The sequence below is a fragment of the Micromys minutus genome, assembly GCF_963924665.1.
Source record: "Micromys minutus genome assembly, chromosome: 21".
In the NCBI taxonomy this organism is placed as follows: Eukaryota; Metazoa; Chordata; class Mammalia; order Rodentia; family Muridae; genus Micromys; species Micromys minutus.
In genome coordinates this window covers 30,673,314-30,736,213 of record NC_137956.1, presented here as the reverse complement: position 1 = coordinate 30,736,213, position 62,900 = coordinate 30,673,314, and the positions used below count along the sequence as shown (strand labels likewise).

At 44.0% G+C, this 62,900-nt stretch overlaps 1 protein-coding gene and 1 pseudogene across 2 annotated transcripts; both read left to right on the top strand.

The window, feature by feature from the left end:
* Nucleotides 1-13,479: 13,479 nt before the first annotated feature.
* FAIM (Fas apoptotic inhibitory molecule) lies at nt 13,480-20,396 on the top strand (the record flags this gene model as incomplete). The annotated part of the gene is made up of 4 exons (XM_080934107.1): nt 13,480-13,605; nt 14,898-15,126; nt 17,305-17,354; nt 20,247-20,396. Exons 1-4 carry the CDS (start codon nt 13,495-13,497, stop codon nt 20,394-20,396), a joined length of 540 nt encoding a protein of 179 aa, XP_080790233.1. The 5' UTR covers nt 13,480-13,494.
* Nucleotides 20,397-28,319: 7,923 nt separating this feature from the next.
* Nucleotides 28,320-28,829, top strand: LOC308434385 (NADH dehydrogenase [ubiquinone] iron-sulfur protein 4, mitochondrial-like; annotated as a pseudogene). The gene has a single exon. The product of its transcript is annotated as an NADH dehydrogenase [ubiquinone] iron-sulfur protein 4, mitochondrial-like (transcript).
* The last annotated feature ends 34,071 nt before the right edge of the window (nt 28,830-62,900 follow it).

The window sequence follows — 62,900 nt, the reverse complement described above, 5'->3', positions numbered from 1 at the left end:
CTCTCCCTACACCTGCGTTGTGGCGTGAACACAATTTTTGATTAGTTGACAATAGTGAAAACCTTGATTAGGCTTTGCTGTATTTTTCACATTCATCACATGGGTCCACAAAAAGGCGGAATTCTCACCCTGAATTTGTAAAGAGGCTGACAAGAAAGGTACTGACCTACCCTTTACTCCAAATCGCCATCACCTGACAGCGCCGCACAGAGAGCTGGAGCTAATCAGTCCCCAGAATCTACAACTAGCCCCAAACCCAGGTTCCACGTAGGATTCTAAGCTCAGTTCCTGCCTCCTCTTACCAGGTCGCTCACCTTAAACACTGGGCTGGGAGCGGAGGCTGGGGTGCTAGGTGGGTACCGGGCAGCACAAAGCGACTGGCGGGCTTCCCGCAGGGTGGTCCACGCCCACACCTGCAGGCGCAATTTCCAGCGAGCGCGTAGAAGCCGGGGCGACTACACTCTGGGGGCCCTGGCTGGTCAGTGGGACGCTCCGGACTCCGCAGAAGCCACCTTTGGGCGTGCACCTGAAAGGAGCCCACGCCAAGTCCACAGCGACCCCAGGTGCCACTCACCTCAGTCGCTGCCAGGAGCTCGCGTCACGCTCGCCCCGCGGCTTAAGCCCCGCCTACCGGACCGTTAGCGCAGCCAGGCGGACCAATCGAACCGACGCAGTCGATGGCTTCCCAGCAGGGCGGGACTCCACCACCTGCGGCGCCGAGGAGGCGGGCCCACGCCGCGCTCTCATTGGCTCCGCCCACGGGCGGGGCTACACACACAGACACATGCTGCCGCTTGTCTGTAGCTGGCGCTGTGACATGCCTTGGCGCTTCTCCTGGTAGACGCTCAGTCACCAATCTGGAGTTTTTTTGATCCTGAGAAGCTAGAAAGACACACATTTGCAGTCGCCAAGTGAAAGTTAAGCCGGGGCTGCCTAGCCATCATTGGATGCTTGTGCTCACTACAGCTCCCTCTCACTCCATCACTGCGAGCCTTTTTCCCGAACTGCCTGCACGATCTCGACTCCCCAGACCTGGCTAAAAGCAATACAGGCTGGCATTCGGGGTGTGGGGGGGGGGGGTCTTAGTAAGCATGTCTTGATGACATTCCAATTCCTTGAGCATTTTAAAATGTCTACGAAGTACTGAAGTGCCTGCCTGACGCTCAGTCTAGATAGGAAGTTTGAACTCCTGTTAGACACTGATAAGTCTGGTTAGTGAAGGGTTTGCAGCTACACAGATAAAGGAAAAATTACATAAGGCCGGGTGAGGCACAACTCTTGCTTCAAGTTTGGATCGGCTGAGAAGCCTTGAACATTTGATCTGTAGGCCTCCAGGTTCATTAAATCAGACTCTATGAAGTGGGTGGGGCCCACGTGTCCAGAGTTTATAAGGTTCCCCCAAGTGATTCTAATGTAGATCCAGGGAGAGAAATAAGACTGATTCTAAACCTGGTGGGGAAGAGAGACTGAGGATGTAGATCAGTTGGTAGACGTATAGGCATGTGCCAAACCCTTGGGTTTGATTCCTCAACACCACCTAAGACAGGCATGTTGACGCATGTCTGTAATTCCAGAATTTAGGAGGTAGAGGCAGATCAGGAGTCCAAGGTCATCCCTGGCCTCACAGCAAAAATCAAGGCCACCGGGAGCTTCATGAGGCCTTGTCTCAAGGAAAAAGATAAAACTATCTTCACTCTTTCCAAAAACTAAAAGAGGGTAAAGAAATCCAAAATATTTAAGGGGAAAAAAAAATCACATTCACAAACCTGAAGGATGACCTCTAGTTTCAGGGATCTATCATCATTGTTTTTGCAACTTATAACCACACGGTGGCGCTATTGACAACAGGCCTTTCCTGAAGGACTTGGGGAAATCCAAGTCCCATCAGGGCCTTAGTGAGTCTAATACATCAACATCCCCACTACTTCCTGCCCCATCTCTTTCCATATCTGGATATTCACACTAAGGAGCTGGCAGATTTTCATTTTCAACCTCCTAACACGATCTTACTGTTTGCCTTTTCCAGAACAATAGAGTGACTTTCCCATTCTTCTGAGCCACCCTGCTCTAACTGCATCCATAGGCCAAACTCCCTGGGTTAGAATTACTCTTGATGCTACTAATAAGAAACAAAGAAACAAACAGACAACTAAACTAAACTAATTCGAGCTGCCTTAAACAATTAAGAAATTGATTAGGTCACATAACAGAAACCCTAGAGTAGGTAGGCTTTGAGATTGATTAATTCAAACCAATCTCAATGGTTAAATGGGTCAATACAATTCAAAGGACCCACTGTGCTGTCAAAAACATGGTAAATCCATACTTATTTTCCATCGACCTACTAGGAGCAACCAGGACCACACACTTTCTTTTCCCATAGAAACTTCAACAGTTTGGGTTTTTGTTTGTTCTATTGAGCCAGTTGAACCTGCCAGACACACCTTACTTACCTCCTTGGTCAGTAGTCGCCTGGCAGATGAAAAGGAGGCTTAAGCCTGAATCTCAGAAAGTAAAAAAGGTGCATCATAATTTTAAATGTTTTCCAAAGTGTTGACACTTCATCCATTACTTCATAGCCATTACTGGGGGGGGGGGGGGGTAACATTAAACATTTAAATCTCTGGGGATCAGATATAGTTATTTTCCTTTTATCTCAGTCTTCATTGTTGTTTAAAAACTAAATTTGTCTGGGAAGCAGTGGCACACACCTTTAATCCCAGCACTAGGGAGACAGAGATAGTGGATCTATGAGTTCTGGCCAGCCTGGTCTACAGAGTGACAGCCATGGAACTATACAGAGAAATCCTGTCTGGAAAAAACAAGATAGGTAGGTAGGTAGATAGATAGATAAAAATAGGTAGATAATACCAAATTTGGAAAATCATCCAACCCACTTCAAAAAGACACCCAAAACAAAACATATAACATGCCCCCTGTTTTGTTTTGTGATGGATGTATTTCCAGCTACTCTCTTAAAGCAATAGAGTCTGCAATCAAACTGGTGAGAGGCAGCATATGAAACTAGACATCATTCGGGTACTTCCTGAGAAACCAGGAAAACAATCTAAGACTTAGAACAAAGTCAAAAGCTCAATCAGCCAGACGAGAATGCTTCATGTTTAAGTTCAAAACCTTTCATGGTGCTTTGTCCAGACATGATTTCCTGTCATGTAGTCCTGGCAGGTAGGTAAAAATAAATGACTCTTCTTCCCACAGGTGTCCTGCCTCTGTGAATAGTTACAAAATGCAGCTCAAACTGTTTCTCAAGTCCAGCATACCAGAAACTATAGAGAGGGAATAGCTAGCCAGATAACCAAAGAATCAGAGTTCACCTGCTCCAACTCCAGTGTAGATTTCCGTGTAGCTTGGAGTATGAGCCCCAAATATTAAACCCAAATTTTTCTTCAAGCATAATATTTTTTCAAATAACACGATCTCTTAACATAAACATTTCACATCCTATATATATTTGCCTGAATCCAAATATAAAGCCTGTAACTCCTCAAGCGCTTTTGGGGTGGCTGTGTAAAACAGAAGAAATGTAATCACTGGGTGAGGACGAGAGTCACATAGCAAGAACTTCAGAGATTATGTCTTATTAGTCTTATAAAAACAGCTAGGTTCCTTGAATTTTATGAGGAAATATTATCCTTTGGTAAGCTGCGAGCTCCGACCCCACCAGGGTTTCCTAATCTTTGCCATTCTGAGTTGTTCCTCAGAATTAAGTACTTGATAAAAAAGAAATTCAGAAGGGGACAACTAAGGATTAGGAGGAAACGGCCAACCTGGTGGCATCTCTGGGGACTTCCACTCTCTGCACCACTGCCCTTCTTCATTCTTTCAGTGATCATTTGTTATGAGTCCAATCTACAAATAAAAACAAATAATGGGGGGGGCTGGAGAGATGGCTCAGGGGTTAAGAGCACTGACTGCTCTTCCAGAGGTCTGGAGTTCAATTTCCAGCAACCACATGGTGGCTCACAACCATTTGTTATACAATCTGATGCCCTCTTCTGGCATGCAGGTGTACACAGAACACTCATGCAAATAAAATAAATAAAAAATTTTATAAAAACAAATAATGAATGGAAAGCTACTGGGAAGTCTTCCTCTGGGGGAACTGTAAAGGGATTTTAATTCGGCAACATGGCGGCTCTGGCTGAAGTACAGACGCACCCTTAGTACACACCTTTAACCCCCAAACAATGAAGGTAAATTAAGCTTGTAGAAGAAAGCACGTGTGTTTGGAAGTGATGTCTAATTGAGTGGCAGACAAAATGACGAATCAGAGAAAGATTTGGCAGAATAGGATCTGCCTAACTCACAAGAAGAGAGAGGGGAAAGGGAAACCACTTGAGGGGCAGAGAGGGAGGGGGCAGTTTCACTGGGACAGTTGTACAAAGACAGGGTGCAGATAGAGAACAAGCTGGGCACCGGGGAAGACAGAATGAGACGGAGAAGGAGGCGACGGATGATTAGAACTTACTGCCAAAGTTAGTGCAAGGCCAAGCAGAGTGCTTCAGAAGAAGTCAGATTGAATCAGTCGGTAGGGAAAGGAGTTTGGAGTCAGAACAGTGAGTTGACCAGCCAGCCAGAGTTCAGAAAGAGCTAGAAAGGGTGAACTTATTCAGCAGTTAAGTATTGGAGGCTGAAAACATGCCAGGCCTAGATAGGATTGTACAGAGGCTAGAAGCTTCCAGGACAAGGTCCTGGTTAGCAGACAGGCTGTAAGCCTTGGAGATGCCAAGTCCATCAAGCAAATGAAAGTTACTTTTATAGGACGCTTTCGTTTCAGGGTCAGGTACAAAGCTCTCCCAGCAGAATTGCTGTAGCACAATTGGCTCAGGAATTCAGTCAGATCATTTCCAAGACCTATTAATCCAATCGATTGGTTTCCTCTTGTCAACTCTGTCTTCTCTCCCAGACTGCACTTGCTTAGCACCTTGAAACTCTGTCCACTAAATTAATTCCAAAGCTGGAACAACCTTTCCTTACATTTTCAGCAAGCTGCAGAAATACTCTGCAAGATGGGGCCACCCCGGCTCCTGTAACAAAAATGTTCTTTGACTACACAACTCCCAAACCAAAGAAATATGTTGCTTTCCATTCTGGCTGAGAAGTCCAAGATCAAGCTGTCAGAAGACTAAGAATCTCAAGAGGGATTGTTTGGCCTATCTAAGATAGCACCTTTTCCCTGCATGAAACCAAGGAAAACCTGAACAAATTCTTCACACTTAACCTGTCTTACCTGCCCTTAATTCCGACTCAACCCTCTAGACTTAACCTACTTCGTGGACTCCGACTTGCTTGCTTTTAGCTGGTTTTTAAAACCGCCAATCTCAGAGCTGACATTGGGTCACTGTAATTGTTAAAGTTTGGTCATGAACACTTAAACCAATTACTTCCTAATCCCTAATCACTTTTCTCCATCCTCCAGCCCATAAATCTTCCTAAATCCTGTCTTCTCTGGGTTGGCTAATCTCCACTGTCAGCTTGACTGGATTGAGTAATGCCTAGAGATTTATCAAAACAATGCACAGTGTGATGATGTCTCAAGAGCAGGTCGTCAGGACTCTGACCTAATAAATGAAATACTCTCTTGATGAGTCACAGTATATCAGGGTTTTATCAGCAGGGGTGAAAGGTCATAGGTGGAGCCTAGTCAGGGGAAGCAGGTTGCCGGGAGCGTGTTCTTGGATGCTGTTTTGCTCTGGTCTCTTCAGGTGCCCTCTTTCCTCTGCCTCTGTCACGACTGCTCTGATTTCTGGGACCGTGGTGTGAAGTGGCCCATCCAACTCGCTGACCCTACCAAGGGCAGACTGGCACCTCTGGAATTCTGAGCCCAAATCAAAAGTCCCTCCTGTAAGTTGTTTGAATCATTTTGGTCATTATACATTCCCCAAAATGTTACTACAGAAACTAGGCTATTCTAGTATGTTTTATTTTTGTTTGTTTTTAACTAACCAAAAAAGCCAACTTACAAGAGCAATGATTTGCCTCCAGAGAGTAGGCCCAACAACAGAACAGACACAGACCCAGGCGAAGGGATGGAGGGCTTCTGGGGACCAGCAGATTTGAGGACCATGATCTGAATGCTGGGGTTCTTTCAAATTTTGTATGTTGACACGTGACGTCCAACACAAGTGTCACGAGGTGGAACCTTTAGGAGGTAATTAGGTCATGGGGACTCTGCCTTCCCGAGTGGGTTCAGTGTCTTTATCAAAGAGATGCGACGGGACCCACTTGCTTCTTCCACTGGGTAGATGTTTTGGAACAAGTTCCTGTTCTGCCTGGCTCAAAATGTGCCCATCACCAAAGTGAGTTTTGTCAAGGAGATGATTCTAGAGGTGGCCGTGTGGGAAGATGGGAAAGCAAATTTTATGTCTGCCTCCCGAATGTATCAGGGTCCACCTTAAGGAGTTTGGGTCTTAAAAGAAGTAAAGGATAAGGCCTGAAGAATCGCAACTTTGAGGTCTGTCTGGGTTACAGAGAGCTTAAGGCTGATTTGGGCAATTTATGAGGCACTGAACGTCGGCCCAATCTCCAATATCACAAGGCAGAGAAAAGGAAAGGGGCGCCAGACAGTGATTTTAAAAAAACCAACGTCATGAGCAGATTTACCTTCCACCGGCTTCAGAGCAGCAAAGGTCCTGGGGTTTTGTCCACCAAGTTCACCCCAGCAACAGAGCCAGGCACCCCGAGAGGAGGAGAGGATTGCTCTTAGCAACGTTTGTTGTTGGGCTTGCTCACAGGGCGGGACTTGATGATGTCAGGCTACAGGCTGAGGAAGGCCTGTTTGGAGAACAAAGGCATCAGGTTAGACAGCTACACCGGTAGGGCCAGGAATGCAGGGCCTCAGATCCTAGCCTGTTTTGGGCCACGCGCATGCTCACAGAGCTCCCAGTCCCCAAGCTTGTTGCAGGAGCAAAACTTTGCAGTCCAAGGAATCAGACCCAACACAATGCTTTGCAAGGTGGTCGGTCCATAGGCCATAATTGCACAGGTGAGACCACAGCCCAGGTTGGGGAGCGGGAGTCAGCCTGAAGTGGCCACTCCCAGACCTCAGAATTATCTAACCAGGCAACTTGCCTCCCCGTGGTTTCATGTTATGCTACCCAAGAGACTCTAGCAGTGGACGTTAATGCTTTGAGTATCCCTCCCTACCACACCCCTGCCACATGCCCCATCCATCAGCTTCTGCTGATCCGCTTCCTTTTCCTAAAAAGTCCCTGATTTTGTACCTTGTTTGTTATGGTGGTGGTGATGGCTCTGTTTTGCTTTGTTTTTTGGTGGTGATGGTGGGTTGTCATTTTTTTTAGATTCGACATGGAAGAGACCATGTAACATCAGTATTTCTGGGCGTGCTTTGCCTCCACAAGTTGGTTTTCAGTTCTGGCCATTGTCCAGCAGACGGCATGATCGCGTTCTTCTTCGTGGATAAATAATACTCCAGTGTGTTTGTATAGCCTTCATTTCCTTTATCCTTTTGCGCGTTAGTGGGCACACGTATCCCATATCTTGACTATTGTACAAACATGGGCGTCTAGGTCTTTCTAGCGTATGCTGAGCTAGATTCATTCAGTTATATAATCATATTCGAGTGGTAATTTTATTTTTGGTTTATTTTTGTTTGTCTGTTGTTTTTAGGCACCTCTATACTGGTTTCCATGGTGGCTGCCTCACCTTACATTTCCAACAACGGTTCCTACCAGTGTTGATTGTTAGTTTCCTTTCTCCCTGTTCACCCCTACCCCCTTTTTCCTCCCTCTCTCCCTCCTTCCTTCTCTCCCTCTCCTTCTCTCGCAGGCGTCTCACGCTGTAGCCTGAACAGCCGATGCTAGATGGAGAGGTGTTCCCACCATACCTGACCCTTTTACAGTTTTAGATCTTGTCTTTTGATGGGCACCCACTCCTTCCCCTTGCTATTGATTGGGTTATCTGTTCTTTTGGAATATATTTATTGAAAACCTAACATGGCTTGAATGGTAATCCTCTGTTGGGTGAAGTTCTGATAAGCATGCCCCCTCCAATCGATAACACTGCTTCTTTCCTCTGATGCATTGAAAAACCCTGTTTGTCAATTCTTTTTCGAATTTTTGTTCAGATTTCTTCGTTTTATTTTATGTTTGCGAGTCTTTTGCATGTATGTCTGTGCACTTATGTGCCTACCTGGTGCCCACAGAAGTCAAAGGAGGGCATCCGATTACTGTGAACCACCCAGTGGGTGCTGGGAACCAAATCTGGGTCTTCTACGAGAACAGCAAATGCTCTTAACTGCCTTCTGACTGGCAGCATTTCAGGCACACTTGGCATTTGTCTTCCTTCTTGAGTTCATCAAGAAACAACTACACATTCAAGACTAGTTTTATGCAGATGTGGTAGCTCAGGGCTGTAATCCCAGCATGTGGAGACTGATTTGGGGGAAGGCAACATGATATCTTCTAGGGCAGCTTGGGCAATAGAGTAAGATGTTGTCTCTAAAAACCATGTAGATTGCTCAGTCTCCAGTATGACGTACAGTTGCTGCATTTGCCTTGCCTCTTTAGTTCTGGTTTTACTTCACTGTGAGCTGATATAATGAAATGAAAAGAAATCATGCCAGTCTCCCTGTAGATTTGTGGCCTAAAAAAAAAAAAAGGTATTTTAAAGAAATTCTATGGCTCCCAAGAAGAAAATGTGTTCCACAAATGTTCAATGAAATCATCTATAGATGTCTCTAAAAATCTATTTTATCCATGATACGTTATAACTCTGAAGCTTTGTGCTTTTTAGTCCAGATGATCTTGACACTGATGAGAGTTGTCTTAAAGTCACCCTGTGTTACTGTACTTGTGTCTGTCACCTTATCTGTCATCTTCCTAATACTAGGTTTGGAGAGATACCTGATGCCTTAAGAACACCTGCTGCATAACTACAAGGACCAGGGTTCAGATCCTAAAACCCAGGTAACAAACCAGGTATCCCGCATGTGCCTTTAACCCCAGCTCTGAGGGCAACAGAGACAGGAAGGTGACTGGGGTTTGCTGGTTCCTGGCTGTACCCAACAGCTGACTCCAACAGATGAAAAGACCCCCAGCCAGACATTGGATGGCACTTAGGGACTCTTATGGAAGAGTTGTGGGAAGGACTGAGGACCCCAAAGGAGATAAGAACTCCCCAGGAAGACCAACAGAGTCAACTAGCCTGGACCCGTGGGAGCTCTCAGAGACTGAACCACCAACCAAAGAACATGCATGGGCTGGACCGAGGCCTCCCTGTTCATATGTAGCAGGTGTGCAACTTGGTCTTCATGTGGGTCCCGAACAACTAGAGCAGGGGTGTCCCTAGAGTTGTTCATTGTCTGTAGAATCCAATCCCCTAACTAGGCTGTCTTATCTGGACTCAGTGGGAGACGTTCCTAGCCCTGCAGAGACTTGATGTGGGGGAGGTTGTTGCTACTGGGGAGGGGAGCCACTCCTTCAGGGGAAAAGGAGAGTGGTGATGGGTTGAGAAACTGTAGAAGGGGGGACCAGGATGGGGGACAGTGATCAGGATGTAAAATGAATAAGAAAGAAAGAAAAAAAGTAAGGAAAGAAAAAAAAAAAAAAAAAAAAAAAACAAGACCCAAGTTCAGAGAGAGATCCTGTCTCAAAGGAACAGACAGCAACAGAAAACACTTGACAGACTGCATGCACACCCATGCACATGAACGCACACATGTATTTACACACATAAGTAAATAAATCCTTTTAAAGCTATGAAGTGAAACAAAAAAGTAAGCAAGAGAAATAATAAGGTGGAAACACAAAAGGCAGAGGAAACAGAAGGAAAAACAAAAGCAGGAATGACGGCTGGCTGACGTCTGCAACCCCAGCACTGAGGATGCTGGGGCCAGCCTGCACAGTAGAGAGAGCCTTGCCTAAACAACTCTGGAAGTGAGGGAGCCCCATCTCAAACCAGCACCCTGAAGTGGGCGGGGAATTATGTGTCAGTAGCAGAGTGCTTGCTGGGCATGGTTAGACCCTGATGAGCTGGTTGTTTTAATTCTATTGTTTTAAAGGGAGAATCTAAAATATGTGCATTTAAAACGGGGGTGGGTGTTAGAAAGTTGACAACAGAGGCTCCTTTCTGGTCCTCTGTTATGGACATCTACTAGGTGAAAGGGTGGTGGGTTACAGCTGGAGTCTCTTTTTGTTCCTGGGGCAGCACAAATCAGCTGCAGTTCTTTCCTTCCTATAGCAGAAGCCACTGTGGTCCCAGTGAACTTTGTGACCTGTGGTCAGGTAGGTTCCCACAAGCTCCTTAGTTGTTCGGTTCAGAGCAGCGCATCTCTAAGCTCAGGGGTGTCCCCTAACATGTATCTGAATGCAGAGGAAAATACACCAAGGTCTGCATTGGGCAGGGGACACTGAGGCAGCCTAGCACTCTCAGGGTTTGTCAATCCCACCCAATGGGAGCCAAGGCACGGGGGGCTGGGCTTGGAGTCCTTATCCCTCGCACACATGAAAAGGAGGCAATACGAGGTGCCCAGCAATAGGCTTTGGGGACGTCACTCTGCACAGTAATTTTAGGTCTTTCTTGCCGTGGAGGGCAGGACCACCAGCCGCTATATCCACTATCAGAAGCATACTGCTGCTTTCTAGCCAATCCACTGGCTAGCACGGGTCTTTGTGTTGTGTTGTGGTTTGGTTTGGTTTAGACAATATCTCATGTGGAATAGCAGAAGGTGACCTTGAACTCCTAATACCCTGCTGCCTCTACCTCCCAAAGGCTGGAATCGCAGGTATGTGTCACCACAGCTGCCGAGGACAGCATCTGTTGAAAATAGATCTAAATAAACAATGACTTGAGGTGTTAAAGCTGACACTTATCAGGAAGAAACATGGCTGTGAACAAATAAAGAACACACATGTGAACATGTATGTTGGGGTTGTGTATTATGAAGCCAATGTGGAGCCCAGGGGATAATTCTGTGGATCCATTTCTCTCCTTCCACAGATTCCAGGGATCAAACTTAGACTTGTAACCTCAGACTTTCATAGTAAATTGAAGCCAGCTTGGAATACATAGCATCCAGTCTTTTAAAAAAATCTGTATATTTTGGATATTAGCCCTCTATTGGATGTAGAGATGGTAAAGATCTTTTCCTAATCTGTAGATTGCCATTTTGTCCTATTGACAGTGTCCTTTGCCTTACAGAAACTTTGCAGTTTTTTGAGGTCCCATTTGTCAATTCTTGATCTTGGAGCAACAAGCCATTGGTGTTCTGTTCAGGAAAATTTCTGCTGTGCCTATGTGTTCAAGGTTCTCTCCCACTTTCTCTTCTATTAGATTCATCGTATTTGGTTTTATGTGGAGATCCCTGATCTACTTGGACTCGAGCTTTGTACAAGGAGATAAGAATGGATTGATTTGCATTCTTCTACATGCTGACCACTAGTTGAACCAGCACCATTTGTTGAAAATGCTGTTTTTTTTCCACTGGGTGGTTTTGGCTCCTTTGTCAAAGATCAAGTGACCATAGGTGTGTGTGGGTTCATTTCTGGGTCTTTAATTCTATTCTATTGATCTACCTGCCTGTTTCTGTACCAACACCATGTGGTTTGTATCATTATTACTTTTTAGTATAGCTTGAAGTCAAGGATGGTGATTTCCTCAAGTTCTTTTATTGTTAAGAATGGTTTTTTAATATTCAAAATATACAGAGAACTCAAGAAGTTACCAAATAACCCTATTTAAAAATGTAGTACAGAGCTAAACAGAGAGTTATCAACTGAAGAATACAGAATGGCTGAGAAGCACTTAAAGAAATGTCTAACATCCTTAGTCATCGGGGAAATGCAAATCCAAACAACTCTGAGATTATACCTCACACCAACCAGTCAGAATGACTATGATCAAAAACTCAGGGAACAGCAGATGCTGTCGAGGATGTGGAGAAAGAGGAACACTCCTCCGCTGCTAGTGGGATTGCAAGGTGGTACAACCACTCTGAAAATCAGTCTGGCAGTTCCTTAGAAAATTGGGAATAGTTTTACCTGAGGACCCAGCAATACCACACCTGGGCATATATCCAAAAGATGCTCCAACATATAACATAGACATATGTTCCACTATGTTCACAGCAGCCTTATTTATAACAGCCAGGAGCTGGAAACAACCCAGATGTCCCTCAACAGAGGAATGGATACATAAAATGTGGTATATTTACACAATACCCAGCTATTAAAAACAATGACTTCATGAAATTTGTAGGCAAATGGATGGAACTTGAAAATATCATCTTGAGTGAGGTAGCCCAGTCACAAAAGAGCACTAATGGTATGTACTCACTGAGAAGTGGATATTAGCCAAAAAGAAGCTCAGAATACGATAAAATTCACAGACCATATGAAACCCAAGAAGAAGATCACAGCTAAGTTCTACTCAGTAGGGGGAAGAGAATAATCTCTGGAAAGGAGAGGGAGAGAGAGATCTGGGAGGGGGAAGAAGGGAGCAGTTCAGATATGGAAGGAGATGAGCGAGAAGTACAGAGGGTTAGGAGTTTGAAAATAGATGTGTAACAGTGGAGAGGGGAAACTGGGGTTAGCCACTAGAAAGTCCTGGATGCCAGATCCCAGGACTCAATGGGGGGGGGGCTTTAGCCAAAATACCCAACAAAGGGGAGATAGAACCCATAAAGACCATATCCAGTGGATAGGCATGACCCTCAATTGAGAGATGGGGCCACCCACCCACCTCAAAAATATTAATCCAGAATTTCTCCTGTCAAAAGGAAATGCAGGGACAAAGTGTGGAGCAGAAACTGAAGGAAAGGTCATCCAGAGACTGTCCCACCTAGGGATCCATCCCATCTGCAGACACCAAACCCAGACACCATTGCTGATGCCAAGAAGTGCTTATGGACAGGAGCCCAGTATAGCTGTCCCTTGAGGCTCTGCCAGAGCTAGATCAGTACAGACATGGATGTACACAGCCAAACACTGGACTGAGTACAGGGACCCCAGTGGGGACGTTAGAGCAAGGGCTGAAGGAACTGGAGGGGTTTGCAACCTCATAGGAAGAACAACAATATCAACCAACTAGACCCCCCAAAACTCACAGGGACTAAACCACCAACCAAAGAGTACACACAGAGGGCCCATGGCTCCAGTTGCATATGTAACAGAGGATGACTTTATATGGCATCACTGGTACTGTAGAGACTCAATGACCCAGGATAGGGGAAGCTAGGCTGCTGAGGCAGGAGTGGGTGGGCAGGTGGGGGGAGCACCCTCATAGAGACAGGGAGGAGGGAAGAGTTACAGAGGCAGAGGATAGAGGGCTTGTGGAAGGGAAACTGGGAAGGGGGATAACATTTGAAATGTAAATAAATAAAATAACCAATAAAAAAGTTTAAAAAATTGATATTTTCATCTTGGGAGGATTAATTAGCTATATTCTATTACTGTTTTGGCACATTTTAATGGCTGTGTTTCTATTCCCTTCGTCCCTCTATATAGCTTGGGGAAAATGAAAGATGTTGTAGCTATTTGGGATGTTATTTTAAGTGATGGAGTCCACAAGATTGAGTTTGAACATGGGACCACATCAGGAAAACGAGTTGTATATGTGGATGGGAAGGTAGGAGATCATAATGTGAGTCTGTAAAATGAGCTACAGAGAAGTACACACTTGCCCTGACTCCTCTCCTCAATGCCCCCCTCTCTCATTATAGGCACACTCTATGTAGTACTAGCTGTCCTGTAAGCTTGTTATAGACAGAGCTAGCCTCAAACCCACAGCCTCTGCCTCCCCCGGGGTTGGAATGAAGGTGTGCAACACCACACCCAGTGAAACTTGCTTTCTTATGCTTTATTGTTTACTCTGTATGTGCAGTGTTTTGCCTGTATGCATGCAGGTACACTGCGTGTGTGCCTGGTACCCTCTGAAGACAGAATAAGGCATCAAATCCCCTGAGTCTGCAGTGACAGCCAGTTGTGAGCTGTCATATGGGTGCTGGGAATTGAACCTGGGTCCTTTGGAAGAGCACAAGTGCTCATAACCCCTGAGCCATCCCTCCAGCCCTGAAGCTTGGTTTTGTTTTGTTTTGTTTTTATCAGGGTAGGTTCTTCATATGACAGGTCAGGGCTTTTTCTCTGTCAACGGTTATGTTATTTCATCTGTTTACTTCCCTGGATAAAGCAATCTGATGGCAGTTACAGAATACAAGGAAATGGAAGCTGGTATTTAAACTGAAAATGACTTCGTTTCAGACAGGATTTCACTGTGTAGCCTTGGCTGGTCTAGAGCTATGTAGACAGAATGGCCTTAAGCTCACAGAAATCCACTTCCATCTTTCTCCTAAGTGCTGGGTTAAAGCCACGCTCAGCAAATGATTTTTTTAACCTTTATATTATGAATCCATACGGTACAAACAACACTGGCTTTTAATCACTGTCTTATTCATCGTTCTGTTGCTATGGAGAGACGCCATGACCAAGGCAACGCTTATTAGCGTTTAACTAGGGCCTGCTTACAGTTTCCAAGGTTTAGCCTATGCTCAGTATGACGGGACACGTGGTATCAGACATGGCAGGAACAGTGCTGGAGATGAAGTGAAGAGTTAGATCCTGATCTGTAGGCAGCAGGAAGACGACCTGGTGTGGGCTTTGAAACCTTAAAGCCCACCTCCAGTGACACACTTTCTCCAATGAGGCCACACCTACTCCCAAAGGCCACACCTCTGAATCCTTACAATTATTCAAATAGTTTCATTCCCTGGTGACCAAGCATTCAAACATATGAGCCTGCGGGGGAGGGGTCATTCTTACTCAAACCACCACAATCCCCTTGAAGGCTTTATTATTTCCCAAGTGTTAAAATTAAAATTCCCTTGGTTTGTCTATTTTAACCTGTTCTATTTCATCATCTAGGAAGAGATAAGAAAAGAGTGGATGTTCCAGTTAGTGGGCAAAGAAACCTTCTGTGTTGGAGCTGCAAAGACCAAAGCCACCATACATATACTTTCTGGTAAAGGTTATGTTTTAAAATATACTCTGGAGATTGAGGGGAAAAGCTTCAGGAAATTCGTGGAGAACAGATCTAAAACCACTAATACCTGGATATTGCACTTGGATGGCAAGGACTTTAGAATTGTTTTGGGTAAGTCGGGGCTGTTTCTGTGCAATGATTAAGATTTTTTCTATTGATACGCATATACTATGTTTTGCAATATATTCAGATTGTGGCCTCCCCTCCCCCATCTTCTCCCAGATCCTTCCCATGACCCCACCCATCCAACTCCATGCTTTCTTTCTCTATCTCTTTAGAAAACAGATAAATTTAAAAAGCAAAATTATTTATTATTTATAAAATCACATTATTTATAAAATTTACAAAAATATGAATTAACAAACCGGAATTTAAAAATTGGGGAAAAAAATCACAAGAAACACACACACACACATACAGATACACATAAACACAATCTATAAAAACACAAAATTGGAAACCAAAAGACCAGTAAGATGAAAAAAAAAAAAAAAAAAAACCCAGAAAAAGCAATATGAGACAAAAAAAATTTACAAAAACACCACCAAGTGTGTTTTATGTCGGCCATCTGCTGGGTGTGGTTTACATACCCAGAGAGACTCCTTTGGAGAAAACTGATGTTTTTCTTTGCAAGCAGCTGTTGGTGGAAGATCATTTCTTGGTTAGGGATGGATACTGTGTTCCCCTTGGCCCTCTGTAACCCCATATTAGAGTTTTACAGTGACTATTTGGTTAGTCCCTCCATAGAGTTAAGAGGAAGATTTGGAAAAGACAGAGAGCACAAGCGCCGCCTGCTAATGTGCATCCTTGTGAGCAGGCCATGCTCAACCGTCAAGACTTTTGTTTAGTTTTGTCAGGAGAACAATGAACGTGAAAAATTTCTATTTCCCTCATTGTTCAACAAGGAAAGATATTAAGGACAGGTTCAAAGGGGAATTTCAAAACAAAGCATAGAGCTGAGCATGTAGGCCAGTGGACAGCACCTGCCAGGCATATGCAAGGTGCAAGGCCCTGGGTTTATCCCCAGGACCAAGATGAAAGCAAAAGGCAAACAAACCAAACAACAACAACAAAAAAAAAAACCCTCCAATCCCCAACATACACACACAGGCAATTATACTTACATACATATGTGCACAGGCAATTCTATGTGTGCATAAATGCTTGGGTGCCCAAAAATGCTGAAGTGAATTTGCAACTAGAAAACTATTTGATGTCAGCCAAGGCTTAACCTACTTGCAAATGAGATTCATTTATTGGATTTACAGACAAGAGCTAGTTTCAGTACCGTGGTTATTATAAAAGTGTGAACCATCTCAAAGCTACAGGGTGGAGGCAGCAGGCAAGGGAACCATGAGCACAGAGGGGCAGGAATGGAGGCAGATCCCAGCACCCACAGCCGGCAGCTCACAACCGCCTGTGCCTCTAGCTCCAGGGACCTGCCGGCCTCAACTGGCTTCCTTGGGCATGTGCACATACCCACAAACAGATTCATACATATAGGCATAATAAAGGTTTTAGGGTTGGAGAGATGGCTCAGAGGCTAAGAGCACCGACTGCTCTTCCCAAGGTCCTGAGTTCAATTCCCAGCAACCACATGGTGGCTCACAACCATCTTTAATGGGATCTGATGCCCTCTTCTGGTGTGTCTGAAGACAGCTACAGTGTACTCATGTAAATAAAATAAATAAATCTTTTTTTTTTAAAAAGGTTTTAAAGTAAATCTTTTTTAAAAAAAGGCATGTTGGTGGTGCATGCCTTTAATCTCAGCACTCGGGAGGCAGAGGCAGGAGAATCCCTGTCAGTTTGAGGCCAGCCTGCTCTACATAGGGAGTTCTAGGATTGCCAAGGCCTGTCTCAAGCTATTCTCTAGCCTCTGCCCCCTGAGTGCTGAAGTTACAGGTGTGTGCCACATGTCCTGGGTTTTCTTATTTGATGTAGATAGTTCCAAGGGGATCTAGCGTCCTCTTCTGGGCTCTGTGGGCACCTGGCACACATGTGTTGCACAGACATATATGCAAGCAAAACACTCCTACACCAATTAAAACACATATAAAAAGTTAGCTTTGGGGCTGGAGAGATGGCTCAATGGTTAAGAGCACTGACTGCTCATTCAGAGGTCCCGAGTTCAATTCCCAGCGCATGGTGGCTCACAACCACCTATAATGAGATCTGATGCCCTCTTCTGGTGTGTCTGAAGACAGCTACAGTGTACTCATATATTAAATAAATCTTTTCAAAAGTTAACTTTGAATATAGAATTATAATGCCTCAATGTTGCTTTTACAGAAAAGGACACTATGGATGTATGGTGTAATGGTAAAGTAATAGACACAGTGGTGAGTTATTTATTGATATTCCTGTATTCATTATTCCTAGTGCAGCATGTGTGTAAGGGATCAGATGTTACTGCATTTCCTTGTTTTAGTACTTTTTTTTTTTTTTTTTAATTTTTTGAAGCTAACCTCAAACTCAGTCCTCTCACTTCAACCTCCTCAACTCTGGGGTTGCAAGTGCTGACTGACCACAACCAAGTTCTAATTCTGGTGATTTTAAAAATTAACCAAGGGGATCAAAGCAAATGCAGATAACTTTTTCACATCAAGCTCTGAAAATCTTCGCCGGACAGTAACTGGGGCAGTGAGAGCTTGGAATCAGCCTACAGCCACACACCCCACCTTGCTTGGCTTTTATACTGAGAAGTACCCACATTCAGTCCTAGTTGGGTCCTCTAGAAGTCACGTGATGGTATGCAAATTCTAGCTTCCTACCTTCTGAGCTGCAATGCCCTGACCTCAGTTCATACTTGAGGAAGATGCTGGCCCATATTCTCAAAGCACGTGATACTTTCCTAATAATGGGGTGTTTGGGTTTTTTTTGTTGTTGGTTTGGTTTGTTTTTAAGACAGGGTATCTGTGTAGGCCTATCTGTCCTAGAACTTCACTCTGTGGACCAGACTGGCCTCAAATTCAGAGATCTGAATAGTGTGTGTGTGTGTGTGTGTGTGTGTGTGTGTGTGTGTGTGTGTGTGTGCTCCCTCCCTCCTTCCCTCCCTCCTTCCCTCCCTCACTCATTCCCTCCCTTTCTCCAGCTCTTCTCTCCTCTCTCTCTCTCTCTCTCTCTCATTAACGAAGTAGTAATGAACCCAGAGTCAGATGACTTGGACGTAGCCACAAATGACAGAAGACGAACGGAATTTGTTGAGCAGTGTTGTCAAGGTAGGAGAAAGGAGGCTCCTCACTCATGGAAGCCAAGCATCCTGCAACAGCCATTCAGGCTCCACTGTCCTTCGCTTTGCTGGCATCCATGTGGCCTGAGGTGACATGTATACAGGAGTGAATAAACCTGCTCATAGACGCTCTGCTCCTGCAGAGGCCCACAGAGCTCTCCAGGCACACGGCCGGGCCTGTGTAGCCGAGCAGTCAGTCCTGCGCATGCGGCCTAGTTGTATAGAAGCACAGTCGGTACCATTCATGTAGTCAGGTACCTGTGGGCCCAGCATCAGGCCTTCTCCTCCATTCGTTCCCTGGAAGCCTCTTGATTATGGTTTTCTTGTTTTCTGGCATAGTTGTTTCCATTCTCCAAGGCCTTCTCTATCTTCCTAATTTTGTGACCCTTTAATACAGTTCCTTATGTAATGGTGACCCCCTAACCATAAAATTAGGTTTGTTGCTACTTCACAACTGTAATTTTAATACGTTTATGAATCATAACATAAGAATCTGTGTTTTCTGATGGTCTTAGGCGACCCCTATGAGAAGGCTGTTCAACTCCCAAAGGGGTCAAGACCCCCAAGTTGAGAACTTCTGCTCAAGGGCTTTTTCTTTTCCTCTGGAATGTTCTGTTTTCTTCTTCTTTCTGTAGATTAGTGCTGTTCAGCAGAAATAGAATGTGAGCCATAAGGACTGACTCTCATTGTGATTTTGAGCCTTTTTAAAGCAAGCATTAAATTTTTTTCAAAATTTATTAAATTCAATATTTAAAGTTAATTAAAGTTTATTAATTTCATTATGCTTAATTTAAATCAGTTAAGCCAAGAATGGAGGCTCATATCTGCAATTCCAACATCTGGTTGGGAGACTACTGAGGTACTTGAGACAGGAGGATTACTGTGAGTTCTGGACTACAGAGTTAACAATGGGCCAGCCCAGGCTACAGAATAAGACCTTATTTCAAAAAAGCAAAAGGAAGGAGTTATAACATGCAATCAACAGAGGAAGTTAACAGTGAGTTATGTACATTAGCAGGTCTACACGAGGTTGCAGACCAGATATTTTAAACATAGGATGTGAATTTCATTTCTAAGGAGAAACATTTCGAGGACTCAATAGATTTAGAGGTGTCTAGTTTTACTTACTACATTTATGTTATTATAAGTCACTTTATACCCCAATGGAAGCAAAATTTGGAACTGGTTGAAAATACTTTTCTTGCAGAGTAGCATTTGCAAGTTATCCTCAGTTTTCTCATCTGTAAAGTAGGCATAATAAGAGTACTTCTGTCATGGTCATTATAAAGATTGACTTAAGAAAGCAGAGGTGGGGCTGGAGAGATGGCTCACCAGTTAAAAGAAACTGACTGTTGTTCCAGAGGTCCTGAGTTTAATTCCCAACCATGACATTGTGGCTCATAACCATCTATAATGTGATCTGATGCCCTCTTCTGGCATACAGGTGTATATGCAGATAGAGCACTCAAACATTAAATATAAGTCATTAAAAAATAATAAAAAGTAAATAAGAGAGAAAGCAGAGACTGGGGCTAGAGAGATCGCTCAGTGGTTAAGAGCACTGACTGCTCTTCCAAAGGTCCTGAGTTCAATCCCCAGCAACCACATGGTGGCTCACAACCATCTGTAATGGGATCTGATGCCCTCTTCTGGTGTGTCTGAAGACAGCTACAGTGTACTTAGATATAAAATAAATAAATCTTTAAAAAAATAGAGGCAAGAGGATCAGGAGATCAAGGTCAGCCTGTGCTACATGGCAAGGTCTGGCTTACCCTAAACTTGGCTACAGGGGAAGACCCTGTTTCAAACATCAGAATGGTTACTGAATAAGAGGAAGGAAACTTTTTGTAACGGAAGCATAAAACCATGCAAACTCTTGAGTCTGCGGTGCTTAGCATTTTATCCATGTACCACTGCATTACGCCATTTGTGCCTTTAGATGACGCTACCACTCAGACAAAGAGTTTCCTGCAACACTGACCCTTCCTCCTTCCTGTCCTAGGGCGAGTTTGTAGATGACGGGACTGAAACACACTTCAGCGTTGGGAACCACGGCTGTTACATAAAAGCCGTCAGCAGCGGGAAGAGGAGAGAAGGGATCATTCATACGCTCATTGTGGATAATAGGGAGGTCCCAGAGCTCACGCAGTGACGCCATCTTACTGAGTTCTGAGCTGAACAGGTGACCTCAGGACTCCCCGATGGCTGTGGTAATTAAATGTGCTCAATGTGTACATATATGTAGATTTAGTCTGCAATGTTTTTGTTTTTATCTTGTATTACTTGAAACTGTAATATTCCAATGGTGGAGGAGGGGAGTCATGTGAAATCTTAAAAGTTACACTTTAAAATTTTTTTGTTTATATTATATTTGTGCACAAGCTTGCATGCCACAATGCACAGAGAGAGGGTCAGAAAGCATCTTTCTGGAGTTGCTTCTCTCCTCTACCCTCGCAGGGTCTGAGGCTTGAATTCAGGTTGTCAGGCATGGCAGCAAGCTCCCACTGAACCATCTCGCTGCCCCATAATTCATTTCTTAAATGATGTAAAACTGTTTTAAATTGAAATTGACAATGATATAGATGTAAGGAAAAGATGACGGGGCACCAATGAAATGAAAAGTCACAGGGCACCAATGTTGTGAAAGGATAACGATCCGAGTCACGGCACCAATGTTAAGGGAAGGATGAAGAGAGTGGGGGGCATATGGCCCATGGAGGTGCGGCGAGGCCTGAGGGCAAGGGAGATGCCTCTGAGGGGTCCATGTTGGGAATCCCTTCCCTGAGGGACCAGCCACACAACAGTATAGTACGGAATAGAGTTTATTCAGGTCATGGGAGAGTTAAGAGGGTGGTAGAGGCAGAGAGAGAGAAGTAGAGGAGTAGAGGCCGGCCATGAGCACGTGGGAGAGAGGGGGGAAGGGAAGGGAAGAGGGAGGCTGCAAGAGCACAAGGGCAGGAGAGGCCAAGAGAGAGAGGAGGGGTCAAGCAGCTCCTTTTATAGTGTCAGGTCACTGGGGCGGAGCATACCTGGCCACTGCTGGGTAATTGAGGGGTGGGGTATACCTGGCTGTTGCTAGGTAACTGAGAGGTGGGGTTTACAGAATCCCAACAATAGAGACCTAAATCAAGGCCATCACGGGACAGTGCGTTCCATAGCAGTACCCACGGCAAAATAAAATGTCTGCGATTTCTGGGTGTTTCTCCAAATGAACACATCTTTGAATTCATTTTTCTCCCATGCAGATAGGTTGCCTCTATGTTAAAGCAGGTGGTTCATAATGATAACAAACATTTTGTTTCTGTCTGAAAGCATCAAAGAGTGTCACATAACAATAATTAAAGTGTATTTCTAAAATTGTCATTGTCTTATTCAGTTAATACCATGATGACAAAAATACAAGAAAGAGAAAATGGCAAGCCCGTTTACACTCGTTAAGTTACCTTTCCTGGGGAAAAAATAAAGGGGTAGCCGTTTACCTGAGGAGGTAGCATACCAACAGACCGATGGTGTGATTCTATCATACCAAGCTCAGCCCGATGATCCTGAGTTTGCTGATGGAATCTGCAGGATGGGGTGACTCCAAAGTCTCACCACTGGTGTCCTAGCTCTCTCCTGCCACTTCCTTTGCTCTAACACCTCAGAGCTCAGTAAAATCAGGAGACAAGCATGGCTGAGGGTCTTCTGAGGGACAGCCACCCCAATATCGCCGCCACAGACCCGGATGTCACTGCTTGTTTATTGACTTCACTGTGACTTCCAACCAAGAGATTCTGCTGGTGACCACAGCCACTTGGCTTCACCATTGCCATGTCACACATAATGAAAATAGTTTTACTGCAAAAATCCTAGAGTACAACAGACCGAATGTATCTTCAGGTGGGGTGATGAACCTTATGGGTGTCTCTGTGATAGAGTGGAGTGCCGCCCCTCCCCACATACAGGCAAACTCGTGAAGAGGTAGTGTGGTAATGCCCTGGCATGGTTTGTTACCCTACTGATCTTTGCAAGTCTTTCAGGTACTTGGGAGCTGGAACAAGGTGCTTTGTTCCTGTGTCTGCTCACAGGAGAAAAGACCTCTACAGAGAAAGCAGTTCCACGAAGCTCTTGGTCACACACCGTCAGGCCTAGCATGGCCTGTCCACAGACAAGTGAACAGTAGAAATTAATTACTCTTCTGGTCGTGGTTGGCACAGGCCTTTAATCCCAGCGCTTAGGAAGCAGAGGTGGGAGGATCTCTTAAGTTTGAGGCCAGCCTGGTCTACAGAGCAAGTTCCAGGATAGCCAGGGCTACACAGAGAAACTCTGTCTTGAAAAAGAACAACAAACAACAAAAACAAAAAAAAAAAACAACAACCGAAAAAAGGAAGTTAATTACTCTTCTACCAAGAAGCCTCCGTAAGAGCACAAAACCTGCTCAGAGATATGCTGAGCTCTGCAGAGCCTTGTGTGAGAACCCAGACCAGAAGGGAGTAAACTTCCATTCACCAGCTTTGTCCTGCCTCCGTTTTGCTGGGTGAAGAATCACTGTCTCCTGCTAAGCGGGTTGTTTTCACCGCCCTCTGCTCTAGGTTCCTACTCAAGCACTGAGAATTTTTAAGTGGAATCTATGAAACTAGACCTCAGGATTCCCCCCCCCCCCTCTGTACTAATTTTTAAAATTCTTTCATAGCTCAATATGTTTTGTTTTTTTAAACTCAATTTATATGGCTCAAATGGACTGCCCTTCTGCCTGTGAAAGTCATATATGCAGCATGAGATTCCTTACAAACAGTTCAACCTATGCAACCTGAACCAATTTATATAGGAATGTAAGAAGTAGAATCACAGCCAGGCATGGTGGCACCCGCCTTTGACCCTGGGACCCGGGAAGCAAAAGCAAGAGAGTCTCTGTGAATTTGAAGCTAGCCTGGCCTAAATAACAAGCTCTGGGCTAGTCAGGGCTAGACCTTGTCTCAAAAAAAAAAAAAAAAAAAAAAAAACCCAAAGGGGGTGTCAGAGGAGGAGAAGATGAAAAGTAAGAAGCTTAGGGAAAGACAGCAATGGGGGTACACCCAAAGATGTGGGGGAACCAAATGGAAACAAAGTATGACGGTTATGTGTAAAGCCAGAATAAAACCCAGTACTTTGTATGCTAATGAGAAAGAAAAGCACTCAGACAGGCATGATGACACACTTCTTTAATCCCTGCACTGGAGAGGCAGAGGCGCTCAGATCTCTGTGAGTTCGAGGCCAGCCTGGCTCACAAAGAGGGTCTGGGACTGTGATGACTCTTACACAGAGAAATTCTGTCTCAAAGATTTCAGTTAGCCACTCTAGCCACATTCCTGGTCCTCAAAGTCGCCTGTGGCCTGTGGCTTTTGCTATAAATGATGCAGCCATAGACTGTGTCAATAATCACCCCAAGTTCTGCTGGACAGCACCGATCCAGAAACTGCCTCGGGCTTTGGGAGCCTAGTAGAAGCCTAGGAAGAGTTGAAACTCCGGGCGTCCAAAAATACCACCCACGCCCTTTAATACTTTATGTGGAACTGACATATTTCCAAGAGAAACTGGGCAAACATAAGGCAGACACAAGTTCCAACATCAGTAAAGAGAAACACAGCATCAGGAGACACGTGAGGAAGATGGCTGGGACAGGTCTAACACAAGGAACCAGCATACATGGTGACAAGGGCCTTTATCAAAGGCTTCCTGTAATCTCATTTATTTTGATGTCTTTATAACTGTTAGTTCAAAATACCTTTACTAAATCCCCCTCTCATTCTCTCTGTGGTGTGTGTGTTGCTGAACAGCCAGGCCATGACATCATGTGCCTAAGAGCAAGCACTTGTATAACACCAACTATTCTATTCCGCAATCCCTACCAAAACTTTTATGTATGACAAAGTCTCATCACACTCCAGGATGACCCAGAATTCTTGAAACACCAACCTCTGCCTCCCCAGGACTGGGATTCCATAGGTCAAGCACGACACTTGAATCAAAATATTTATAAAAATAATCAGGGCTGTGAAGATGGCTCAAAGTTAGCAAAACCTTTTGCTTTGCATTCATAAGGACAGTGTACAATCCCCAAGAACTGACGTGTGTGTGTGTGTGTGTGTGTGTGTATTCATCCAACCAGTTATGTTTAAGAAACATAACTAATATACTCACACACACACACACACACACACACATATGGAGAGAGAGAGAGAGAGAGAGAGAGAGAGAGAGTTTTTAGGCTGTCTTACTGGGTGTAGTCTGGGTAGTCCAGCAATGGCTGCCTGACTATGGAAAAATATAGAATTCCACAGTGGTTTGTCCACAAAGCTGGGTGCATCTGCTTCCCTAGAGTTCTGGGGGATTCCTGGATTGTTTCGGGTTTTCAGTCTGTGTTGGGATCCTAAAGAATCTGGATCATAATACTGGCCAAAGAAAACAAATAAACTTGCCAGAGAAGGTGAGGGCAAGCAAGTTTCTTTCTTCCTTGTTCTTGCTATGTGGGCTGCCACCAGCAGATGTGGCCCAGAGTTCAGATGGGTCTTCCTGCTTCAAATAATCAGATTAAGAAATCCTGTATTACCAGGTGGCAGCAGCACACACCTTTAATCACAGCACTTAGGGGGCAGAGGCAGGCAGATCTCTGTGAGTTCGAGGCCAGCCTGATCTTCAGAGTGAGTTCCAGAACAGTCAGGGCTACACAGAGAAACCCTGCCTCAAGATCCCAAAGGGATTTGAGGGGAGAAAGAAAGGAAGGGACAAGGAAAGAGAAAGGAAGGAAGAGAGAAAGGGAGGGAGGAAGAGAGAAAGTCAGTCAATCCTACACAGGACTGTCCGGCATCTTCGGTTTTATTGAGTCTAGCTGTAGTCAAGCTGACAACTAAAATTCCCCCTTCTGTGTGTGGTACATTTGAAATCCCAGCGCTGGAAAGATGGAGACAGAAGGCTCCCTGGGGCTCATTAGCCAGTCTAACCTAATTGATGAGCCCCAAGGCAAAGAAAGACCCTGTCTCAAGGGAGGCAGACAGTGCTCCTGAGGTTGGCGCCTGAGCTTGTCTTCTCTATACACAGGCACACTCGCACGCTCACACTTGACCGTGAACACTCACATCCCCTCCTACACAGTGAAGACATCTATATTTAACAAGCTAAGCATGTGCCAGGACTCCAGAAGCGGAGGCAGGAGGATCACGTGTTAAAGCTTATCCTTGGTTACATATTAAATTTAAGGACAACCGGCCACATGGGAACCTGTCTCAAATTTACTAAGAAATCCAGCTGCCATTCCCTCTGCTCCACTGGAAACTGGGAGAAGAACAAAGTCTGACCCCGAGGACTAAACTCAGCTGGATTTGTTTCGGGGTCTTTGCATGTTGTGATTTGGTTTCATATTTCCTTTAATGGCCATATTCTTATCTGGTTCAAAAATGCTTTACATTGCATCCAAAACAACAATTAAGCATTTTTTGTGTGTATTTTAAACTCTAGCTATTAGAGCCAAAGCCTGTGGGGTTTTTTTTTCCGTCCATCTTATGCAACCCTACACACACCAGGACGGTTTGGGTTTGGTTCCGTCTTCCTGTGATCGCACTGTGGGAATGTAGTTTTGATTTAACTGGTGAGTCATGTCTCGGTTTTGTTTTTAGTGGAAAGCTTCGTGTTGGTGTGGATGTGGTATAGACAAGGTTTGAAATCCGCCACAGCATGACTTCAAAGAAAATGAAAGTGTAGACACACTATACAACCTTCTCAGCAGTCAAATTGTATAATCCCAGCACTTGGGGGACCAACAACAGAGGAATTGTTGCTACCTAGTAAGATCTTACCTCAAAATACCCACACACACACACACTCGCGCACACACAAAAACCTGACTAGTTTCCAGAATGATCCTTGACCTCGAAGAAGATTAAAACACCCAGCTGACAGCCTGGAATGTGGCTCAGCTGGCTAAAAGCTTGCCTACCATGAGCAAAGCTCTAGTTTTCTGTTCTCAGCACATAAAAGCAAGTGTGCATGGGGCTGGAGAGATGGTCATTGGTTAAGAGCTGCTCTTCCAGAGGACCTGGGTTCAATTTCCAGCACCCACAACTGTCCACAGCTCACATTTCAGCAGATCTGATGCCCTCACACACAGACAGACATAAATGGAGGCAAAATGACAATGCACATAAAACAAAAATAAGTCTTTTTTTTTTTTTAAGTGTATGGTGCAGGATGGAGAGATGGCTCAAGGGTTAAGAGCACTGACTGCTTTTCCAGAGGTCCTGAGTCCAATTCCCAACAGCCATGTGGTGGCTCACGACCATCTGTAATAAGATCTGATGCCCTCTTCTGGTGTGTCTGAAGACAGCTACAGTGTACTCATATATAGTATATAATAAATATATATGTATATATAATAAATCTTTATAAAAGAAAAGAAAAAGGCCAACAACTTTACAGAAGCAAACTCTGAAAAATAACAGACTTCTCTCCAAAACTCTTAGAGCGCAGGAATGCCTGGATCAGGATAATTCATGTCCTGACACTAAACAACTATACCCATGGTATTGCTGTATCTGCAAAAGTATGATGTAAAATTGATGGTCAAATAAAAACTACCTGAGGTTTGTGATCACTAAGCCAGCTCTGCAGAAAATATTCAAAGGAATCCTAAACAGCAAAAAAAAAAAAAAAAAAAAAAAAAGCCACAGCCTCTAGTGTGGGCAGGAGCCTGGAGGCGAGTGGTGCACACCTTTGTCCCAGCACTAGGATGACAGAGGCAGGAAGGTCTTTGTTTATATAGAAAGTTCCAGGACAGATGGGGCTATATAGGGAGACCTTGTGTCAAAACAAACAAACCTAAACAAAGCCAGAAAACCAGAAAAGCCGTCCTATTCACAAATCCTCAAGAAGAGATGCCTGGGAATGAGCTTAGCTAAGGGGACAAGTGGCCTCTAAATGAAAACTTTAAAGAAGATTTATTTATTTATTTTATAGATTTGCCATGTATACAGCGTTCCACCTGCATGTTTGACTGCAGGCCAGAAGAGGGCACCAGATCTCATTACAGATGGCTGTGAGCCACCATGTGGTTGCTGGGATTTGAACTCTGGACCTCTGGAAGAGCACTCAGTGCTCTTAACCATTGAGCCGTCTCTCCAGCCCTAAATGGAAACTTTAAATAATTGCCAAAAGACATCAAACAAGACGAGAAAAGATGGAAGTATCTATGAATCATCAAGTTGGATATCATGAAAGGTACTGTATCATCAGAAGTGATGTAGGAGGAGCTCGGGTAAGCTCGGTTCACAGAGTGCTTATCTAAAATGCACACACTCCTGGGCTCAGTCTCCCAAACTGTAAACTGGGCCTGGTGGCACATGCTTTCAATTCCAGCACTCAAGGGACAGAGTCAGCTTAAGTTTATCCTTGGCTACACAGTGAGTTCAAATCCATCTTGGCTACATAAGATTCTGTCTAGAAATATAAATTTTTTTTAATGTAAGAGAAAAAATTTTTTTAAGTTTAATGGCATTCTTCATAGAAAAGGAAAAGAAAATCTAAAATGCATATAGACCCACAAAAGAATGCAGGCGTTTAAAGCAATTCCGAGTAGAAAAAAACTTGGGCTACAGAATGGGATTAAAAAAAAAATTCCAGGTATCCATTAGTGATGGTTAGTTCTAGATGGCTGTCAACTTGGCACAACCTAGAGTCACCTGAGGGTCTTAACGAAGGGCTGCTAGATCATTCTGGCCCGTGGGCATGCGTGTCAGGAAGTATTTTGACTGTATTAATTGAAGTAGGGGGTGCCTACTGAAGGTGGCCCCAGACAGGGGAACCTGAACTACATGAGAGTGTTGAAAGGGAGTCACACAGGCAAGCCTGCGCCCATCTCCTCTCTGCCTATCTGTGAATGGGAGGGCACCAGTTCTATCTATCCTGTGATGCATCTGTAAGCTGGCACTGTGGGATAAAAGAAACCTATGCTCCCATGGCAACAGGAAACAAAGGTATTGGCTGATAGGACTAATATTTAGAATATATAAAAAAAATTTTAAAAACTAAACACAAAAATTATTCATTGACATTTGTTCACAGGAAGATGGCGGTGGTCTCAGTGTCTGTGTCATTGAGACAGGCGTTGTTGGGATGAAGAGCTGCACCTGCCATTTCTACCTCCAGAGTTCCAACCAGGTTGTTGAACATCCTCATGGAAGCTGGCACAGGACCAAACTCAGGACATACAGCTTATAACAGTTGATGAGAAATTGGATATCAGTACTTCAACTGGTGTTCCAGAAGAGCACATCAAAACCAGAAAAGTCAGGCTCTTTGTTCTTGCTCGAAATAACTCGCAGTCTGGAATAAACAGCACAAAGAAATGGAAGACTGAGTTTGATATCAGGGAGAGATGGAGAAAATCCTTTGATGGGTTGGGCATCAATAGCTGATCTTCTCTCCAACATGGTTCTAACCTTCATTACCAAAGAAGATCCAGTTGCCTTTGCAGGAAAAAATAAATGGATGGAACTATGACATGGGAAAAAAAAACTTCCGGAAACCCAAGTCCAAGTCTTGTGGTACAAACTTTTCTTGGAACGAAATAAAATAAAATAAGAGTAACTACAAAGTAGATTGGTGCTGGCTACATTTCTGCTTGAATGTGACTAAAGTGTCAGCTATGAACTATTTATAGTCCATGGATAATGCACCTCTTAATCTCCTAATAAATGTGACCTTTAAACCATAAAAATTTATTCATCAGTAAATGGGTTCATGGTTTGAACTGATAGTCTTGCAAGACATACAAGTGGTCTACAAATACATGAAAAAATGTCCAATATCCACCAGGGAATTGGAAATCAAAGTGACATTGAGATTCTACTTTACCCTGGTGAGAATGGCTATCATGGGGGGGGGGGGGACTTCCTACAAATGGGATAAGAATATAATTCAGTGATAGAGCAATTGCCTAGCATGCATGACACCCTAGGTTCATATCCCAGCACAGAAAAAACATAGTGTCAAGGACATAAGGCCTTTTACATACTGGGCAAGAATGCAGGTAGCACAGATTTACTAAAAAATTTGAAACTAGAACTAGCTCACGCCGGCTGTCTGCTTGTAAGAAGGTATCTAAAGGGCTTTACATCAACTTGTCTTAGTTATGGTAATTATTGCCACGATGAGACACCATGATTAAAAGCAGGTTGGGGAGAAAAGGCTTGTGTACCTTGAGTCACAATGCATTAAGGTAAGACACAGAAGGGACTCAAAACTTGCAGGAATCTGGAAGCAAGAGCTGATACCGTGGCCATGAAAGAATGCTGCTTACTGGCTTGCTCCTTATGGCATGCCCAACTTGCTTTGTAAAAGCACCTTGGACAACCAGCCAGGGGTAGCACCACCCTACTATGGGCTGGACCCTCCCACATCAATCACTAACAAAAAAACAAAAAAACAAAAAAACAAAAAACAAAACAAAACAAACAAAAACAAAAACAAAACAACACAAAACAAAAAAACCTCAACAGCCTTGCCTACAGTCCCATCTTTTCTCAGTTTAGGTTCCCCCCTCTCAGATGACTTTAACTTGATATAAAACTAGCCAGCATATCAACTTACCACAGAGATACCTATGCATTAATGTTTAATGTTTCACTATTTAAAAGAGCTAATATGTGGAACCAGACTACAGATGCATAGATTAACAAATGTAAAGTATACACAGACATACATAATAGAGTTTCATTTAGTCATAAAGAATATCAATATTTGTCAGGTGGTGGCATATGCAAGCAGATCTCGGAGTTCTAGACAAGCCTGATGTACAGAGTGGGTTCCAGGACAGCCAGTGTAGTCCCTGAGTTGCACACCACAAAAGCTGCTGCACCACAAAAGCTGTCAAAGGGGCAGCAGGCACCTCCTTCTTGCCCCAGCCTGTGACTTCTGCTGTAAAATGTCCCAAAGGAGCTGTTCCAAAATGGCGGCTACTATCAAAATGGCAGCACCACATCTCAGCCTGCAGTTGCAGGAGCTGTCCATGGTGGCGCACCCCCATTCCCACTTCAGAGGGACTGCCCCTCAGGAGCTGTCCACAGTGGTAGCACCTCCTCTCCAGCCTTCCCTTTGCCCCAGCAGTCCCACAGAGATGGTGCCTCAGCCAGAAAAGGCTTCCAACCCTAACCCATGGACCTGACACAGGGAAAAGGGTTGAAAATAGCCAATAATCCCTTAGCAGGAAAATTCAGCAGCCCACAGGTTTCCACAATACCCCCCAACCAATCCCTGAACAGGAAAATCCACCAATCCCTGAGCCCCTTCCAAACTCAGAACTTGAAATCCCACCAGTCCTCACTCTGGATATCTCTGCCCTGAGAAGCGCCACCACCTCAAAAATCCTGTATAAACACTGCCTCTTTGTCCTGTTCCCTGCTGTCTGCTCCAGGAGCAGAGGGCAACCATCCCTAGATTTGTTCCTCCACACCGTGGACTTTTCAACACATCTTTTTCATAAGACTCTGCCTGGTGTGACTTTGTCCTCAGAAAAAGCCAAGAAGAAAAGAAGCAATGAAGAGCAGAGCCAAGTCTCCTGAGCTCCTTGGCTCAGCTGGGGATTCCCTCCTCTGGGAGCCGCAACATCTCTGCTGAAGAGGCCTTCTCTTAGAGCCCTGTGGTTCCTGGGCTCCCACGTCTCAAGATGCCCTTCCACTGGGACACTGTCCCACATTAGAGCTGTGTGGTTCCTGGGCTTCTGAGTCTCAGGACCCTCCCATCCAAGCAGAAACACTTACAGCCAGGGCTACACAGAGCCCTGTCTTAAAAACACTTAAATGGAAGAGTGTTTGTCTTGAAGGCAAATACCCTAGATTTGATTCTCTGCACTTGAGATTCTGGGGCTTGATGGCACACACCTGTCATTCCATCGCCAGGGAGTTTAAGCTTATCCATTGCTGTATAATGAGTTTGAGGCTAGCCTGGGCTTCCTGACACCCTGTCTCTTTCACACACTAATGATGACAATGGTAACAGAGCTGGAGAGATGGCTCAGGGGTTAAGAGCACTGATTGCTCTTCCAGAGGAGACAGGTTCAATTCCCAGCACATGGCAGCTCACAACCATCTGTAACTCCAGTTCCAGGGGAATCTAACACCCTCACACAGACACATGTAGGCAAAACAATCTGCGCATAAAAAAATGAAAGACCATAAAGACACTTATTTTGTCACAGATAGCCCAGTAAAGAAATGAACAAAAGAGTTAAAAAGACATTTCAGAAGGAAGAAAATCCAAGTTGATAAAAAACAAAATGAAAAAGCTACTTACTACTAATTAGCTATAGTAACCTAATTGAGAGATATTCCCCATGGGCTTGTAGTGTCTCAGCAGTTTGTGGTACTGTCTGGGAAGGTTTAAGGGGTCCAGTCTTGCTGGCGGAAGTAGATCACTAAGGCTGGGCTTTGACAGTTTACTAACTCCCTCACCTTCAGTTTGCTCTCTCTGCTCTGTGCTTGTGATTGACATGTGGCTTCTCAGCTTCCTGTTCTAACCACTCTGCCTTCTTGCTACCACGCCTCCTTACCAGACAGACTTTTATCTCTCAGGAACCATAAGCCCAAATAAAAACCCTTTCTTCTAGTTGTAGCTCTAGAAATAATACTTAAAACAGTAACAAAACTTAATATATTAGAGAAATATAAATTAATTTGTTACACACCTTAAAATGACTTAAGGTTTTAGGTGTGTGTGTGTGTATGTGTGTGTGTGTGTGTGTGTGTGTGTGTGTGTGTGTTGGTTGGTTTTTCCAGACAGTGTGTCTCTGTGCATCCTTGGCTGTTCTGCAACTTTGTAAACCAGGCAGACCTCAAACTCAGAGATCCTTCTGCCTCTCCACAGCCACCCCACTCCACAACGCTGGGATTAAAGACATGTGCACCTCACCTCCTGGGCTTTTTTGTTTCTTGAGACAGAATCTCACAATGTACCCCTAGCTGGCCTGGAACTCACTAGATATATATTTTTCCTGGGTTGTGAAAAGTAACGCAGACTGCATAAACCACTGGCAAAATATGAATAACATCTGTATTTTAGTGCAATCACCATGTGACTAGAACGTGCCCACAAATCCGTGGTCCTGTACGTGTCGTCCCACACCCCACCCCCGCTGCTGAGGACCTCCTCCCTCTCAGCCCTTTTCTGGTCAGTCATCCAGTCATCTGTTTCCTTACTTTAGAAAGATGCTGCCTATTCTGGGCAGTCAGTCTTCTTTCACTAAAGGTCTAGCCACGGGGGCACGGTTGCTGCCGTCACGTACCTTGTTACCATTGTACAGTGCACTGTTTTACAGACATCCTGTGATTTATACATCCTTTTTCCCGTGAGACACTCAGCATCTCTAGTTTGAGGCAATGGCAAGAGAAGCTGCTATATTTGTCACTCCTTTCCTGGCTCACATAGTTTACACTTTGGATGTATCTACTTTTAAAACTGACAGGTAATAGGGTTGTGCATGCCTTTATCTAAATAAGGGTAAAAACACGTAGGAATTCTTGTCCCTCTATCTCAGAAATATAGAATTGACCAAGGGTTAACAAGTTTTACCCCAAATAACTAACAGAAATGGTTTCAACTCCTCCCAATACAAGCAAATATGACATCTGAGGTGATAGAAATGCAGTTATTCTGACTGGATTATTGTTCATTTGTATGAATAATACAGTTCATACAGTAACACCACACTCCATGAATATGTCCAGTTACCATGCACAAATTAAATTAAAATATACTGAAATCTTGTGAGTTAATGGTACATACTTTTAATTTGAGCACTTGGGAGACAACAGAAAACAGTTCACCTCCTGTTATATAGCAGGGTTCTATTTCAACTAGAAAAAGGAGGAGGGGGGGAGGAGGGGAGGATGATGATGAAGAGGAGGAACAGGGTAGGAGGGGGAGGAGGAAGAGGAAACTGATGAATGCTAAGGAACAGGAAGGAGGTTATAAAAGGCTAACTAACTATCTGAATTATTGAACCCAGGCCTGTACAGGGAGACTACTCAGGTAGGGCCATGCCATGACAGGCCTATGAACATTTCCACACATAGATTTAAAAAGGGGGGGTTGGGGAGAAGATACAGAGTTTAGGGGTTAAACTGCAAATCTGGGAAGGGTTTTGACAGAGCAGAGCACTCTCCTGGAGTGACACACTTTCTCCAATGAAGGCCACACCCACTCCATTAGGCTACTCCTCCTAATACTGCCACTCCCTGAACCAAGCACATTCAAACCACCAGAATCATATAAATAAAAATAAATCGAATTTAAAAACATTTTCTTTCTTGCCTCTCATAATCCAACTGGACAAATCACATGTAACTTCTGTCCTTACACACTGCACACAAGCCAGGATAGGTCCATGATCCCAGAGAGAACAGAAATAAAGGATGAGTCACGTGACTGCCCTACATTTCTACTACGTTGGATTCTAGAACCTGGAGAAGGGAGAATTATTCTCAGTAGACCATGACTGTCTCAAGGACTTAAGAAGAAAGAAACTAGAATTCAGGAAGTCTGAGAAGGTAGATACAGTGAGTCAGAATCCCAAAGAGGAAGGAACTAAACAGAACAGAAACTCTGGGAAGCAGACAGATGGCTCAGTGGTTAAGGGCATTTGTTGCTCTTGTGAAGGACCAGGATTTGGGTCCCAACACTCACATGGCACGTTTCAGCCACTTGTTAACGTTAGATGCAGAACATTTAAAGGTCTCTTCTGACATCCTCAGGCAATGGGCACACACTAGGCCTACATATACATGCAGGCAAAACACTGATACAGAAAATTAATCTTTAAAATTTTTTTACTTTTTGAGATAAAATCTCACAATGTCATTGTGGCTGACCCGAAACTTACTGTGTAGATGAGGCAGACATAGAATTTACAGAGATTTACTTCTGCTGCCCAAGTGCTGAGATTAATGGCATGTGCTACCACAAAACAAACAACAGAAAGGAAAGAAAATCTAGGAATTGAATGAGGATCTCAACCTCACTGGGCTGTAAATACCTTGAGTTTGCTCTGTTGAGAGAGGTCAGTCCTTAATGATCCCTCTCAAAATTCACTAGCAATGTTAAGTAATAATGATGATAACAATAATGATTATGATGATGATGATAAATTTACATTTTAGTAGCAGAGTTGAAGTCGAGCACAGGTAACTGGGCTAAAACTCCGTTTGTTATGGACTCTGTCTCTGTATCTCTGTTTCTCTGTCTCTCTCTGTCTCTTTGTGTCTCTCTCTGTCTCTGTATCTCTCTACTTTAACTTTTGTTTTTATTTTGATTGTTGATGAATCTTGCTAAGTAGTCCTGGCTGGCCTAAAACTAACTTTGTAGAGCAGGCTGGCCTTGAACTTGTGGTGACTCTCTGCCTTCCAAATACTGAAACTACAGCCATGCACCGCCATACCTGGAATATCTAGCTCTGCGTTGGCCTCACATTTTCTTCTTGAGAACGGTTAATAATTACCAGCTCAACAACACCTAAGATGACCTAGGGAAAAAAACAGAAACCACCTAGGAGACCCGACTTCCAGGCTTGTCGATGAGGAAGTTTGTAGACTGGATTGAAACAGGTGAGAAGACCTGCCCCAAATATGGACTGGGTCCCAGACTGAATAAAAAGGAGAAAGCAAGAAAAACACTAGAAGGGCTAGAGAGATGGCTCAGTGGTTAAGAGGCCTGACTGCTTATCCAGGGGTCCTGAGTTCAATTCCCAGCAATCATACATTTGCTCACAACCATCTGTCATGGAATCAGAATCCGATGCCACAAAGGCATATATGCAAATAAAATGCTCATATGCACAAAAAAAAAAAAAAAGGTAAACACCAGCCTCCACCTCCCACTGTTTTCTGACAATAGACACAAAGTGCCAGCCCCTCTGTGACAGACACACCCTCAAACCATGAGACACAATGGATCCTTCCTTCCTTGACTTGCTTTTGTGAGGAATGTTGTCACAACAATAAGAGACGCTAGCGCAAGCACACTGAGTCAACCTTGGATTCTGGGAGTGCCAGAACTCATACATGAAAGTGTTAATGACAAAGGACCCAAAACTTTCCCCAAACATCAATGAGCCCCACAGGACAGATTCCCACCAGGACAGCGCCACCAGGATAGTTGCTCATGAGAGTCAGGCAGCAGCCTCTCATGAGCTCACTTCTCTCCCAGGTGCCTATGGCACTAACTTCAACATTCCAGACGCTCGCTGATGCTGTCACCAGAGCATATCCCACCCTCCTCTTGTATTCGCCTTACCATAAGTCTCACAAAGTTCCCTTGAGGGCAGACACGAGGTCACTGAGTCCCTTTATCTGTTCTTCCCTGAGTGGACACAATAGCTCAATCTCCTTTCCATTCCTTTCACCAAGACTCATCTCTTTAATTGTGCATTAGGGTGACAGGCTGAGCATCTTCTGTGGGGACTCTCAGAGGGCTTTTACCCTAAAAGTCTCGTAAAAGAGCTAAAATTATACCCACAAGAAGGGATGCTCCTGCCAGAGCTAATAAAAAGCTAAGACGGATTTCAAATTGAACCCCAGTAGCTTAACTGGCATAGAAGAAAGGTGAAAGATTCTGGTCACTGTCATTTACACATGCAGCTTCAGTGACAAACTTCTAGTCAAGCTAAGGAACAGAAAACTAAAGTATATAGGGATGGAGAGATGGCTCAAGGGTTAAGAGCACTGACTGCTTTTCCAGAGGTCCTGAGTCCAATTCCCAGCAACCACATGGTGGCTCACAACCATCTGTAATGAGATCTGATGCCTTCTGGTGTGTCTGAAGACAGTAACAATGTAAAACAAACAAACAAATATGGTGTATATAAACAGGAAAACATTAATTAAAAAAGAAAAAACAAGCAACAGAGAGGCTGGGGACATGACTCAGTGATTCAGAACACTGGCTGCTCTGACAAAGGCCACAGGTTCAATTCCCAACACCCACACTGGAAACTCACAAGCACCAGTTCCAGGGCCACCCTCTTCCGACCTCTGAGAGTACGTGGTACACATACACTCAGGCACACACACATAGATATTTTTAAGGTGTAATATAATTCAGGGGGTTGAAGAGGTTACTCAGTGACTGAGAGCTTGAAGTCCATGTGTAGAGTTTGATTTCCAGTACCTGTGTTAAACAGCCCACAACTAACTGTAACTCCAGCTCAGGGGATCTGATACCCCATCTAGACTCTGTGACCCCTCCCCCCACACACACCTACCCATACATAACTAAAAGTAAATCTTTAAAAACGTAAGTCAATTCAAGGAATGGCTTAGGAGTTAAGAGCACTGACTACTGTTCTGGAAGACACGGCACCCACATGGCAGCCAGCAACAGTCTAGAACACCAGTTCTGAGCAGTCAGACACCCTCTTCCTCCACGGATACCAGACATGCATATTATGCACAGACATACATGCAAGCAAAACACCCATACAAGTTCAAGGCCAGGCCAGTGCTCATAGTGAGTTCTAGTCTATACAATATAGCAAGAGCTACACAAGGAGCTACTACTTTGAAGTAAAATAAAATGATTCAGTTGTGAGAGAAATAGTGAAAAATGAAAAATATCAGTGAGTAAAAAAATAAACATTTCAAATTTATAAGAATTTTGGTTTTTATTTTGTTGTTGTTGTTGTTGTTGTTGTTGTTGTTTTGGAGGGGTATTTGTCTCAAACCTCTAAATTCTTCCATCAGTGTGGCATCTTGTTACCACAGCCCTGAGAAACCAGCATGTCTCTCAAGGAGGTAGAACTTGACTTCCCCGTCTTCACAATGGGCTGGAACAATGGGTATTTCTAGTATAGAAGGGAAAGAAACAACTTTTGCATTGCTTGACCTATTATTTGTCTTGAAGATAGGGTATACTTTAGCTCAGGCTGACCTCAGATCTGTTACACTGTCAAGGGTGATCTTGAACTTCTGATCCCCTGGCTCTGCCTCAAAACAATATGGGGGATCCATCAGAGAAGACAGCCAGTGAGAAAGTCTTCATTAGTCAGCAGGTGATTACACTGGGTGGCTGGGTTGACACGCCTCAGTTACCAAGAACAGTCACCCAGAAGCAGAACTACAGAAGCCAAAAGCAAGGTTAGTACATTTATGGACTTTCCCAGAACTATGAGTTCGATGGATTGATCTTTGTTCCTGTTTTGTCAGGTAGTGCTGTCCACATGCTGGGTTTCAAGGCCTGAATGCTACTTCCATCATGGCGTGAGTTATGCTAAGGTTTGGGGTCCTGTAAAGTCTGGGGATCTGTTACACCAAGTGCTGGGATTGTAGGCATTTACCATAACAGTGAAGTATGCTAGGAATCAAAACCAGGGCCTTGTAGATGTGTTAGATGACACTCAACCAACGAGGCCACAACTCAGCTGAGCCTTTTGTTTTGTTTTGCTGTTTTGTTCTTAGACAAGCTCTAGTCCTGATTGGCCTGGAACTCACAAGGCGGGTCTCCAATTTGCCACAATCCTCCTGTCTTAGCCTCCCTAGGGCTAAGATAATAAGCATGCACTATCATGTCAAGACTGAAATTAACTTTACTGCAAAAACCTGCCAAAGCCAAGAAAGAGACAAGTCACTAAGTCCAGCATCAGGACCACTACGCTGCCTGATTTTGGCTGTTAACATAACTCTATTTGGAGTCAACTAAAACCCAAACTGATATTACACCTGTGGAGGATTTTCTTGACTGGATCATTTGAAGTTAGAAGACCCACCCTAAATCTGGCGGCAGCCCACTTGAAAGGACGCTTAAGAAGAAGCATTTGCCTTTTGCCTTCTTGCTCTCACTCTTGATGGCAAGATCATCTATCCTAATGCTGGGGCATTCCTTTGCTGGTATTAGAACCCATATCTTCAGGATTCCAGTATAGATAGAAGACCAGCAGTTCTATAGGAATCCTCCAGGGCTCTAACACTAGATTGGGACATCAAGTTTCCTGAATTAAACAACCTTTCCATTAGGAGGGTTCCATTGTTTGATTATCCCACCACAGCCATATGTATAATATGCATATTCTATCTGTTCCATTCCTTTAGAGAACCCTGGCTAATATAGTCATACTGATGGTTTCTTTCTTGCTATTACCTGGTGAATATAGGACTTGACCTCTGTGGTTGACCTAAAAAAAAAAAAAAAAAAAAAAAAAAAAAAAAAAAAAAAAAAAACATAACCCAGGTCTAAAACCACACTAAACAGATTCCGATAGAAAGACCTTAAAGCACCTGACTCTTCAAAACTGCTAGGTCACCCAAACTAAGGAAAGGAGGAATCTATCTCAGCCAACAGAAGCCTGGGGTGTGTTTAAGAGCTTAAAGAAAATTCTGAATCTTGCATGAAACCCCAAATAAAAAAGACTTGAAGAAAATCATAATAAACTATAGACTTAGGTTAATTAACGAACATCAATATTAATTTATTATTAATTAGAAAAATATGCCATACTAGCATTAGGTTGGTTTCTGTTTGTTTTGTTGGCTGAGGAGGGGATAATTTGTAATTTTTCAATAGGGCCTTCTCTACCCTAGGTTGATTGCAAACTCTATGTAGCTGAGAATGACCTTGAACTTCTGACCTTCCTGCCTTAGCTTCTCGCTATGCTGAGATTTAGACTTAAGGCCTGAGTCACCATGTAAGGTTAGTAACTAGACACAGTAGCACATCCCCATAATACCATAATCTAAGAGGCCAAAGACTACAGTAGAACCGTGTCTCAAAGCAAAAGGATTAATGGGATGTTTGAATGGCGTGTTTAAGCTCTCTCTGAACAATCACCAGCTTTTATAGAAACCTGATCCAAAAAATAAAATGTCTTTGTAGTTGGGGTGGTCATGCTAGGAACTGAACCTAGAGCGTCTTGCATGACAGAAGCACCCCGAATCTGGGTCGCACTCCCCAGCTCCAAACTTGTTTTTTTTTTCTTGCCTTATTTATCTTAAGACAATCTCACTGTGTAGCCCTGACCGTCCTAAACTCACTATGTGGACCAGGGAGCTGTGGAACTCACAGAGATCCACCTTTCGGAGTGCTGGGATTGAAGGGACACACCACAGTGCCCATCCTGCCCTGGTGGCCTTTTATGTAAATGAGACTCACGAAAGCCACAAAGATGTCAGATTCTCCAAGATGGTTAAAAAATTAGCCATAACTCTTTAAAGGGTCAAGTTGGTGTGGAACTTACAGTGAAACAAAGCGTGCTATCCCGCCTTCCTGCCAATGCCGTGGTCATGGAGATTCGGCCCCGAAGCCTCATATTGTCTCCTACGTGACAGCCTCACTAGGTGACCATAGACAAAGAGGTTAAAAGTCCCATCACTGTTCCTTGGCAGGTCTGCTGTGGTGTGTGTTAGGTACAAAGTAAGTCCCCAAAAAGGCAGTAGTAGTGACAGTGTCCTAAACAGGACTCTGACCTAAATAGAAGGTTGTTATTGAATAAACAAAAGCCTAAACTCAGCATTTCTCTCCGGAGGCAGATTTCTCTTTAACAGAAAAGCTACTATTTCACTTACCTGTCCCAAAGGTCAACTTTCTCAGGCAAGAGCCTCCCTATTAACCCAAACAACCCACAGTAGCTTCCAGGTCGTTCTGGCTGCTCTCTCCTCCTGCTGCTGTCTGTCCCCTTAAAAGTGACAAGGCAGAAAAAAACAAGTGACAAGATGACAATGTTTCTCTAGCCACCCACTGTTCTCTGAGCCTAGCAGTGAGTCCCCAAATAAGCTTTCTTTCTACCCAGGGAGTGCTCTAGTTTGGTTATGACCTTCAGAGTGGCCTATGGGGACATGAATGAGGCCTCTTTGGGCAGCTGCCCTTTTACAGAATCACCATAGCCTCTGCAAGGCTGCTTCCAGTCTGAGCTCCACTGGCCTACGGCTCATGCCTGTAAGCTCAGCACATGAGAGGCAGAGGCAGGAGAATCACGCCAAGTGTTAGTCCAGCATGGGCTTGGCAAGTCCCGGGGCAAGCAGGATTTCATAGTGAGACCCTGACTCTAAAAACCAAGAAAGAAATGGGAGTAAAGCAGAAAGGACGAGAGAGAGGGAGGGAAGGAGGGAGAGGGAGAAAGAGAATAAGCAGATTGTCTCTGGAAGATATTTAAAAAAATTGTTTCTGGTTGTGCATTTCAATTACGATTTTTAATCCTTACAATATGCTGTTATTTTTCTCACATTACAGCTATGGAAACAGAGGCACAAAGAGCTTAAGTAACTTACCCAAGCCAAGTGTGGTGACATATACCCTTAGTCTCATCCCTCAGCAGGCAGAGCTGGGAGGATCTTGAATCCAACCTGTTCCACATAGAAAATTCCAGGCCAGCCACAACTACATAGGGAGATCCTGTCTTTAAAAAAAAAAAAAATCTAAAACCCAAACTTCGAAAGAATGGTTTAGCTGAGGTCTGAGCCCAAGCCAGCTGGCCTCAGACTCTAGACTCAGCAGCATATTGAAGGAAGCCAAATTGTGATAGAGAATTTCATGATAGCTTGTGAAATTAAGGATAGAGGGGAAACTAGAAGGCTGTCTTATATAAGCCATAATAAATTATTCTAACCCCATTTCTTAATCATATTTACAAGAAGCACAGAATAGGAATTTTAAAAATATGGCCTGTATCTGGGACTGGTGGTCTGCCTCTTGTAGGCAGAGGCAGGGGGATTGCTGTAAGTTTTATTTTTAGGTTCCATAAATAGCCTAGGCCTGTCTAGGCTAAAGAGTAAGACTGAGTCTTAAAAATAAAAATAACATGGGACTGGAAAGATGAATCAGTAGTAAAGAGCCCTGGCTGTTCTTCCAGAGAATCTGGTCCAATTCCCAGCTCTTACATGGCTGCTTGCAGCTGTCTGTTCCCAGGGGATCTGACATTCTTATCTGTCTTCTTCCAGGCACACTTATAAAATATGAACACATATGTAAGCAAAACACCTACATATGTAAATAAAATTTTCAAAGAACAAAATAGGTTATGTTTATAGCTCAGTCAGTACAGCATGTGGTTAGCATGCACAAAGTCCCATGTTTGGTCACCAGCACTACATAAAACTGTATTGTGGTGTACACCGATAACCTCAGCACTCGGGAGGGGAAGGCAGAAGGCTCAGAAGTTCAAGGTCATCAGGCCGAATCCACTTGGAAATCAGCCTAGAACACATGAAACGATTTTTCAAGCACAAGTACACACATGTATATGTATATTTGCATATATGCACAAATGTGTGCGCATGCTGGAAGCAAAACGTGTATGTGCTGTATGCTAGAAGCAAACTGTATAACCCAAGCTGGCTAGCTACAGTGTCTGTGAGTGTATTTGGTTCAACAGCAAAGGCAAATTGTGGCTGAAGCTGGGATAAGCTGCGGAAGATAGTTAATCAACTACCTTAATGGAGGGAGATTGCTCCTGGTTGTCCCCTAGACCTAACACAGTCACAGGGACCTTGACAGTGAGTGGATCTCAGGTATGGAGGCACACAGTTGCAAAGCTGGAACCCAGGAGGCTAAGCAAGAATGACAAAAGTTTGAGACCAACTTAGGCTACATAAAAAGACGATGTCTCAAAAGAAGGTTGGTGCAGTTTAGGAGACTCTTGAGTTAAGGAAGGAGCTGTGACCACAGAAGCAAGATCAGAGTAAGGCTGCGTGAGAAGACCTGTGACTTTTAATATGAATGGGACTGTGACCCAAAGAAAACAAGTGGCCTTGAAAACCTAGAAAAGACAAGAAAATTTTTCCACATGCCTACCTGTGGATCTTCTTTGAAAATTTTATTTTGTGTTTATAAAGTGTGTGTGTGTGTGTGTGTGTGTGTGTGTGTGTGAGAGAGAGAGAGAGAGAGAGAGAGAGAGAGAGAGAGAGAGAGGAGAGAGAGACCATGTCATGTGCATGCTTGGAGGCCAGGAAAGGGTGTCAGATTTCCCTGTAATAGAAGTCACAGATGGATGTGGGTACACGGAACCAAACCAGGTCCTCTGCAAGATCAGCGAGTATTCTTTTTGTTTGTTCTGTTTTAGTTTTTGAGACAGGGTTTCTCTGTGTGGCCCTGGCTGTCCTGGAACTTGCTCTGTAATCCAGGCTTGGCTCAAACTCAGAGATCTGCCTGCTTCAGCCTCCCGAGTGCTCCTAATGGCTGAGCTACCTCTTCAGCACTGTGACAGTTAATCTTGATTGCAGACGTGCCTAGATTGAGAGATTCTGGGGGGACTAGGAAAGTACACTTCTCAGTGTGTCTGTGAGGACACTTGAAGAGAAGATGGATGTGAATGAGAACAACTGTTGGCTGAAGACCCATCCTGAATGTGGGTAGCACTATCCAATAGACTGAGGCTTGCGGGGCCGGATGATATGGGGGCGTGGGGGGGAGGAAAGTCCTGGGTGCAAGCTCTGTTCTTCCTCAATGTGTCTTTCACAGCTGCAATTATGTATGATCATCTGTGAGTATCACCCAGTCAGTACAAGATCAGGGCAGCACCTCTCCAGGTAGCTTTCAGGCCCCTAGTCTTAAGCGAGAACTGCATCATGGGTCCCCTTCGATCGCACTGGGTTTTCCGGTCCGGGTTTTCCATACTAAGCAGCTTCCTGTTCTCTGGTTCTCCATCATTTAGTAGCCATTGCTGGGCTGTCTAGCACTCCTCAAGAACGGGCATCTCTGCCTTTTCTAGATGGGAGTCCAGGGCGTCCCATTTCACACTTTGACCTCCGTAACTGTAAGATAGTGCATACATTGTAAGCCACGAGCCTTATAGCCTTTAGTGAAAGCAGCAATGAGCTAATGCAACCTGTAAACCTTAGTTTTGTTTTTTTTCATTAACACAATGGAGAAGTTCAATTGAAATTAACTCAGGGGCTTTTGCTGGCATGAGGAGGAAGTGTGGTGAACTCTAAACTGAAAGCCCATCATGTAGTAAGATGTACAGTGTGTGCTGGAAAAGTGAGTCTAAGCAACGGAGGAGAGGGACCAAAACAGATGGTGAAAGCACTGAGGGCCTGGAGAGGTGGCTCGCGGTTGAGAGGTGGCTCGCGGTTGAGAGGTGCTCTTGCCGAGGACCTGGGTTTGATTCCCAGCATCCACATGGTGGCTCACAACCAAGTGTAACTCCAGTTCTAGGTGAGCTGGTGCTCTTCTTCTCACCTCCAAGGGCACCTGGCATGTATGTGGTGCATACACATAACACATACAGGGTACTTCACACCTAAAATAAGATAAATAGATCTTCAAAAATTAAAACATGTATTAAGTAATAGCTAAGGAGTGGGATCTTTGCCACTTATTGATGCGACCTGATGCTGAAGAAAAAGCCCCGATCAGAATCAAAACTTCACCTACCTCTCTCCTGGAGTCTTCACGGCCACTTCTTTCCATCTCTCTCCCAAAATAAAACGTGGCCTCTTTGACTTAACCTTGGTACTCCTTCATGTTTCTCATTCATTCATTCAATTTCTTTGTGTTCCTACCAGATGTAAACCTTAAGGAGGTTAATGCCTTAATCCAAAGTAGAAGTAGTGGAGAATGACCTTGAACTCCTGATACCTCCACCTCCTCCTCCCAGTTGCTGGGGGATACAGGCAGGCCCTGCCACGCCTGCCTATCTTGCCCATTTCAGGGGTGCTAAGTGCATTCACAACACTATGCAACCAATCTCCACACATTTTTCATCTTGTAAAGCAAAACTCCATACTCAGGATAGAACTGTCCATTTCCCCCCAGACTGACAACTGCCATTGAACTCACTCTGATTTTAACTACTTTAGATGTCCTTGTCATTCAAATCATAGGATGTTTGCATTTTCGTGACTGGCTTATTTCAGTCAACAAGACGCACTTACAGATAATCCCTGCGGTAGCCTGTGGTAGGATTTCCTCGTTTTAAAGCTGTACTACCTTGCATGTGCACACATGCAGTTCATCTGTCATCTTCAATGGACACTCCAGATGCATCCACTTTTGGGCTATGTAAACAATGCTGCTGTAAGTACGGGCGTACGAGTGTTTCTTCAAGTCCCTACTGTTAATTCTTTTGGACATATGACCAGAAGTGGGTTTTCTAGGTGTGGTTTTCTGGTTCATTTTGGAAGACCTGCCATGTTGTTCTCCATGGAGTTTGTGGAATTTTACATTCCCAACAATAATGCACAGAAATTCCAAACTCTGGGAAGCTAAGCAATTAGCTCAGCAGCAGAGCACATACCCAGCACGCATAAGGCCACAGATTTGATTCCCAGATCCCAAACAATAGCCACTTATAATTTTTCTATATGCTCACCAACATTTGAGCTCTTTATTCATTTGTTTGTTTGGTTTTAACATTGGATAGGGTTGGTTTGGGCAAAATAAAGCACATTATCCCAGAGCAATTAACTGATTCCAGTTTTGAAGTTTCTCTGTGTGTATATATATATATCTGTATATGTGTGTATCTGTGTTTGTGTGTATGTGTCTGTGTATTGTGTATACGTGTGTGTGTGTGTGTGTGTGTGTGTGTGTGTGTCCATGTTTGACCAAGTTAAATGGAGGGAGGACAGCAGTGGTGGTAGTGATGGTAGTGGATATTGTTAGAGGGTTTAGGAGTCTTGCTATGTGGCCCTGGTTGTCCTGCTACTTCCTACATAGACCAGGCTTGGCCTTAACTTTGTGGGTGATCCTTCTGCTTTTCACATACTTGGGGCCACACCAGACTAAGTTCTCCATTTTTGAAAAGTTTATTAATATTATTTTATGTATGTGTACCTGAGTAATGTCTGTGCATCATATACATACAGTGCCCACAGAGGCCAGAAGAGGGCACCGGATCTCCTGGAACTGGAGTCGCTGCTGGTTGTGAGCCACCATGTGGGTACTGAGAATTGAAGTTAGGTCCTCTGGAGGGACAACCAGTGCTCTTAACTGTTGACCCATCTCTCTAGTTTTCTTTGGGATTTTGGAGATATGTCAAACCCTTCCACTTGACTTTGCTCAGAGGTCAGCTGGAGCTCCTGATTCCTATGGAGGCAGTTTTATAGATACAGGAGAGTGAAGTACATTCCCCAAAACTTCTAGAACTTAGTGTCCAAAGAACATTAAAGTAGATTCATAAGCTGAGTGTGATAGTGCCTACCTATAAACCCAACAACCAGGAAGTGGGAATGGAAAGATGAAGAATTTGAGGCAAAAAAAAAAAAAAAAAAAAAAAAAAAAATCTCAGCACTCAGGAAGCAGAGGCAGTCTGATCTCTGTGAGTTCAAGGCCACCATGGTCCAGAAAGCTAGTTCTGAGACAACCAAGGCTACACAGACAAAGTGTCTCAACAAAACAAAAAATAAAAACAAACAACTGCCCTCCTAAAAGAGTTTAAGACCAGCCTGAGCTATATAAGACACTCTCAAAAAAACAGCAGTGTGTTGGCCTCTCTGAGAGAAGCCTACACTCATGCTTTTGAGTATGTCTCTTTCTGATCACTTTCATGCTTGGCAGTAGTAGGGTAAGCCTTTAATCCCAGCACTTCGGAGGCAGAGGCAAGTGGATCTCTAAGCTTGGGACCAGCCTGGTTTACAGAGTGAGCTATAGGACAGCCAGGGCTACACAGAGAAACCCTGTCTTGAAAAGTGAATTATATACAGTTCAGCAGATAAGAGCAAAACTCAGTTCCTAGTGCCCATGTTTGGGCAGCTCATGTCCACCTGTTACTTCAGTTTCAGGAGATCAGACTTCTGTGAACACCCAGACACCTGTATATACACATAGACACATAGACACATAATTTAAAATAATAAAAATGAATCTTTAAAAAGTCTTTAATAAATCTTGTATCTGATTTAAACAAAACAAAACCAACTCAATAAGTAAGATGTAAAAAAGAAACTCGAGTCCTGCCCACCTGCCCACTTTTGCTCACTACCTCATTGAATCATTTCTGCATATTTTCACTAAGTGGAGACCACACCCAGTCCCCCACTCTTCCAATACTGGGCTCACAGGTATGCACCCACCACAGCCTGCAGAGTTCTTTAAAGCTTCTGGACATTCATCCCATTTGATAATAGATTCATAATACACTTCCCAGGTTTCTACAGACAGAAAATGTAACTCCCAGAGTCTCAAACATTGCTGTAGGCTGGGTACTCCAGGAGATAGATCCTGAGACACAATTGCATGCAGATCATTTACTATGAGGAATGCTCAGACACATACATAAGCAGTGTGATAAACAGATTAGGCGTAAAGCAAGGCAAGGCCTTGAGATCGTTGTAAAAGAGGCCTCAGGAGGCCCTCGGGGACCTCTAAAGCTAGCGTAGCCTTTTAGAACTGGTCCAGCCTTTTAGAACTAAGGCAAAGGCAACATGCATTTGTACCCATGAAGTAACTAGAGATTAAGGCAATCCAGCATTGGGAGGGAGACAACTTGAACTTGCCAAAGTAGAAAGTGGACTCCGGTCACTGAAGAGGAACTTGTACCATTCTGATGACAAACGCTCCTCACACTCAGAAAGCCTCCATAGTAAATATCCCTTAAGACTCCTGTTTCTGACCTCAAGCACACACGTGCCAGCTCCTGTTTCCATACCCTTTCTAACTTAAAGAGAATGTTAAGGTTTGTGTTGCTCCATCACTGTGTTCATTGGGGTTGGATATCTTTCCGTTTCTTGTTGGGTTTCCTGTAAGTTTTGTTATTTTTTTTCTATGAGTGCAGAGGGTCTGCATGGAGGACTATGCACCTGAGTATATGAGTATAGATGCCCACTAAGGCCAAAGGCATCTGAGCCCCCCTTGGAACTGAAGTCACAAGTGTGGGTGCTGGGAATTGAACTCAGATCCTTAGGAAGAGCAGCAAACTTATCCACCAAGCCTCTTTGTAGCTCCTTTCTGTTGATATTTAAACACTGTTTTATTTGTGTGTGTGTGTGTGTGAGAGAGAGAGAGAGAGAGAGAGAGAGAGAGAGAGAGAGAGAGAGAGAGAGAGGAGAGGGAGGGAGGGAGCCACAGCCTGTGTGTAGAGGTAGCTCCCTCCTTGCACCTTTGCCTGGGTATTGGTATCCAACCCAGACTGTAAGGCTCCCCGCCTTGCCCATGGAGCCATTTTGCTGGCCCGTTTTTGTTTGTTTTAGCGGTTTTTAGATTTACCTATTTAATTTTTATATGTATAAACATTTTGATTGCACATATGTGTACCCCATGCATATTGGGTGCCCATAAAGATCAGAACTGGGCATTGCATCCTCTAGGAACTAGAACTATCATGTAGTTGCTAGGAATCAAACCCAGGACCTTGGCAAGAGCATAGGTGTTTTTAACCTCTAAGCAATCTCTCCAACCCCTGGTTTCTTTTTTTCTTTTTTAAAAGATTTATTTATTTCATGTATGTGGACATACTGTTGCTGTCTTCAGACACACCAGAAGAAGACATCAGATCCCATTACAGATGGTTGTGAGCCACCACGTAGTTGCTGGGCATTGAACTCAGGACCTTTGGAAGAGCAGTCAGTGCTCTTAACCGCTAAGCTATTTCTCCAGCCCCCAGTCCCTGGTTTCTAAAAGACAATCGCACAGTTGGATGTGTTGGTGCACACTGGCAATACTAGCACCTGGGAATTGGAAGCAGGTAGATCAGAAGAAGCTCAAGGCCAGTCTGGGCTATATGTGAATCTGTCTCAAAACAACAACAAAAGAGACGGTGAGAGGCCTCTAGCAACACACACACAAAGACAAACAGACAGACAGATAGAGACAGAGAGAGAGAGAGAGAGAGAGAGAGAGAGAGAGAGAGAGAGAGAGAGGGAGAGAAACAGAGAGAGAAGGGGGGAGGGAGAGATTGGCAGGCAATGACAAATTGCTGAAAACAGAATGTAATTTATGGATGAAGCAATCCAAACATCCATTAAAGGGGTGGAAAGTATCGAGGCGGGTTGACCCATGTCTACAATCCCAGAATCAAGGCAGCAGAGGCGGGATGATTACCAAGGACAGCCTGGACTACATAGCAATTACCAGACAATTTAGGGCTACATAAAAAGACCCTGTCTTAAAAACGTAAAGATCTGAACAGTTACTCATCCGCACGGGTAATACAGAAATGATGGTGGACTATAACACAGGGTGAGAGGATGGTTTGATGGGTGAAGTCCACACCATGAAAACCTGACAATGCTCAGAATACAAGCAACAGTGGAACTGACTCCATAGTGTACTGTCTGGCCTTCACGTAGGGTATGTCATACTGCCTCCCATAATGCCACTGGGGCTAGGTGATTAAAAACCCCGATAATCTCCATTTCGGGGTAAGCTATAGAAGAATGAATGTTCTTTTTGTTGTTGTTGATATTGAATAAAACACAAATAGACAAATTTGTGTTTAGTTGACGTTTTGAGAGAATTTCTTCATTATGTCCTAGAACTTGCAGTATAGACCAGTTTGGCCTCTTTCTTCCAAGTGCTAGGATTAAAAGTTTGTGCCTCTGTGCCTGGTCCTTACTTCACATACACACACACACACACACACACACACATACACACACATGCACACACACACACACACACACACACACACACACACACACAAGTAAATAAGATAAACTGTCCCAAAGAGGAAAGGATAACAAATCCATTGGAAAACACAAAAGGTGACAGAAACAGCTCCTTGTAAATCCTATTAAAAAAAAAAAAAAACCTGTTAACACTTTATAATGGGTGGCTAACTTTTAATTTATTTGAGATCCAGACTGATCAGTATTCAAGTTGTAATTATTTTTCTGTCCGCAGCTTAAGTTTCTGTTCAAGGAAGTTACCTAATGTGGAATTTTCCCTTCCACTGAAGTCACCATCTTCCTTCAAACCCTGCCTCTGGGTAAATCCCAAAGCTGTGATTCTAGTAGTGCCTCCTCTGCTGATCTCTGGCCGGGAGACCCTGGGTCCTAATCCCCTAAGCACAGGAAATGCTCACCTGGACCACGACCTTCAGGCTGTTTTTCAACTTGTGGGAAGGATACTCAAAACACAGCCTAAGGAATCCCTGTTGGAACTGACCTGAACTACGCCTCCATTTAAATTGCAAGGCAGTGTGATCCAGAACCAAGGACTCCTTCTGTCTCTGCATTTGTTAAAATCAGTTACAGACCTACGCCTAGTCCAGCAAAGCCAAGCCATTGCTCCTCTAACTTGAAGCTGGTGCTCCTCTAAACTTGAACAATGCCCACCAGGGGGAGGCCAACCTTGCTGAGGGGTCTCAATCTAAAATCTATTCAGTGACCTCCCATGTCCTAGCTGTTCCTGCAAAGCTAAGGTAAGTCCAACAGTTTAGGTAGGTGATTGGACCCTAGCAACCCCAGAGAAAAACCCACCACTTGAGTGATTAACTCAATTGTGATCCTATATGAGATGGGATTATTTTAAAAAAAGAAATTCATGAGCAGGATAAAAATCAGGATAGTATTGCACACCTATAATCCTCAACCTGGTGAGGTGGAGAGAGAAAGATCTGGAGGACAAGACCAGCTGAGATCACATGAGACCCTACCTCAAAACAAACAAAAACATCCGGTGAGTAGTGAGAGAACACAGAGAAACTCCGTCTCCAAGACTGTAAAAACATCCTGGGCATAGTGGTACACCCTCAGGATGCAGAGGCAGGAGGATTGCTTGAAGTTCAGGGACAGACAAGCCTGGTCTACATAGCAAGTTCCAGGCCAGCCAGGGCTATATAGCAAGACAATGCCTCAAACAAAAGAAAGGAGATTGCAAACTCTTTCTGAGGTAGGCTACATAGCATATAATTTCTCTTGCCAAATTGAATGTTTCTAACATGCACTGAACTCGGTGACACATTTGGCAAAACCCATAGTAGGAGAGAAGAGGGGATAGGATCCTAATTCTGGAAACCAGTTACTTCCTGAAACTACCCACTGCCAGCTTAACTCATGAACTGGTCTTCTCTCCCAAGTCCTAACAATACCACTGTCTTGGGAAGCTGGTGCCAAGCCCTTGGGGATAACCTATCGGCCTTCTCTTAGGCATTTCCCTTAATACTTGGGCTGGGGTTGCAGCTCAGGGGTAATGCTGATAACAATCATGGTGATGTTTTGGTGTGTCTCCCACTGTTGCTGACATTTGTTTGACATTAAGTCATACAAACCTGTATGCAGAATCAAGAGTCTGGCCATGACAGTCTCCGCTTCGAAAGCAGCACTGCACTCTATCTTGAGTTTAAATGCAGAAGCTGGATAATGATGTAACTTGATGGGCATTTAAAGAGCCCTACTGACCCCACCCACAAATCAATTAGTAACTTATTCTCAAGAGTTATGGGGGGCACCCTACAGATTTATCAAAGTTGATCAGGACAGTATGAACACATTGGCCTATTAAAATAACATCAGGAAAATCAGGCCTAAGATATCAGCCTAAGAAGTAAGGAAGACAAAACATCACGCATAGACCATATAAACCGAAGCCCTCCTAAGAGACATACATCCCTCTCCAGCCTGCTCTCTGACCACCAGTGTGTAATACTGAGAGGCAAAGAACCCCAGATGGTCTCAGGGTCTTCAGCGTGGCTTAGTCTCTGCTGTGGATGAGTTGTGCATGAGTCCATTTATCTTCCGGTTCATCCCTGTAGGCTTGGTCCAGCCCTTTGCCTCCATGACCTCCATGGCCCTGTGCTTCACTTCCGCAGCTGGACTCAACCCTAAGGCTCCGTGTGACTCTGCAAAAGCACCTCTGGAGACCTCCATCAGGATTCATATTCTAATTCCTCTCCAGATTCTCCTCACATTCCGTAGATTTCCTGCTGCCTCTGCTGAGCCCCTTGAATTCTGCTGCAACCTCTTTAACCTTTTGTAACCTTTTAATAATAATTCCTATGTGAATGTACATAAAGATGCATTTACTGTATAGTGTGTAATATATGAGTAAGACTGGTATGAGTAGGTAGGATTGGGATAAAGGAACTTGGGTTTGTCCTAAATGGATATCAAGGGAAATTGGAATTACTTGACAAATTACAGCCAGAAAAACAATGTAGCATGCACATTGGTAGCTATCCACTAAATTCTGATATCACGGAAGAACCCAAGGTGTCAATATTTCTGATGGTGGATACTCATGACAATGAGTAAGCAGGCTTGTCAGTTAAGTGATGACTGTTAGGAATTCTGGAATGTGGCCTGCAGGAACCTGAAACAGGAATGAGACAAGGTCCAGGCCAGCCTAAGCTATAGCAAGACTCCACCTCAAAAAAAACAAAACAAAAAACTGGAAATAACTGGTCTCATAACCTAGAGGAGAGGCCTGCCTTCTTTACCTCCCAGAAGTCTACCAGAGAGGAATGCAGGCTGTGATCACATCTATTTCACCAAATGGAGACAATACACAAGCAAAAACAAGGTAATGGTTGCCATGAAAACTGGTGTATTCTACCAGGCATGGTGATGCATCCCTTTAATCCCAACACTAGGGAAGCAGAGACAGGGGCATCTCTGAGGTCTAGGACAACCAGGGCTACACAGAGAAACCCTGTCTCAAAAACTGTCAACAAACAACTGGTGGTATTTTAAGGTCAATTAATCTTTGTAATTATGTCATTAACAATGCCTGGATACGGGCTGGAGAGATGGATCAGCAGTTAAGAGCACCAACTGCTCGTCCAGAGGTCCTGAGTTCAAATCCCAGCAACCACAAGGTGGTTCACAATCATCTGTCATGGGGATCCAGTGCCCACTTCTGGTGTGTCTGAAGATAGCAACAGTGTACTCACATACATGAAATAAATAAATCTTTAAATTTTTTTTTTTTTTTTTTTTTTTGCTGGGCTGGAGAGATGGCTCAGAGGTTAAGAGCACTGACTGCTCTTCCAGAGGTCCTGAGTTCAATTCCCAGCAACCACATGGTGGCTCACAACCATCTGTAATGAGATCTGATGCACTATTCTGATGTGTCTGAAGACAGCTACAGTATAGTTATTTATAATAAATAAATCTTTTTTAAAAAATCCTGGACACAAAGTTGTTAATCCACAACTCTGTCCTTGGAAACTCCTCACAACAGAAATGTCCTGGACAGTCCTTCTGCAACATGAAAGAAACTTGGCCAAGCAAATGCTTCTTCCTAGGCCTTTGGTGTTTGAACAGACTGAGGGGACAGCATGTTGTTCTCTGGTCTCGGTGAGCTAAAAACAAGCACCTTCGATGTCAAAAAAAACTTTTCGTCTTCACCTAGTTCAATTCCCTTATCAGTTTCTCCTCTCAGCACACACTTGATGAACATGCAGTGTCTTTCTCATGGTCATCACATGGTCATCAATAACTGTCAAGAACCCACACAGACATGGTGGCACACACCTTCAGTCCTAGCATTTGGGAAGCAAAGATAGATATCTGTGAATTCCAGCTTGGCCTCACCATATAATAAGACCCTGTTGCAAACACAAACAAACAAGCAAAACAAAAACAAAAGAAACAAAAAAATTTTCAAGAAACTTGATGAAGGTCACACCCAGATCAGGAGGCTAGTATTGAAGTATGTCCTGACTCCAGATCTACTGATTCCTTTATTGAGGCAAAGCTGGTGACAGGGCTTTTCTGAGATATCTAGCTCAATGGTCAGAGGTTTGATCCTTAGCTCTACAAGACCTGGGCAGAGGGACATGGGAGTCTCAGTTGGGGGCAGGCAACTTTTTTCTTTGCTGGTATTGATTTGTTTGCTTACTTGCTTACTTGCTTACTTGATTTCTTGAGACATGAGCTTGCTATGCAGCCCTGGGTAACCTGGAACTCAAAATGTAGCCCAGGTTGGCCATAAATTCATTGCAATCCTCTGGCCTCAGTCTCAGGAATGCTGGGATTATGGGCATGTGTGATGCTGCCTCACTTGGGTTACTTTTTAAAGATTATTCTAAAAATAATCTTTTTATAGATTTATTTGTTGTCTTATGATTTACATTGCTATGAACAGACACCATGACCAAGGCAACTCTTATAAAGGACAACATTTAATTGGGGCTGGCTTACAGATTCAAAGGTTCTACTGTCTTCCAAGCAGCTAGAAGGAGAGTCTCAAAGCCTACCCCCACAGTAACTCACTTCCTCCAACAAGGACACACACCTACTCCAACAAGGACACAACTTCTAATAGTTCCACTCCCTGGGCCAAGCACATTCAAACTACCACATTTGTCTATGTGATAATTTTGTCTACATGTATGTACATGTATGCATATTACATACATGCCTAATACCCAAGGAGGTCAGAAAAAAACATCAGCTCCCCTGGAACTAAAGTTACAGATGATTGTGAGCCACCATGCAGTGCTGGGAACTAAATCCTTGTCTTCTACCAAAGCAGGAGGTGCCCATTGCCTCTGAGCCATTTCTCTAGTCCCTTAAAACATTACTTTTAAGCAAGATATAATCCTAGCACTTTGAAGTAAAAGGTGGAAGGACCTCAGAAAACAAAAATGCACCCTGAGGCCTTACTAGTCAAAGGCAATTGCTGCTGTGGTTGGCTGCCCATCAGAGCAATACGGTAATGTTCTTTTGTTGAAGACATCACAAGCTCTAGTCACCTATCAAAATCAAGCTGGAATTAAATGGAAGCTCTCTTCCTACAACTTCATCTTCCCTTACAAGAAGGAACTATGCAGGCAGCAGGAGGCAACTTCCAGCAACACTCCTATTCACCTGTGGTCTATGGACAGATGATACTGAAGAGCCAGGAAAGGTCATTACCTTTCCTGGTAATTACCTGGTACAATAAAGGCGAGTCAGCTACAGAGTGTTGTGGCTTGGATGAGAAATACCCCCCATGGACTAGCTTTGAGCACTAGCTTGGCTTCCAGTTGGTTGTGCTATTTGGAAAAGTTCTGGGAGCTTTAGAAGGTGGAACCTTGCTAGGAGAAGTGCACCAAGAAAGGCAGCCTTTGAGGGCTTATGATGCCCCAGTTCCTGCTCTCCCCTCCCCTTTGTCCTCCCTCCTCCTATCTCCCTGCTTCCCATATGTGGTTAAAATGTGGTCAATCAGCTTCCTGCTCCTTCCGGTTTCCACGCCTTCATGTTCACGAAGGACTCATCCCTGTGGAATCATAAGCTAAAATAAGGTCTTTCTTCCTTAAATTGCCTCTGGTCTTGGCATTGGATCAAGGCAACAGAGGAGGAACTGATACATGGGAGCAGCCAGCTGACTTCTGATTGGATCTGAAGCCCACACTGTGGGAGAGGATTCATGTCTGCTGCTGTTATCTAGTCAAAAGCCCATAGGAATAAGTCCTAGGTCCAAGCTGGCTAGCCACCACTGTCACTTTGCTAAAAGGGCATGATACGACCACCAGACTGTCTTCTAAATAGTTTATATTGAAGCCCATGGGTTAATACTGTATTAACTCAGGTTGACTCATAGAGATTTGACATAGCACTGCCCCTCCCCCTTCTCTTGTCTCTTTCCTTCATTCTCTCCCTCTCTTCTTTCTTTTCATTTCCCCTCTTGACAAGCCTTTTCAGGGCTTTATTCTGATGCCCAGATACCTGGGATTGCAGATATGTACTAGAGTGCTTGGTTCTCTTGGTAACACCAGCTTTAAAATCACCCAGATAGTATGTGTTTCTTCTCTCTGTTCCCCTCATTAGAATGTGCACCCCTCAAACACAGTGTCCCCCAAACACAGGAGTCTATACGCTGCTTTTTCTATCCTTGGAGTCTTACAGAAGCACTCAGTAAATAGCTGCTAAATTAACTAGTAAACAGACTTCCTATTTCAGGTCTTGAAGGGTTCTTTTGGGGGGACTCATCAGCTCTCTTCCAGGTTCACCCACTCATTTCCCACAGACAAATGTCTGAATGATGTGATCTATTGTAACTTCTGCTAACTGCCCTGTGCTTCTGACCACAGAGGGACCACAGGGCGTTATCAACCCTCTTGCAGACACTGGGTATGCTATGTCAGTGTGTCCTCGTTCTGTTTGGTAATACAGCAAAAGTGGACATGAGGCTAATTCGGTAGGAAGTGAGGTCAGTTTGGCAACTGTTGGTGAAACCCTGAGCGACGTGGGGGTTGACACTAGTTGAAGTTAGTGTAAGCTATGCCGTAAGGCTTCAAAGTCAATCACAAGGAGGTGAGCTGTGCAGGGCTATTTGTGCTTAGAAAGAGAAGTTCCCTGTCATGGGTGTTGGCTTGTTCTCTGCTGGTGAGCACAAGGTGGAGGCTTGTTGAATCTCCCAATGTGGGATACAGCTTTCTGGAGGCACCTGTGGTAGAGGGACTTTGACCAAAACCAATAAGCACCATTGATTGGGCCTTGAGTTAATTGTCTATTTTCCCCATCCTTTATTTACTCTGTGAACCAGGCAATTAGAGCCATCTCACAGAAAATGACATAGAAGCTTAAATGACTACGTACCTTGTCCATCATGGTGGCACAATTGTTGGTAAGTCAAGCGAGCAGGTAATCCAACTTCACTTCCCACCCCACTGTGGGCTTTTCTCCTCTTCCTATGCTAAACAAAGGAAACTAATGCAGACCTGGGCTTTAGGAGTTGTTTCATAAGCCAACTTGGTTCTCATCTATTTGTTTCTACATATAATAGTTAATTCTGAAATTCAATCTTTGGAAGTATTAGCAGTAGTAGTAGTAGTAGTAGTAGTAGTAGTAGTAGTAGTTGTTGTTGTTGTTGTCATTTGTGTATTGTGGTCTAGACTAGCCTCAAACTTACTTGGTGGTCCTCCTGCCTCAACCTCCCAAGCAGTAGGATTATTAGAATGTACCATCATATACCTCTTGGAATTAGAAGAGCCAGTGTAAGTCTATAGAAAATAAGGATGGTTATGAGAGATGGCCAGGGTGCTCACATTCCCATGTGTCAAAAGCTGAGAGATTCCTGCACCCATACAGGACAGCTCACAACCACCTGTAACTCCAGCTCCTCTGGAGATGATGTCCTCTTTTGACCATGGTAGGGAAGGGGTTACTCTCTTGCATGTAGTATACAAAGAGACAAACACATGCACAACATATACATAGAAAGTAAGTTTTAAAAGGAAGAAAAAGAGAAAGAAGGGAGGGAGGAAAAACATTCTGTGACTAGGGGCAGGGGAGAGGATCTCTTTTGGCTAGGGTGGTCCAGGGAGTAGACAGAGCAATGAAAGGATGGGCATGGTTGGGTGTGGTTGGGTGTGGTTGGGTGTGGTTGGGTGTGAACTCACACCTGCAGTCTCAGCACTTGTGTAGAGATAAGAGGCTAAAGCATTCAAGGCCAACCTCAGTTGCTGGTTGAGTTCAAACCTGGAACACGGGAGGTAAGAATAACATTTTAAAAAGTAAAATTGCCAGGCAGTGGTAGCAGAAGCCTTTAATCCCAGCACTTGGGAGGCAAGAAGCGGTCAGATCTCAGAGTATCCCTGACTCTAAAAACTAATTAAATAAATAAGTAAATATATAAAGTGATGGACAGGCAGATTTTTGGCTCTAGAGGTCCACTGGACAAGTACTCCAAATGCCAGGTGGAAGCCAGAGCCACTTTCTGGTGGTCCCTCTCACCTGTCAGACAACTCAGACCAGATCTTCCCACAGGCCCACCCCTGCATCTCCAGCATCAGGCCCACTGACCACAGTTGGCTCTCCTAGCACTGCTACTTCTGGGTAGCCAAGCCTCATGGCTTTGATGGAAGCATCGCACCCGTGTGGCTGTGGGCTCTGTGGTGAGGCACACACAGGTCACACGATCACCAAGGGCTGCAGTGGATGTGGCAATGCTGGGCCACCAGAGCTTAGTGTCACTTGTCTGGGGCCTCAGGATCCCCCGCTGGTAGAGCAGCAATCTGGCAGTACTTTTCTTTTCTTTCTTTTTTTCTTTCTTTTTTGGATTTATTTATTTTATGTATGTGAGTACACTGTAGCTATCCTCAGACCAGAAGAGGGCATCAGATCTCATTACAGCTGGTTGTGAGCCACCATGTGGTTGCTGGGAATTGAACTCAGGACCTCTGGAAGAGCAACCAGTGCTCTTAACCACTGAGCCATCTCTCCAGGCCCTGGCAGTACTTTTTTTTTTTTTTTTTGTTTTCTACACAGTTTCTGGAGTGTGCCCAGAATCAGATTCATGTCATGCTCTGTGACAGTTCCAAGGAGGGACCTCTGGGACAGTACAAAGTTACAAATGCAGGATTAGTCTAATCGAGAGGCTCAAACTGAAGAGATGGAAAGTCTGCTCTGATGGCCAACTCCTTTGGGGTCAAATGGCCCTTCCACGGGGGTTGCCTAAGACCACTGGGAAGAATGAGCAAACAAACAGATTACATTATAATTCATAACACTAGTTGCCTGGTAGTACACATCTTTAATCCCAGCATTCTGGAGGCAGAGGCAGGTAGATCTTTGGGAGTTTAAGGCCAGCCTGGCCTACAGAGAGAGTTCCAAGACATCCAGGGCCACACAGAGAAACCCTATCTCGGAAAAAACAAACAAACAAACAAACAGCAATGAAAACATCAAAAATACAGCTATAAAATAACAACAAAAATGAGTTTATGACTGAGAGTCACCACAACACGAGAAACTATGTTAAAGGGCTTGAACCCCTGCTCTGACATAGAAAGAGAGAGCAATACTGGAAATGAACCTCTTGCTGACCATAGCACCCTGTTTCAGAGTGGCTGTGGGAAGGTCCTCAGTGTATACAGGTCAGAGATGTGTAGAGGTCAAGGCTGGGCAAGTGTCTGGTCATCTTAAGCCAGTGAGGAATGATGTATTTATTTACACGGGAATTAAAACAAACCACCTGTAACAACTTGGAGTGTAAACCAGCTTGGTATGAGGTCTAGAAAGAAGCAGGTCCTGTCAGCTGAAATTAAATGACACAGAGATACACAGGGACAAAGATAGATTCCCCAGTGAGGCACTGCCCAGATAATATGCGGTGTGGAAGGCAATAGGGAAGAGCTTCTACCTGCCCCCGCTGATCTCCCCAGTATGACCTGAGGCAGCCAAATTCCCTCATTCCCAATATCAACTTGGGCTGTGAAAAGCTTCATCTGCTTCCCCCAGTGTTGAGAATGGAGTAACATCAATGATGAAGCCATGGGTACCATCACTGGGTGGGATGTAATATGATGTTATCTCAATAACTGAAAAGACTAGGGAAAGCACATCACATGGAAATTCCACCAAGTCTACATTGACAGAGTCTATCTCAAGCTCCCTTCCAGAAAGAGAAAAACACATCTACTGGATAAGAAGACTAAACATGCTACAGATAACAATAAAGTGATCTATGCATTTGACATAACTACATAGTTTTGTTTTGTGTTGTTTGAAATAGTGTCTTGCTATATAGCCCTGGTTGGCTTCCCGGGAGCTCACATTTCTGGTGTGTGCCATCTTGCCTGGCCATAATTCAAATTGAAGCGTCTCCTGTTTGCTTGCTTGATTTTTTTGTTTTGTTTTTGTTGACTCAGGCTCTCAGGTAGTCCAGGCTGGTCTCCGTGTGTAGCAGAGGATGGCTTTGACCTAAGCATCCTACCTCGACCTCCTGAGTGCCGGGGTTACAGGTATATGCCACCACCTCTACTGCTGTCTGGCTTTCTAAGGCTAGCCTTCCATTTGCTATGTACCTGAGGCTAGTCTTGAACTCCTGATTCTCCTGTCTCTCCTTTCCGAGTGTTGGGTCACAGACTTATACCACCTTGCCTAGTGATTCATTTCATAATTAAAATTATTTAATTGAATGGCCGTAATTAGGCTGAAGGCTGAAGCACTGGATTTCTAAGTACAAGGCAAGGGGCTCTCTCTCCACCACCAACACCCACAACAAACAAACAAGACAAAGAAACCAACCATGATTCCTTCTCCCATAACCTGTATATTTGTAGAATCAGTACCAAAAGCAGAATGATGAGCTACCGATTCACCTCGCCAGTGCCACACATCATTTTTCTAATTAGAAAATAAACCATGATTTCCCTCCTGTTGTAGAAACTATTTAACACCCTCAGTGCTATTGTGTCTACCTCCCTACCAATAACCTTGAGATAAATATGACTTGCTATGTTCCGCCTAGGCCTTTTTTACTCTGACTGGCCAGCCCTCATGGCCATTTCTTACTATCTCTTGCCCAGTGGCATCTTCTCCTCACTCTATCTTCTTTCTCTTCTTTATCATGGTCCTACTTTTGACCCCAAACCCAGAAACTGAAACTATGCCTACCTCTCTTTTGCCTCGATAGAGACTGTAGGCATCTTTATTCAACCAATAGTTTTCAATTAAGGTGCAAGGTTCATCACTTGTTGTGACTGAGAATTTCCTCATCCCTGGCAGCAACCACACCTTGGGGGAGTCAGTATTTAGCATTACAATCCATAGCAACAATGGACCAAACTTCAACAACCTCCCTTACAACTCCTCCCATACTCAGTGTTTTGTTTTTTTCTCATCTTTTTTTTTTCTGAATGTCAACAACATATTGTCATACACACTAATTTTTTTAAATTACAGTAGATTTACCACTGGAGATAGGCTGGTACATAGCTGAAATTGAAAAGATGAAAAATACAGCCTAACCCTCCGCCAGCACCATGCCACCTGTCTTGTGAAAAAGGGCTGGGCTTCAGCATTGCTGGTGGTAAGGGCTCCACACCTTACTGGGCTTAGATAGTTTAATGTGATGGGTTTGTAATTCGCAGGCTTTGCCATGATTGGTTTGTGATTCACAGGCTTTGCCATGAATGGTTTGTGATTCGCAGGCTTTGTTGTGAACCCTATAAAAGCTGTCCCAATCCTGCACTGGGGGTCTGCAGTCCTCTACCCCTTCGTGGTGTATGACTGTGGGCCCCAGAGAGCTTGGAATAAAAATCCTCTTGCAGTTTGCATCAAGACCACTTCTCCTGAGTGATTTGGGGTGTCACCTCTCCCAGGACAGAGCATGGGGGTCCCTGCTTCAAGGGTCTTTCAAAATGACTAAATTGCTGGTAGGAGAAATTCCACTGCAGCAGGGAAGTTCAGACCTGATGAATTTCCAAACAACCTTTGAAATAATGCATTCTGAAGTTCTGTGTTCTGTCTACTTGTTGGGCTTTGTTCTCCCCTCAACTATCCAAATAGATTACAAATCCCTTAAGAACAGAATATCTAGACTTTCATCCTTGCTTCTTTTTGGTCAGAATTTCTCTACACTAGCTCTGGCTGCCTTAGAACTCACTAGTAAAGCAGGCTGGCCTTGAACTCCCAGAGATTGTCCTGTCTCCTCCTCTCAAGTGCTAGGATTAAAGGTGTGCACCACACCCTGCCTGTTTTTGAGTATTTATTAATTTTACTTTATTATATATGTGTTGGTATGTTTTGGGGCATGTGTGTACAGATGCCAGTGAAGGCCAGAAATGAAGACAAACCTTGGCTACATACTGAGTCTGAAGGCAGCCTAGGTTATAGACTCTGTCTCAAATGAGCAGACACAAATGAAGCAGTTTTTCAAATAAAACTGTGTCTTGACATCTGTTGAGATATCTCCTATTCACAGCCAATAGGAGTCTGTCTCGGTGTCTAAAACTGTAGGGTCACACATTGTTTTTCTTGCCTTTCATACCACAAAGACAGAGCTGTGAAACATTTTCCTGATGAGAAGGGTTCAGTCACCACATTTTACCTTTGGTTTAGGTAAAACAAGTTTATTTGTTCAAAGTCAATAGACCCAGAAGGTTGACCAACATACTCTATGATCCCAATTTACAGAACACCAATAGAAGCAGCTACATGTCTGTAGCCTATGACCTTTCCTTCTTGAGTCTTTATTCATCACTGATCTTTCTGGAGTACCTAAGGGTGACAGCTACAGAAAGAAACTGATCTATATTTATATTTCCTAGAGACCCCCCTCCATAAACTACAAGCTGTTACCATTGCTCTCGGCCACCAGCTGGTAAGAACCTATTGCTGAAGACACCGCATACATTGGTCATAGGACATGGAGAAATCAAGTTGGCATTGACCACGAAGCTTCCTCCCTGCTTGCTTAGTTTTCATAGTGGAGAGCTCTGTGTAGTTATCTGGGGGAGAAAAGGGTGTTCACAGTCTTACCCGGGTAGAAATCAATGACACCCACAGGTATAATAATGACCCGAATATCAGAGATATGACCCATGGTTTCTGACGGGCATTAACGCCTACTCTACAGAAGGAAACATACGTCAGGCACTGGAAATCTGGCCAAGAACCCATGGCTGAGCTCACAGGCCCCAGGGATGAACCTACTATTACTCTGCTAAATTGACAGATAGGATCAAACTGCCCTTTAAAATTGGTATTCTTCCACCTACTGGTTAGTTCATCTCTCAGATAATATCACAGAAGTTTCTTTTTGAGTGGATGGCGGTTCACCTCAGAAACTCACAAATTATCAAAGTGCAAAAAAAGTGTCAGTTACATGGCATGGGCAACTACAGATGGAACACTGATAGCACACACATGCACACACACACATACATGCACTGAAGTTCAGGTAAATGGAAAGAGAGGGAAAAATGTGTTGTGTAATTTTAATTCCAGGTTTTCTATCCTGTCTTGATCAGTTTCCAGATAAAGGACACATGACTTTTATTATTTACAATAAGCCTTAAACAGCACAAGAAGGGTAGATATCTACTCTTTTTTTTTTTAAATTGACATCCCCTAGTTATTATGTTTCATCCAGGCTGTTCTTAACTCCAATTGGCCAGCCCTCGGGGCCATGTTTCATGACTCACCTAACTCATGGAGGCTTCTCCTCTATTTCTTTCTTCTCCCTCTTGTGGTTCTCCCTCCAAATCCCCAAGCCTGGTAATCCTAAAACCGGCATATGTCTCTTCTGCCCAGCCATTGGCTCTCGGCATCTCTATTTACCAATCAGAAATAACATGGGGGCAAAGTCACCTAGCATCACTTGGGTCTACATGTGGACTCTCTCCTCTCTAGGGCAACCAGATCTTTCAGATTCAGTGTGTGTGTGTGTGTGTGTGTGTGTGTGTGTGTGTGTGTAACAGTGTCTGCTGTCTATGACGGGACTACTGTACTCATGAACTCACAGCAGCTATAGCTGTCCACACAGGACCCACTCAAGGTAGAGTCAATCAATATTCTAACATTGAGGGGTAAGGGACTCACAAGCTGGACCCTAACCCTCAGCTGAGGAGCTATGGACCATTGATGGCTTCTAGGGGAGAGTCATTTTCCTTTAAAGGTAACAAAACCAGGTCCTCTGCAAAAGCAACAAGTGCTTTTCACCATTAAGCCATCCCACCAACCACTGGGCTGATTGTCTTTTGGTTCTTTGTGGCAATGATAGGAGCTGATCCAGGACACTCGGCTCATATCACGACAGACACGAGAAACCCAGTAACGGCCCATGTGAGAGCTGAAGCTCCAGAGACACCCCAGCATTCTGGCATTCTGAAGATGGCAGTAGGAAGATCCAAGGCTCAAAGAGGAGGAGATCAAGGTCATCTTCAACTACATGGAAGTTCAAAGCTCGCCTAGGATATTGAGATCCTCTCAGAAAAAATAAAATAAAAACAAGAATGCTGGATGGTATTTAGTATTCTGGACCAAAACCATTTTGGGGGGAAAAAAAGATCAGAACCAAGGGGATTCTGGATAAATAACTGAGTCTAAAGGCTATAAAACCCAAAGTTACTACATTTAAGGAT